The 72,089-nt window shown below is 47.5% G+C and overlaps 1 protein-coding gene across 3 annotated transcripts; it reads right to left on the reverse strand.

Annotated features, from left to right (window-relative positions):
• Positions 1 to 23,670: 23,670 nt before the first annotated feature.
• On the reverse strand, positions 23,671 to 40,172 carry LYSMD3 (LysM domain containing 3). 3 transcript variants are annotated; one of them, XM_040342080.1, is made up of 3 exons: positions 40,067 to 40,172; positions 34,407 to 34,687; positions 23,671 to 25,918 (listed from the first exon to the last, which is right to left on the reverse strand). In XM_040342080.1, exons 2-3 carry the CDS (start codon positions 34,674 to 34,676, stop codon positions 25,385 to 25,387), a joined length of 804 nt encoding a protein of 267 aa, XP_040198014.1. In that variant the 5' UTR covers positions 34,677 to 34,687; positions 40,067 to 40,172; the 3' UTR covers positions 23,671 to 25,384. The 3 variants fall into 3 exon arrangements, with proteins under 3 accessions (XP_040198014.1, XP_040198007.1, XP_040198002.1); XM_040342073.1 differs by lacking the exon at positions 40,067 to 40,172 and adding an exon at positions 39,906 to 40,060; XM_040342068.1 differs by lacking the exon at positions 40,067 to 40,172 and adding an exon at positions 39,210 to 39,378.
• Positions 40,173 to 72,089: the final 31,917 nt, after the last annotated feature.

Consider the following 72,089-nt stretch of genomic DNA (forward strand, 5'->3'; position numbering starts at 1 on the left):
TGAACTGTCCAATCCCGAGCAAGGGGGAGTGCCTATACGCAGCACGGGGCCAATCATTACAGCGATTCAAAACTGTAACGTTCCCGGCGTATTACACAGTCGTCGGCGGCAGCAGGGATGCAGGTAAGTGGAACATGGCTGGATGGGGGCAGACCAGGGCTCGAGTCCTGCGGGAACGACGTACCCGCACACGTCGTTCCCGTTGCAGGACTCGAGCAGACGCATTGTGACAGGCAGCGAATTTACTACTGTACCCGAGTCCTGTCTCCTTCCGTCCTTTTCTGTCACCACGGCAACACCCACGCTCCCGATGACGTCATACGAGTGCGCCCGGCTTGTCCCGCCAATTGCTACACATCCATCACAGAGGCTCCTGCCCAGTGCCCAGCTCAGCTACTTCCATCGCCTCCCGCCCGGTCCAGGTCCCTTTGCGGTCCTTGCTGCATTGCTGTACCCTCTTTGGGAACACACGAACGCGCTCAGACACTCGACTGGAGGACTTCTCACAACAGAGGTACCCTTGAGTTACTGAGCTGTTGTAAAAAGTGCAATGTGCAAGAAAATAGCCAAAAGTTCCAAATCTTATGTGCTGTTGCTAAAAAAAATGTGGAACAAAAAAAAGTGCTATGTGCAAACCTTATTATTATTATAGTAACTTAACTTGCCAGCAAGTACTATAGCAATGGTAAAGTGAAAATACAGAACAAACAAGTCCTTAATAACACAAATGCTAAATATGATAAAAGTGCCAAAACAACTGTGCAAAGCATGTGTGGCAATCCAACTGATGCAGTACAAAATAACTTATTTCATGATATAGTATATAGCAATCATTCAAAAATGTGAAAGTCCATTGGATATGTGCTGAATGTGGTGACGGTATCTTCTCTATAATATCCACACTGTGAGATAGTGAATGGGTGGCCCGTTACCTCACTGCTGTGAGGTTACAGCATGTAAAGTGAACCCACTCCTGATCCTGTTTTAACCGTGCTGTGTAATGTAAAGGGGGTCCAGAGGTGCTGTGTAATGTAAAGGGGGTCCAGTGATGCAGGGTGCTGTGTAATGTAAAGGGGGTCCAGTGATGCGATGCAGGGTGCTGTGTAATGAAAAGGGGGTCCAGTGATGCAGGGTGCTGTGTAATGAAAAGGGGGTCCAGAGGTGCTGTGTAATGAAAAGGGGGTCCAGAGGTGCTGTGTAATGTAAAGGGGGTCCAGTGATGCATGGTGCTATGTAATGTAAAAGGGTGTGAAATATATATGCATATGAGCGTATCTTTTTTTTTTATTTTTTTTGGGTGGGGATCTTGGGTGGGAGTTCCCACACTTTTTTCCCCAGGACTTGACCCCTGGGGCAGACGATGGCTGGATGGGGGCAGACGATGGCTGGATGGGGGCAGACGATGGCTGGATGGGGGCAGACGATGGCTGGATGGGGGGAGACGTTGGCTGGATGGGGGGAGACATGAATGGGTGGGGGGGAGACGATGGGGGGGAGACGATGGCTGGATGGGGGGAGACATGAATGGATGGGGGGGAGACGATGGCTGGATGGGGGGATACATGGCTGGATGGGGGGATACATGGCTGGATGGGGGGGATACATGGCTGCATGGGGGGATACATGACTGCATGGGGGGATACATGACTGCATGGGGGGATACATGACTGTATGGTGGGATACATGGCTGCATGGGGGGAGACATGGCTGCATGGGGGGAGACATGGCTGGATGGGGGGAGACATGGCTGGATGGGGGGATACATGGCTGGATGGGGGGGAGACATGGCTGGATGGGGGGATACATGGCTGCATCTGTGGGGGGACATGGCTGCATCTGTGGGGGGGGACATGGCTGCAATATGTGGGGGGACATGGCTAGGGTGACCACGTGTCCCGGTTTGCCCGGGATCGTCCCGTAATATACATTTTTGTCCCGTGTCCCGGGAGCCTTCAAACCGGGACAATAGACAGTCCCGGAATCAACTGCCTGCCAGTCTGCCACACTCACTGCCACTGATGACACAGTGCCGCTGTAATAAAATCATTCTAAATCACTGGTTGCTAGGGACGCCCCGCTTGGCGTGTAGCAACCAGTGACGTCACCGTGTCCCGCTCTCTCTCTGCGGCTCCGACGCCACCCCCACCTCCTCCTCCTCCAGCGGCCAGCCGCAGCAGAGAGAGCAGCAGCGTCACCTACCGCGGCCAGGGCCGTCTTACCGAGTGGGCACAGCCTGGGGCCCAATCAGGGCCAGACATTTGAAGCAGTAATCCGCCGCTCACCGCTCTCTGGCATCGGCACTTTTTTTATGCAGCGGGCTGCGGGAGCGTGACAGCAGCAGGGATTCGGAGAAGGTGGCCAGAGAGGATGTAAAAGCTCCCTGACCACCGAAGAGATGAGGTCTGCCTCCCCCCCCCCCCCCCCCCAGAACTTGGATGCCTCCAACTCCTCTGCTTCAAGAACCGTGCGCCGCGCGGCCCGGGCCGGAGGAGTGGAGAACAGGCTGGCTGGGAACCCGGAAGAAAGACCATGCGGAGCAGCGAGCAACCCCGGATCTAGAGGGAGACTCGGCGCTGCCACACTGCTGGCTATCAGGTACCGTCTGTACTTACATGCCAGCACACTGAGAGGGGGCAGGGTGAGCAGAGGAGGGACAGCGCTATGTGGTCTGTCTCAGCCCCCTATTCTGCCTGTCAGACCCCCATCCTCTGCCTCTAAGACCCCCATCCTCTGCCTCTAAGACCCCCATCCTCTGCCTCTAAGACCCCCATCCTCTGCCTCTAAGACCCCCATCCTCTGCCTCTAAGACCCCCATCCTCTGCCTCTAAGACCCCCATCCTCTGCCTCTCAGACCCCCATCCTCTGCCTGTCAGACCCCCATCCTCTGCCTCTAAGACCCCCATCCTCTGCCTCTAAGACCCCCATCCTCTGCCTCTAAGACCCCCATTCTCTGCCTCTAAGACCCCCATCCTCTGCCTCTAAGACCCCCATCCTCTGCCTGTCAGACCCCCATCCTCTGCCTCTAAGACCCCCATCCTCTGCCTGTCAGACCCCCATCCTCTGCCTCTAAGACCCCCATCCTCTGCCTCTAAGACCCCCATCCTCTGCCTGTCAGACCCCCATCCTCTGCCTCTAAGACCCCCATCCTCTGCCTCTAAGACCCCCATCCTCTGCCTGTCAGACCCCCATCCTCTGCCTCTAAGACCCCCATCCTCTGCCTCTAAGACCCCCATCCTCTGCCTGTCAGACCCCCATCCTCTGCCTCTAAGACCCCCATCCTCTGCCTGTCAGACCCCCATCCTCTGCCTGTCAGACCCCCATCCTCTGCCTGTCAGACCCCCATCCTCTGCCTGTCAGACCCCCATCCTCTGCCTGTCAGACCCCCATCCTCTGCCTGTCAGACCCCCATCCTCTGCCTCTAAGACCCCCATCCTCTGCCTCTAAGACCCCCATCCTCTGCCTCTAAGACCCCCATCCTCTGCCTGTCAGACCCCCATCCTCTGCCTGTCAGACCCCCATCCTCTGCCTGTCAGACCCCCATCCTCTGCCTGTCAGACCCCCATCCTCTGCCTGTCAGACCCCCATCCTCTGCCTGTCAGACCCCCATCCTCTGCCTCTAAGACCCCCATCCTCTGCCTCTAAGACCCCCATCCTCTGCCTGTCAGACCCCCCATCCTCTGCCTGTCAGACCCCCATCCTCTGCCTGTCAGACCCCCCATCCTCTGCCTGTCAGACCCCCATCCTCTGCCTGTCAGACCCCCTATCCTCTGCCTCCAAGACCCCCATCCTCTGCCTCTAAGACCCCCATCCTCTGCCTGTCAGACCCCCATCCTCTGCCTCTAAGACCCCCATCCTCTGCCTCTAAGACCCCCATCCTCTGCCTGTCAGACCCCCCATCCTCTGCCTGTCAGACCCCCCATCCTCTGCCTCTCAGACCCCCATCCTCTGCCTCTCAGACCCCCATCCTCTGCCTCTCAGACCCCCATCCTCTGCCTCTAAGACCCCCATCCTCTGCCTCTCAGACCTCCATCCTCTGCCTCTCAGACCCCCATCCTCTGCCTCTAAGACCCCCATCCTCTGCCTCTCAGACCCCCATCCTCTGCCTCTAAGACCCCCATCCTCTGCCTCTCAGACCCCCATCCTCTGCCTCTCAGACCCCCATCCTCTGCCTCTCAGACCCCCATCCTCTGCCTCTAAGACCCCCATCCTCTGCCTCTCAGACCTCCATCCTCTGCCTCTCAGACCCCCATCCTCTGCCTCTAAGACCCCCATCCTCTGCCTCTCAGACCCCCATCCTCTGCCTCTCAGACCCCCATCCTCTGCCTCTAAGACCCCCATCCTCTGCCTCTAAGACCCCCATCCTCTGCCTCTCAGACCCCCATCCTCTGCCTCTCAGACCCCCATCCTCTGCCTCTAAGACCCCCATCCTCTGCCTCTAAGACCCCCATCCTCTGCCTCTCAGACCCCCATCCTCTGCCTCTCAGACCCCCATCCTCTGCCTCTCAGACCCCCATGCTCTGCCTCTCAGACCCCCATCCTCTGCCTGTCAGACCCCCATCCTCTGCCTGTCAGACCCCCATCCTCTGCCTGTCAGACCCCCATCCTCTGCCTGTCAGACCCCCATCCTCTGCCTGTCAGACCCCCATCCTCTGCCTGTCAGACCCCCATCCTCTGCCTGTCAGACCCCCATCCTCTGCCTGTCAGACCCCCATCCTCTGCCTGTCAGACCCCCATCCTCTGCCTGTCAGACCCCCATCCTCTGCCTCTCAGACCCCCATCCTCTGCCTCTAAGACCCCCATCCTCTGCCTGTCAGACCCCCCATCCTCTGCCTCTAAGACCCCCATCTAAGACCCCCATCCTCTGCCTCTCAGACCCACATCCTCTGCCTCTCAGACCCCCATCCTCTGCCTGTCAGACCCCCATCCTCTGCCTGTCAGACCCCCATCCTCTGCCTCTAAGACCCCCATCCTCTGCCTGTCAGACCCCCATCCTCTGCCTGTCAGACCCCCATCCTCTGTCTGTCAGACCCCCATCCTCTGCCTGTCAGACCCCCATCCTCTGCCTCTAAGACCCCCCATCCTCTGCCTGTCAGACCCCCCATCCTCTGCCTCTAAAACCCCCATCCTCTGCCTCTAAAACCCCCATCCTCTGCCTCTCAGACCCCCATCCTCTGCCTCTCAGACCCCCATCCTCTGCCTCTCAGACCCCCATCCTCTGCCTCTCAGACCCCCATCCTCTGCCTGTCAGACCCCCATCCTCTGCCTGTCAGACCCCCATCCTCTGCCTGTCAGACCCCCATCCTCTGCCTGTCAGACCCCCATCCTCTGCCTGTCAGACCCCCATCCTCTGCCTCTCAGACCCCCATCCTCTGCCTCTAAGACCCCCATCCTCTGCCTGTCAGACCCCCCATCCTCTGCCTCTAAGACCCCCATCCTCTGCCTCTCAGACCCCCATCCTCTGCCTGTCAGACCCCCATCCTCTGCCTGTCAGACCCCCATCCTCTGCCTGTCAGACCCCCATCCTCTGCCTCTCAGACCCCCATCCTCTGCCTGTCAGACCCCCCATCCTCTGCCTCTAAGACCCCCATCCTCTGCCTCTCAGACCCCCATCCTCTGCCTCTAAGACCCCATCCTCTGCCTCTCAGACCCCCATCCTCTGCATGTCAGACCCCCCATCCTCTGCCTGTCAGACCCCCCATCCTCTGCCTGTCAGACCCCCCATCGTCTGCCTGTCAGACCCCCCATCGTCTGCCTGTCAGACCCCCCATCGTCTGCCTGTCAGACCCCCCATCCTCTGCCGGTCAGACCCCCCATCCTCTGCCTGTCAGACCCCCCATCCTCTGCCTGACAGACCCCCCATCCTCTGCCTGACAGACCCCCCATCCTCTGCCTGTCAGACCCCCCATCCTCTGCCTGTCAGACCCCCCATCCTCTGCCTGTCAGACCCCCCATCCTCTGCCTGTCAGCCCCCCCATCCTCTGCCTGTCAGACCCCCCATCCTCTGCCTGTCAGACCCCCCATCCTCTGCCTGTCAGACCCCCCCATCCTCTGCCTGTCAGACCCCCCCATCCTCTGCCTGTCAGACCCCCCCATCCTCTGCCTGTCAGACCCCCCATCCTCTGCCTGTCAGACCCCCCATCCTCTGCCTGTCAGACCCCCCATCCTCTGCCTGTCAGACCCCCCATCCTCTGCCTGTCAGACCCCCCATCCTCTGCCTGTCAGACCCCCCATCCTCTGCCTGTCAGACCCCCCATCCTCTGCCTGTCAGACCCCTCTCTCAGACCCCCCTCCTCTGCCTCTCAGACTCCCCACCACCACCAGTGACCAGACGAGGAGTCAGTCAGACAGTCACTCCATCTCCATTATATGACTCCATATCAAAAGGTGAGCAAATAGGGGCAATTGACACTGGGTGGCAGCATCTGATGGGGCACAGTAGCGACAATTTATGGGCACACTGGCATTTGATGGGGCACAGTAGCGGCATTTGATGGGGCACAATAGCGACAATTTATGGGCACACTGGCATTTGATGGGGCACAATAGCGACAATTCATGGGCACACTGGCAGCATCTGATGGGGGCACAGAAGGCGACAATTCATGGGCACACTGGCATTTGATGGGGCACAGTAGCGACAATTCATGGGCACACTGGCAGCATCTGATGGGGGCACAGTAGCGACAATTCATTAGCACACTGGCAGCATTTGATGGGGCACAGTAGCAACAATTTATGGGCACACTGGCAGCATCTGATGGAGCACAGTAGCGACAATTGATGGGCACACTGGCATCTGTTGGGGCACAGTAGCAGCAATTCGGCACACTGGTAGCATTTTATTGGGCACACTGGCGGAAATTGCTGGACACACTGGCAGCATCTGAAGGGGCACAGTAGCAACAATTGTAGGACACACTGGCAGCATTTTATGTGGCACAGTGGGAACATTTGATGGGGCACAATGATGGCATTTGATGGGGCACAGTGGCGGCATTTGATGGGGAACAGTAGGTGCATTTGATGGGGCACAAGTAGGTGCATATGATGGGAACAGTGGCGGCATTAGATGGGGCACAGTGATGACATTTCACGGGCACAAGTGACTGCATTTGATGGGGCACAAGTGTCTACATTTGATGGGGCACAACTAGTGACTGCATTTGATGGGGCACAAGTGACTGCATTTGATGGGGCACAAGTGACTGCATTTGATGGGGCACAACTAGTGACTGCATTTGATGGGGCACAACTAGTGACTGCATTTGATGGGGCACAACTAGTGACTGCATTTGATGGGGCACAACTAGTGACTGCATTTGATGGGGCACAACTAGTGACTGCATTTGATGGGGCACAAGTGACTGCATTTGATGGGGCACAAGTGACTGCATTTGATGGGGCACAAGTGACTGCATTTGATGGGGCACAAGTGACTGCATTTGATGGGGCACAGTGGCGGCATTAGATGGGGCACAGTGGCGGCATTAGATGGGGCCTAGGGCCCACTTTTGATCTTGCACACAGGCCCGCTGATTTCATGATATGCCCCTGCCCCCAAAACTGGCAAAAAAATATGTAAAAAAACGTCTTTTTTTGGGGGGGGGGGGGGGGGTGTCCCTGAATGGCAGTTTGGAAATGTGGTCACCCTAGACATGGCTGCATTTGGGGACACATTTAAAAAAAGTATCGGTATTCGGTATCGGCGACTACTTGAAAAAAAGTATCGGTACTTGTACTCAGTCCTAAAAAAGTGGTATCGGGACAACCCTAGTGTCAATACATCTTTTCTGAAAAGGTGAACTTACACTTTAAAATAATTGCCTAGTTTACCCTCAATCTTTTCACCAGATATTTACAGGCACCTGCTGCTTTCCAGAATGCTGGCAGAACATGTGCTTAGACAGGCTGAGCAAAAGTTGTACAAGCCTTTTCATGCAAAATCCGGCCCCAATTAGGATTTTTTCCACTCGCCATAAAATCCTTTACTTGATGTTAATTGGGGGACACAGAAAGTCTTTAACCTTCAGTGTTTGTTTGTTTTTTTATGTATTAAAAAAAAATCCAAACATGCCATACTTACCTGCTCTGTGTAATGGTTTTGCACAGAGCAGAACCAAATCTCTTCTCCTCAGGTCCCCTGCCTGTGTCCCCAATAGCAAGCCACTTGCTATGGGGGTAGTGGTGCATGCTCGCTTCGGAGCACTACACATTTGTTGTCGGAATTTCCGACAACAAAAATTTGAGAGCTGGTTCTCAATTTTTCCGACAACAAAATCCGTTCTCGTAAATTCTGATCATGTGTGGACAATTCCGACGCACAAAAATACAAGACGAAAGCGCTCGGTCTGGTAAAATTAGCGTTCGTAATGGAGATAGCACATTCGCCACGCTGCAACGAACTGAAAAGCATGAGGCTGAAAAGCGCAAATCGTCTCTCACCAAACACAACTGGTATTGAACTTCCCTTTTCTAGTGCCGTGGTACGTGTTGTAAGTCATTGCGTTCTTGAAGTTAGGAATTTCCGACAATTTGTGTGACCGTGTGTATGCAAAACAAGTTTGAGCCAACATCCATTGGAAATGTATCCACGGTTTTGTTGTCTGAATGTCCGATCGTCTGTACACGGAATACGAGTTGCCTGAAGGACGTTACACCTAAACTGGCATTTGATGTAGCTGAAACATCCACCTGGCAGAGAAAGTATGAATAGAAGACCAGATGGCACGCCCACAAACTGATAAAGCTGGGGCTCCAGAGCAAAGCATAAGAATCGCTGATACGCTGGGAAAATTGGGATATGAAGGCAAGAATGCTATATGTCCAAAGAACCCAAATATAAACCTGATGAAAAAGGAGGCAATGACAGAGATGGTGGATTCCACAGGAGACTTTCTTGACCCGAGTGAAGACAGTTATATGATCCAGATGGGGCAGATGCCTGCTTTGCATTCGGGAATGATTAACCTCCCTGGCGGTATGATTATTTCAGATTTTAGGTGCTGAAAGTGGTACCATTATTTTGCATAGAAATTTGGCGTTTCACATTGTAGGCCTGTAATTCTTAGGAATAACTCACTTAAATCTGTCCAAACAAGAGTCTAGTAGACATCGCGGGTATGATAAAGTTTGAAAATCAAAATCATAAATTATAATATAATAAATAACTATAAATAATTATAACAAATCATAATATAATTATAATAAAAATTATTCAATAATGTTATCAAATCAAAAACACTGAAATTTGCTCAGTTGCAGAATTGTCGCTGTCATTACTTTTATTTTTTTATGATGAATTTCCCCACAAATCGCTATCGCTGGTCTAAAATCACTTTTGACATAAAGGGACACTTTTGGTTGCTATGGACACCCTACAGTTTCCAGGCAGAAAGAACAGTTTTTATTTTATAAAAGTAAATGCAGAACACTGGGCAGACCACTAGGGACAAAGGGGGTGTGTATTTTTTACATACAGTATACTGTAATCTTATAGATTACAGTACTGTATGTAATGTGTATTTACTTTTTTGAATTTGGCGCCGTTCTCCGCCCCCCGGGCATCGTAACATCGCAGGGAACAGAGATCGGCGGCACACAGGGACACTGTGTAAATCGAGCGAGGACGCCGCTCGCTCACACCGCGGGGATGCATCGCAGGATCCAGGGTAAGTAACTGTCTGTGGCTGCTGCAAGGCGAGCCCGAGTCTGGCTCGGGGATACCGCTTTTGGTAAAGAAATCTTATCCTGAGCCAGACTCGGGAATACCGCCAGGGGGGTTAAGCACAGATCAGATGTGTGAAACGCATCTACGTGACTAACACCTGGTGTATTTTTACCGCCTGCAATAAAAGGCACTTTTGGAAACTTTGGATGTGCAGCCATTTCTTCTTTTTCTCTTGCATTTAGGAACATTGAACAAGTCGGAGTTAAGATCTGCTGATCTATGTTGTGATACAGAGTAGATATGAGAAAGGGGACAGAGAGCAAAAAATAGGATTTTTTGTACTCACCGTAAAATCCTTTTCTCTGAAGTCCATGGACGGACACAGCTCCTTAAATCTTGACAAGTGGGTTATGTTCCCTGTTTACAGGAGAGGACTAGGCAGAAACATGTTAAATAGTTAAATACATGTTACATTAACAGAGTTGAACAGCCCCGCCCAGGGGGCGGTCCCTCCAGACATAACCCTCCTCACTGCAGCTTGCAGCCTCAGTTCGTAACAAGCAGTACAAACCTAAAAAGGAGGGGTGGGAGCTGTGTCCGTCCATGGACTTCAGAGAAAAGGATTTTACGGTGAGTACAAAAAATCCTATTTTCTCTTATCGTCCATGGACGGACACAGCTCCTTAAATCTTGACAAGTGGGACGTCCCCAAGCAGTGTCAAAAAACGAGGGGTGGGAAATATATCAGTAAAAACAATTTTAACTTCACCCCAAAACAAGCAGAGCTCCTCAACGGAGGAGGTGCAACTTTAAACAGCCGCCGGCAAAAACTAGCGGCTGAAAAAAACATCATAAGATGCACTCACAGCAACCATGTAAATTCTGGAAAAAGCGTGAACGGACAAGCAAATCGCCGCCTCGCACACCTGTGAGACCGACGCATGATGTCGGGAAGAAAAAAAAAAAAAAAAAACCCAGGAAGCACCAATTGCCCTGGTCGAAAGTGCCGTGACCGGAAAGGGGGGCCCGCCCTTAGGAGCATAGGCCTGTATGACGGCCTGCCCGATCCACCGAGAAATGGTGGTCGACGAGACCGCCAGGCCCTTTTGTGGACCAGACACCGACACAAAAGAGAGTCAGAAGCTCCGAAATGGAGCCGTAGTAGGCTGGTATACCCGCAAAGCGCGTACCACGCCTAAAGTATGAAAGGCCGAAACCTCCTTCGGAAGAAGGGAAGGTCGCGGGCGCACCATCACCTAATCCTTATGGGGGATCAAGCATGGCGGCTTGCAAGACAAGACCGCCAACTCAGAAACCCCTCTAACAGAGGTAAAGGCCACTAAAGGGGCCACCTTCTGAGATAGTGTCAAGAGAAAATCTCTCTGATGTTTCCAAAAGGAAGGTTCCTGAAGAACCGAGAGCACCAGAGTCAAAACTCATGGGGGAAGAGATGGGCCAAGAGGGGAAAGTATATGACAAACCCCTTGCACACAAAAAAAGGGGACCCACCAGGGAACGGGCCGCAAAAAGGCCACTAAAAGAACACAGCCAAGGCTGAAATCTGCCCCCAAACGGTGCTTTAAGCAATTTTTAGATCCAATCCAAGCTTTAAAAACAGCAGGACCCTGGACATTGAAAGTACGCCCGTGGACGTCACTCCATCCCTTCGCACCAAGAGAGGTGCGACGGTAGATCCTCCGGAAGAAGACTACGGTGCCCTGTTGAGATGACCGAGTCAGACAGACCCTGGTCACCTAAAGTCTGGCTTCCAATAACCATGTTAAGCAAGTCAGTGACTGTACAACAGGAGGAAGTATGGGACCTTGAGACAGGAACCTCCTGCCCTGGCAATCGCCAGGGTGCCTCCGCTACCAGGCGCCCGATATCAGCGTACCAAGGACGCCGAGAGTAATCTGGAGCGATTAGAATCATCGGGATCTCCTCAGCATCCACTCTGTGGAGCGGCCGAGGAAGCAACTACCATGGAGGAATGGCAAAAAATCACCGATACAGACAACACAGGGCCACCAGCGCGACTGACGCGTCTGTACAAGATCACTAGACCTGGCCACTAACTGACACCCTTGCGGCGGAGACAAGCTGCCAGGAGATCCATGCCATGTGAGGCTCACCTCCTGCAAGGGAGCCGAAACACCCCAAGCACAAAGACCAGTCGCCCTGGTCCAGCATCTGGCGACTCCAGTAGTCTGCCTGCCGGCATACCTGATGGTAGACTGAAGCCACGGCCGTGGCGTTGTCCGGCTGAAACCAGATTGGTCGACCACAAGGAGAAGCATAGCCTGATCGCCTAAAATAGTAGGACAATGAACAGTAGACAGCACCTGGTATTCCCAGGCGGTCTTCCACCAGGCACTAGCCAGGCCCGACCCTGGGTAGCTACCGAGACCAGACACATTCAAGGAGGTGTGGTCATAGGTCCACGCAAGTCCAGCGACTCAGGGCCGACTGGACCCCCCAGTTTTGTGAACCTCCAGGTTCACAACCCGTGAGCTGGCATTCGTCGTAAACACCGACCACTGGAAGGAAGGAACAACTTCCCGGACCGAAGAGTCGGGAATCTCTGTCACCAACTCAGAGAGACTCTGACTAGGTGGCGCACAGGAATCTAATGATTTCAGAGACAAGAGATTTTTACCACCTGGACAGTAGTTCCACTGGAAAACCAGGGTGTGGAACTGGGCATACAGTACCACCTTGAAGGAGGCTACCCACAGACCCTGAACCAGCAGGCGCCCGGAGAGAAGACCGATTGCGTGATGCCAATACCTTCTCCGCAGACTGAAGAGTCTGCAATTTCTCCAGGGGAAGAAGGACCTTTGCCACTGAGGAGTCTGGATCAACACTAGATACTCCAACGCTGAGTCGGAACCTAGCATGCCCATAATTTGAACCCTGGGTCGCACACATGTAGGGCAGGCTTGCTGCCACTGAGCTACACTTTCTGGCCTAAACGTTTAACATCCACCCGAATCTTCGGAGGGTCTGAATGGGAATAACCTATCCACTAGGTCGGAGACAGAAGCTGCTCTCAGAAGAAAGTCGTCAAAGTAGCCAATGAGGCAAAGCCTCGCTGTCCCAACAAAATTCAAATAAGTGCGAGCTCCTAGCTGAAAACCCATGGTGCTGACGCCAGATCAAAAGGGAGGGCCACAGGCTGACAGAGACCCTTCTCTCATCACGAAGCACAGAAAAAAACACTGACATGTGCAAAACGGGACATGCATGTATGCGTCCCTGATGTCCGAGGACGTCAGGACATCCCCCGGATGAAGCGCAGCTACCACCGAACAAATGGATTCCATGCGGAACTACCCGACGTTCACAAAGGTATTTAGGGCCTGAGGCCCATAGAAAACCCCAAAACTCTCGTCCTGCAGGAAAGGTAAAATTACCTTGCAGCTTAGCAAATCCCACACTGCCCAAGGCAGACCGACGTGCCGGGAGGGGAAGACACAAGGACAGAACTTTGTTCTGTGGATAGGAGGAAACCCTATCTAGTACTCCGAAGAGACCACCTCGCAGACCCACTAGTCGGAGAGCAGGGAGGTTTCACTGAATTGTGAACCTGCAAGCCGCCCCTCCCACCTAGAGACAGGGAGGGAAGGCTATATACATTGGCAGGATTTGGGTGCCGGCGTGATCGGCTTATGCACCCAGGGACAGATTAGTCCCCCAGCTGGGCCTTTGACGGCCTGGGAGGGTTGCCCCTAAATAATACACACACATAGTGTGTATGTATATTATGTAGGTGTATGCACACATGTCTTTGGAGGAAACCGGAGTACCCGGAGGAAACCCACACAGACACAGGGAGCGACAATGCAAGCTCCAGGCAGATTGGCGTCAGTGTGCAGATTTGAACCAATGACTCTTTTGCTGCCAAGTAATGGAGTTAAGCACTACACCACCGTGTGCATAAAACCATTCTGAAACAGACGCCCTGGATAACAAGGGCGCAGCATTCAATGAAGCATCACAGACCTATATGAGGCCCTGGACCAGCTGGTCCGCTAGGCTAATAACCTCAGGAGAGAGTCGGTGCTCCTCCACTGTCTGGTGCAAAATGCTCACTCTGTGAGTTGTATACAGCACTAGGGGTCAGGACTACTCCAAGATGGCCGCCGAGCGTTCAGAACGCGGCCACAGGAAAAAGGCCAGCACAATGTAAGCTGCGCCATAGCGTGGCTACGACAAAATGGGCGCCAATGGGAGTTTTCAATGTAATTGAAAAATCTCCCAAAAAAAATAGCGCCAGCGACCACTGAGACCCCAGTGTAGTGGCCACAATAGGCCGCAAGCCAGACCCCAGCATGGTAAACATGGAACGGGTCAGTACTTCGGATCTTCTATCAGTCAGATCCATACAAGTAGGGGTTCCCGCCCGGCGGTGAGGGACTACAAAAGCCCTCAGTGGCTTTTCTCATTCCGCATCTCAGAAGTTATCAAAGAAGGGCACAGAAGGAAAAAACCTACACAGCAGTCTGATTTGTGTGATCCAAAAAAGACCGAGCCCTCAGCGGAAACCCAGCTGCACTATGCAGCTTAGGAGAGTCCCTTGCAGCAGTAAAAAGCGCACCCATAAATGCCTTATTCTGCCTTTTTTTTTTTTTTTTTTTTTTTTTTTTTTAACTAGGTACCTAGTCCATGGCTCCATAACAGAGCATTCCCCAGGGGATAACGGGGGAAGGGGGCACTCTTACCGCCCGCCCGCAGTCCACCCCCACCCTGGCACAAACTGTGTCCAGGACTAACAAAAACTCTGTGGGAATCACAGGTGCTAACACCTGCTGCCACCACCAGCATGTGGGGAAGGACCCAGATACTGACTCCAATATTTACATATAGTGTGTATTATAATATGCACACCTGTCCATACAAATAGACAAAAGCTCCTAGAGCCCTATTCAGGGCCTCTCACCCACTTGCTGCGCTGACCAGGGGTAACCAGGGGACTCCCTCAGGAGGAGACTGCACAGCGCTGCCTGTGAGGAAAAGAACCGTGAGGTAACTTTTGCAGGGACCTGTATTTAAACAGGAAAAGCCTCATAGGGCTGTTTTATTTAAGGACAAGTCACAGATACAGCATAAAAAGCAAAACCATTACAGGTGTCACCAATCAGTCAGCGTCTGCTGAAGTATAATCATAAACATCTGTGCTCATCACAGGGCTTTTTACCTCACAGGAAAGCCCAATACAAAAAAGAAAAAACACAGGCCAGATAACAGTCCCCTCAGGAAGGCCCCCTCCCCCCTGACAGCGGCAATGTTAGCAATGCAGCAAGGGAAAGGAGCAGGGAAGTAAGGGGAAGGGACCCCCGAACCCCAGGAATGCCCAGCTGTACCAACCCACCGAAGCAGGAGGGACTGTACTTACCCGTCCGAGCGAGGACTCGCTGACGCATTCCTGACAGACCTACAACCGCAATGGAGGTAGCTGTCGGCCCGGTCCACTGTGATTGAGACAACACCACAGCTCAGTCATATGTGGACCTCGGAGCAAAGCTCACCGGCCCCCCCCAGGAGTCATGGGGTATGGCGTGGCAGACCAAGCCTCTTTGCAAAGGTGTGCCCACGCTTGCTGGTCGGACTGAGTAGACTACAAGGATCTATAATATCCAGCCTGTCTCTCAGCCAACAGTTGAAAGAAGATTCTTCAAGAAAAAGTAAAGTAAAATAAAATAAAATTTCTCCTCAGGGCGCTGGGCCCAAAGGGAGCCATACGTCCTTCTCCTTTGCTAGGCAGAACGAAACTGAGGCTGCAAGCTGCAGTGAGGAGGGTTATGTCTGGAGGGACCGCCCCCTGGGCGGGGCTGTTCAACTCTGTTAATGTAACATGTATTTAACTATTTAACATGTTTCTGCCTAGTCCTCTCCTGTAAACAGGGAACATAACCCACTTGTCAAGATTTAAGGAGCTGTGTCCGTCCATGGACGATAAGAGAAACTCCAGTTTTTAGCTCCGGAATACCATTTCCTGTACCAAAGGATCTGTGGTTCAAACATCCAAAGATTAACAAACATCCCCCCCACTCAAGAAAGAACGAACGCACCTTCAGGCCAAGGAAGAATTGTCTGAGGATTTGGCAGACTAAGGTCCAGACCCTGCAGGTAGACTGGCAGCCAGGCTTGGGAGAGGTCTCAAAAAATCATGTTAAGGGGGTGCAGAAACAAAAGGGACATGTCAAGACTGCAATCTATTTGTTAGGCTTCCTACACTGATGAAGATGGGGCTCTTGAAGCAGCATTCTTGATAATATTATCAAGAGCCAGTCACAAGAGACATTGTCTGGCCAAGGCACTGAGAATCAAATTCTTCTTCACAAAGGGTTCTGTAGTCCTTTGGTCAGAGTCAATAAAGAGGTCTATTCTCCTAGGACACTATGAATAAAAAACACACACACACACCCACACAACATACTGATGGGTAGCTATGCTCGGCTTGCATAACAGTTTGCCCGTGTCCAATCCTCCATTATGATGCAGTATAACCCGACCTGTGTACCTCAATGGACACAAAAGTAATTCGGCTTACACTTTGCACATTTGTGACCATCTCAAAATTTCTCTTTAATTACAGAATTGCATCTTACAGACGTGTGTCTAAGTGTGCAGCATACACTCAATAGTCTATTCCAAGACTGAAAAACATTCCCCAGGAGCCAGGTAACCCTAAGTGCCAAAAAATTACAGATGGCATTTATTTTGATGCAAAAATCCTGACTCCTTATAAATTCCGAATGGCTCTTTGATTGCAGTACGGTAATGGATTCCTACGTTTTACATGAATTTGCCTTTTACCTCTTCGAGCTAAAACAAACATTCAAGATAGCAATAAGGTTCTATTCACTGCAATAAATATAGCACACCACTTGGTGGCAGCACAAGTACAGAAAATAGGCTGCTTTCCAGGAATACTTGCGTCTGTGTAGTGATGGCTTCTTTGGAACTGCAGGTCACATCAAGAACAGTTAATACAGTTAACGTAGAACATTATGCTGGCCATATATTATACAATCTCTGTAAAATATGCTATAGACTTCTCAGATCTACTGTATGTAGTACTATGAGGGTAACCCTAAACATGTCATAACATCTAAAAAGGAGATTGTACAGTGCATGCTCACCTTTAGGTGTCAATAAACCACAGATAATGTCCGAGGGGCAATTTGAATTACTGTTTAAGTGGCCTGTTTACTCCTAAATGAGAAGCACCAATACAAAACTGGCCAGGAACTTCCATCACAAGCACAGAGACAGATCCCCATATCTTTTTTATGGTGAATGTATACAAATCAGCAAACAGGAAACACATGTTAACCTATCAGTCTTACAACCTCAAATTCCAAAAAGTTGGAATGCTGTGTACATAAAAATAGAACACAATGATTCGCAAATCTCATAAACCCATATTTTATTCACAATAGAAAAATAGAAAACAGAACTGAGAAAATGTACTATTTTAAAAAAAGACAAAAAATAAAGTACTGTATTTATTGGCATATAGCACTCACTTTTTTACCCTGAAAATAGAGGGTAAACTTTGCCTGCGTGTTATACGCAGGGGGCTATGGAAACGTTTTTTCCCTGAAACTTTCCTCTTAAAGTTAGGGTGCATGTTATACACCTGTGTGTGTTATACGCTGATAAATACGGCAATTTTTAATTGATGCCAGCAACACATCTCAAAAAAGTTGGGACGCGGTTGGGGCAACTGGGCATGCAGTGCAGCACTAACTTGACAGCAGCTCCCACTGGTTGCTATGCACAATGGGTCTAGCACAGTCACAAGTAGGCAGAGCAGTCTAAAATATGGGTTTATGAGATTTGCCAATTATTGCATTCTGTTTTAATGTAGATTTTACGCAGCATCCCAGCTTTTTTGGAATGGGGGGGTTGCATTTTAAAAAGATTTTGAATCCCAAAAGGGTTTACTGTAATAAAAGTAGAGAGGGTTGGGTTGCCATTCTCATATCTATCTTAGATTTTAGGAGCTTTTTCAATATGTACATTTAACTGCACTGCATTGTGGCTTAGGATACCATAACCAAGACATTTACATACATTTATTGGTTTACAGATGAGAACAAAACATGTACCAAAATGTATTCATGCCTTTCTTTGCGTTTCCAAATACATATCTGCAGTTAAGATGCAACAACCATGATGACACAAGTGTAGAAGCAGAAAAAGAGTAGAGCATGAAAGCGTGTAACTATGAATTGAACAATTCACAATTATGAACATACTTCAGCAGGAAGTCATTAAAATTGTAACCTTTGAGTCTGCCAACATCACATTCAAGAAGTTGGCACCCTGCAGCAGTCAGAGCTTATGGATGTCTATATATAGGGCAGACCTGGGCAAACTACGGCCCGCGGGCCGTATACGGCCCGGCGGACCTTTTAATCCGGCCCCCCCGCCGCCGCCGCCGAAATCGCCGCCGCCACGTTAATCACCGCGGCGGGGAACATTATAGACAGCGTTCGTTTGAACAGCTGTTTTCCCCGCCGCGCATAGACACTCCCCCTTGGACGGATCTGTCCAATCGCGAGCAAGGGGGAGTCGCATAGACACTCCCCCTTGCTCGCGATTGGACAGATCCGTCCAAGGGGGAGTGTCTACAGGGCAAGGGAGGGCTCTCGCCCCCCCCCCCCTAGAAACCAGTGCCAATGTCATGAAATGAATGAAATTAGAGCTAGCTCCACTGACAGACGGGGGCGATCGGGGGAGAATTACAGTGCAGACAGCTCACGGCTCTCCTCTCCCTGTCACAGCGCCGCTGCAGAGTTCTCTGGTAAATAGAGCCGTGGCGCTGTGACAGTGAGAGGAGAGCCGTGAGGTGTCTGCACTGTATATCTCCCCCGATCGCCCCCCCCCCCTCCCTGTCAGCGGGACGGCCCCCCCTGAAATCTAACAGCGGATGGCCGGTGAGTGCCGTGGATGGGTGAGAGCTAGCAGGCCAGGCTGTGGGCAGCTGGGTGGGCTGGTGAGGGAGCGAGTGACATAGTGTGCGGGCGAGTGACAGCTAAAAGTGCGGGCGGCTCCGCTGACGGGTGTCAGGTGAGAGAACTTGTGGGCTGGGCGGATTGGCTTGGTGAGTGTCTATGCCTGAGCGAGTGCTGGCCAATCAGCGAGCTGTTAAGCGGGAGGGAGCAGAGAGATTACATCATCTCTCACTGCCCGCCCAGCAGCCCCCTTCCTCTCTGTGTAGGCACCGCGGGAATTTAGAGAGTTTAAATAATTTCTCTGCTGCCTGACATTGCTGACAACCCTGGTCCTGACTCTGGGACACAGCAAGGGACAATTGGAGCAGGCAAGTGACAATCCGGACCGCAACATGTGACAGGCGATGTGACAATCCACAATGTGTGACAGGCAACGTGGCAAGTGACAATCCACAATGTGTGACAGGCAACGTGGCAAGTGACAATCCACAATGTGTGACAGGCAACGTGGCAAGTGACAATCCACAACGTGTGACAGGCAACGTGGCAAGTGACAATCCACAACGTGTGACAGGCAACGTGGCAAGTGACAATCCACAATGTGTGACAGGCAACGTGGCAAGTGACAATCCACAACATGTGACAGGCGACGTGGCAAGTGACAATCCGCAACGTGGCAAGTGGTAAACATGTGACAGGCGATGTGGCAAGTGACAATCCACAACATGTGACAGGCAACGTGGCAAGTGATAAACATGTGACAGGCGATGTGGCGAGTGACAATCCACAATGTGCGACAGGCGCTGTGGCAAGTGACAATCCACAACATGTGACAGCAGGCAACGTGGCAAGTGACAATCCACAACATGTGACAGCAGGCAACGTGGCAAGTGACAATCCACAACATGTGACAGCAGGCAACGTGGCAAGTGACAATCCACAACATGTGACAGGCGACGTGGCAGGTGACAATCCACAACATGTGACAGCAGGCAACGTGGCAAGTGAAAATCCACAACATGTGAAAGCAGGCAACGTGGCAAGTGACAATCCACAACATGTGACAGGCGACGTGGCAAGTGACAATCCACAACATGTGACAGCAGGCAACGTGGCAAGTGACAATCCACAACATGTGACAGGCAACGTGGCAAGTGATAAGCATGTGGCAGGCGACGTGGCAAGTGACAATCCGCAACGCGTGGCAGGCGATGGTGGCAAGTGACACACTCGGGTCTCCAACTGTTTCTGCATTATGGTGAGTTGAACCATTTAATTGTGTATAACTATGTAATAATAGAAATAGGTCCAGTGATCCAGGGTGCTGTGTAATGTAAAGGGGTCCAGAGGTGCAGTTGTGGAGACGGGGTACACAGTAGGACAAAGAGATATTGAAAGATGCAGGGGGCACAGTGGGGTGTTTTTAAATTTTAACGTGGGGGGGTAGCTTTTAACCCCCGCTAGCAGTCGATGAAAGGGTAAAATGCGACTGTGTATCGCCGCTGCTGAAGCGCCCCCCCCCCTGAAAAAGTTTCAGCGGACGCCCATGAGTCTGTGCCACCATAAATTGTCGCCACTGTGCCCATCACACGCAGCCACTGTGCCAATCACACGCAGCCACTGTGCCCATCAAACGCAGCCACTGTGCCATCACATGCAGCCACTGTGCCAACACACGCAGTCACTGTGCCATCAATTGTTGCCACTGTGCCCATCACACGCAGCCACTGTGCCATCACATGCAGCCACTGTTTAATCAATTGTTATTGATTAAACAGTGGCTGCCTGTCCCCAGCCTCTGTCCCCCTCCTGTGCCATGTCCCCAGCCTCTGTCCCCCTCCTGTGTCATGTCCCCAGCCTCTGTCCCCCTCCTGTGTCATGTCCCCAGCCTCTGTCCCCCTCCTGTGTCATGTCCCCAGCCTCTGTCCCCCTCCTGTGCCATGTCCCCAGCCTCTGTCCCCCTCCTGTGTCATGTCCCCAGCCTCTGTCCCCCTCCTGTGCCATGTCCCCAGCCTCTGTCCCCCTCCTGTGCCATGTCTATAACAAGTACTCGTACCAGTTGTCCAACAATGATATTTACTGCTTTTTATAAAGAAATACAATTGATTTTATGCAGTATTGAGTTTAGCCTTTTGGCCCGGCCCTCCAAAATATTTTTAGTTTCTCATGTGGCCCCCTCGAAAAAATAATTGCCCACCCCTGATATAGGGGCATTTTACAGGTAAAAAAAAGCATGTACAATCTGATGGGAAGATTAGTGTTGAAATGAATACTCTGGCAACATGATCTGTAAGAAAATGAAAGCCCAGTCAACCCAGAAGAGGAGCAGCGCCGGATGGTAGATTGGAGAGTCTGTGCGGTTCAGCACTGACAAGAAGGCATGTATTGCAGTAACAGCTGCCTTTTTCAAATGTATTTACTGCAGGGCAATGTATTTTTACATTTTTGGTAAAACTTGGGAGTTGGGTTTTAAATCTTGCCAACTACAATTATTAGAACAATGAGAAAAGCATTAAACAAAAAAGCTGCTACATTTTTTAAAAGGGTACAAGCTCTAGGGAGGGGGGGTCAGCAACATGTAGTTCATGGTCTGAGCTTGCTGACCCACCATTCGAAAGCATCCAGTGCAATGCAGAGGGACTACTGTAAAGTTGAAGCTGTAGTAGGGAGCAAGGGTCCTCTGTAGTGCCGGCTCCTGTCCCATGCAGAATGATACCAACTGTACTCCATCTCTTATCCTGGCTAGTGGTCTCCAGAGTCGTGCCAGCAGCAGGAAAGAAGAGATCTTCAGGTCAATGTGAAGCAATACACTGGGCATAATAGTATAGGGCTGCTTTCACACTGAAGTGCTGTGGTTTAAACACAGCAATATGGCAATTGGAGGTTTAACTCAAGTGTGGGGAGGCAACACTGTGCCAGGTGATCTTTGACTTATCTCATGTTGTTCAAGTAGATGTCCACCTCTTAAAGCTTACCTACCACTGCTCTAGGGTTGTCCTCCTTATCCTTCCTTTACCACCTGTCACAGAACATGCTTGTGCCTCAAAAATTTCACCAATTGCATGCTTGTTCGAGATCTGCGACTAAGCAGTGAAGGAATGGTAAAGCCTAGATTAGGGCTTACCTGTAGGTGCAAGAAATATCTCCTAAACCTACACAGTTTAGGAGATATTTGCAAAAAAGGCAGGCACCGATGTCAACGGCGCAGGCGCACTAAGCGTGCCGTTTCTAACAGCGATTGTGCATGCGCAGGAGTGACATCATCGCGGCTCTGGTCAGTCACAGCACCGGAGCCGCGATACCCGGAAGTCACTCCGGGAGAGATTGCGCGACGCAGGAGGGGAACTAGGACTGCATACTAGCTCATTATGCCTTTGTCTTGCAGGGTGTTTTTTTGCAGAGGGTTTACTTCCTCTTTAAATCTGTTCTCATGTAGGAGAAGGGGTGGGGGGGGGGGGGTAACAGCCAGCATAGAGTCCTGTCCCTCTCCATTTTGCAGTGCTGTCTCCCAATTTCTGTTGTTTAGTTTACAGAGTGTAGAGATAAGGCCTGCTATTCAGGGAACAGAAAGAGTGAAAATGACTGCAGCTGGAGAAGAACGATTTCAAACACAAGCTGAACACATCAGTTACTACACTAGTTCAAGTCTGCAGTACATGGCTTATGCTATTGTCTTTGCTTTTGTTTTCATTAAAAAGGAATCCCTTTTTTTCAGCTGCAATCATTCTCAACTCAAGCTGACAATTTCCACTCTCTCTGTGCCCCTGAATAGCAGGCTTCAGCTCCAGACTCTGTAGGAGAGATGAGGAGGCAGCACAGCAATGCTCTGTCTGGCAGCTTAGGCGTGGGGTAGGGGCTGTGCTGGCTTGGTGTGCATTGCCTATCATACCCCCTCTCCTCATGAGCTCTCACTCAGAAATCTATCTCTGATGATGTGTGCTGTCGGATAGGTAGGTAGGCAGCTGGTGGGGCTTGGTTTCCTACAACACAGCTCAGTAACAGATTTAGATGGGAACAAGTACTAAGTGCACTGGATGCCCTGGTGGGTGGGGGGTGTAGCAGGCCACCTTTTCTTCTAGTAATATTTCTTCTTTCAGGCATTTCAGGGTTTGACAAAATTAACTTGGAGTCTAGGAGCCAGCTAAAAAGTTAGGAGCCAAAAAACGCACCCCGTCCCACCAATCTCGCGCGCAAAAGCGAACGCATACATGAGTAGCGCCTGCATATGTAAACGGTATTCAAACCACACATGTGCAAATTTTTTAAACGTCACCTATGGAGATTTTAAAGGGTAAAAGTTTGTCGCCATTCCACGAGCGGACGCAATTTTGAAGCGTGACATGTTGGGTATCAATTTACTCAGCGTAACATTATCTTTCACAATATAAAAAAAAATTGTGCTAACTTTACTGTTGTCTTGTTTTTTAATTAAAATAAGTGTATTTTTTTCCCCAAAATAGTGCGCTTGTAAGACCGCTGCGCAAATACGGTGTGACAGAAAGTATTGCAACGACCGCCATTTTATTCTCTAGGGTGTTAGAATAAAAAATATATATAATGTTTGGGGGTTCTAATTAGAGGGAAGGAGATGGCAGTGAAAAAACACATCAGAACTGCTGTTTTGCGACTTGTAATGTAAATGTAATGTAACCTGTAATGCCAACGGCCACCACAAGATGGCACCAGAGGCAGAAGGATGCAAAGTCGCTGCCTCAATTACCGGTGGACGCAGGCCCGCCGAGATCGCACACCGCGCCGGCCGGTAATTGAGCCCGCGGCTTTGCGGCCTTCTGCAGGCTTAAGCTTCCCCAGGTCACAATTTCTTGTCCCAATTGCGACCTGGCGCCCGGATTTTGTCGAGGCCTGATTTAATCAATGCCTGTGGGCAGAATATGCAATGTTCATATTTTACTATGGAATCAAAGTTCTTAATTTAGACCCACTCAGCTATGATAAATTAAAACATTTTATTTTTAGATGTTCCACAAGCTTATGACTTATGGACGCATCAAATCACTATGAAGAAATTGTTGGTGCTTTTTTTTTAATTGCTATGCTCCAAACTTCCACAACACAATCCACATATTTGGGATGCTTGTTAAATAGTTGCTCCTAATGCTGTCAGATAATTAATGTCCTAACACAACAATTAACCTCTCACAACTAATCTTAAAACCAAAGTTTCACAGCTCTTTATCCCTTTATTGTACTGTAACCACAGATTGCTTTAAAATACTTTCACTCCATAAAATAAAAAAACATTCCAGTACCCTGTGCGGTCAGGGCTAAAGCGGGCAATCTTGGCCTCTTTAGCATGGACCGGCAAAGATTCGATCCATGTATAGGCAAACTGATTGTACTCAAGTCGATCCATCAATCAGGGTACAACCAGCATGTCAGAATTCTAGCATGCGATTTCTGCCAGCAGACATAGCCGCTGGCAATAATCACTGTGTTCTCCCCATGCTCCTCCACAGCTCTGTGGAGGAAGAGATTTTCTTTCTTGCAACCCATGGTTGCAGGAAGGAAATTTGCATCATCTATGGCCTGCCTTAACAATAGCAAATCCCTCAGTACAACTGTCCTCACAGAGTTGTACTGCTAAGGAAGAGAAGGGGTATGTCAGACTGTCTGTTACTGAGTGCTGATTACTGGGTGTCTATACTGCACTCATATTTTAGACATTCTTAGCATATGCTGCATCAGTAAAATGGAGGCAAGATTATAAAATACAGGTTGTAAGACAACCATTATCAGACTGCATTTCTGTTACTTCAGTTAGACTTTAAAAATGTAAACTATACCCTGCCCAGTGGAACACTACACAAGTAGCTCTTCCCATGGCAGCCTAGTAACCCCCACAGCACACCGTGTAGTGTAATGGTGTAGATACGACTCAGTTCGTTGTTTAAGGCTCTGCATTGTGGGATGCTCAGAGAGCTGTCCTGATTGATAACCATTTCCTGTTGCTGCAAAGTATCTCAGGATTTTAACTTTCGGAAAGTCAGCAATGAGGACAGCCCTTGGAGCATCCTACAATGCAAAGTAGAACCTTTAACAACTTATTATTCACTGCCCTGAAGGGCTGGGAAGTCATTCAAATCAAGTGGTGCCTAGTCTACATTTAAATAGTTAAATTTGTGTGGGCCTTGAGAAATGACAGGATTACTTTCAGCCTAGGTTCACAATGACAGCGGGGCGGGATTGAAATCATGCGAGTTCAGTTGAACTCACACAATGTCAGTCTGACTTCAGGAGAGATTTTAGCGACATCTGTGTGGGTTCCTGCACAGATGTCTATAGCCTCCCCGAAATTGCCAAAAAATGTACAGAAACTACTTTTGGGAATCGGTGCGGTGCCGCAAAGTTAGCGTTGCACCGATGCGGACGGTGCCATTGCCGACAATAGTTTTGGTTTGGCACACAATTTGACATGCCAACTCCCAGCAATGTGAACCTGGGATTAAAGCTTTAAAATTTACCAGAATAATAAATATAAAAATATGTGGTTATTCTGTGTCCAAGGGACTTGAATACCTGCAACCATATACAAAAATAGATTTACGTTCACAGAAGAACCAGTTGCATTGTAATACTAAAGCAGCATCCTCACATAAAATACAATCTCTATCTTCCAACTCTGTACTGCTTAACCAAAGTTCAGTGCATCGTTTCCTGCCAAGATGCCCATTGTGGTTTCTCCAGGTGCAGGCAACAGCACAAATCTAGTTCCACAGGAAGGCTGCACCAGTTAACTATTTCCAGAAGAGTCTACCTTTGAAGGATCGGCAGCATGAGAGGCGTTTAAATGAGGCTCCCTGTCTAGAACTTCATAATAGAGAAAATAAAACACTGGTGTAACTACTCCAACAATCACCATGATGACAACAGCTGTCCACCAACCCAAACCCCAGTCCGCTCCATAATAAGGGTCTTTTGGTTTGGCCGCTTTGTAATCAGGTTCAAAATGGAGATCATGGCTTAAAGCAGAAACCACTTCATGAAGGTTTTCCTTTGTCACATCTGTGGACCGCACTATGTGCTTGATATCACGATCTACTTCTTGGAGAAAACTATCCGCTGTCTCTAAAGGCAATGCCTCAAGTAATAAGCCGTGTTGCGGCTCTTCTGAAGGCTGGCCAGGCAGGGTCCTGGATTGTTTACCCTTTGGGGAAAACTGGGGGTCAGCCAATAAACTGAAACGCTTCACTGGAATTTTTATTATCCTCAATGCAAAAAAGTCCTGTTCATTAATGAGGTTGTTGGCTCTTTTCAGATCTGCAACCTGTAGAGATACACAATATAGAAGTTAAGTCACCTATGATAGATAAAATGGCAACATCTGTAATTTTTATACTTCTATTACCAAGATCTTTACTCAACCGTATGAAAATTTTAAGTAGAATTCTGCAAAACACAAACCCCCAATGAAACCGAAGGAAACAACAACAAAGCTTTATATAAAAAGGTCTATCTATGGGATTCCCACAAGGTGAAGCACAAATGCTTTTATCCAAATATATTTCTCAGTAGACATTAAAGCGGATCTCCACTCTAAAGTGGAGTCCCGCTGATCGGCACCCTCCCCCCCTCCGGTGTCACATTTGACACCTTTCAGGGGGGAGGGGGGTGCAGATACCTGTCTACAGACAGGTATCTGCACCCACTTCTGGCCCTACGATACGGGCAAAGGACGGGTTTTTTCTCCGCTTCCCGTCCGTCCCCCGTTGTATGCTGGGAACACTCGGCTCCCAGCACACAGCGGGAGCCAATCGGCGGGCGCAGCGCGACTCGCGCATGCGCCGTAGGGAACCGGGCAGTGAAGCCGGAGCGCTTCACTTCCTGGTTCCCTCACCGTGGATGGAGGGGGGAGCAGCAGGGTGACGAGCGATCGGCTCGTCATCTGCTGCGATCACCGCTGGACTCCAGGACAGGTAAGTGTCCTTATATTAAAAGTCAGCAGCTGCAGTATTTGTAGCTGCTGGCTTTTAATATATTTGTTTAGTGGCACATCCGCTTTAAAAAGGAAATACATTCACTTTTGTCTTATTTTACATTAAGTGCCCCACTGTATGTGCTTTTTAAAAAAATATGTAGCTACATACCACACGCCCTGTCCACGCCGCTCACGTGACTACCCAGCCCGCCTCTCTTCTGATCTGACAGCTACAGTCAGCTCTGTGTACAATAATGATGCACTGTATTTGATGAACCATTTACATATTTGAACCACCTCAATACAAGCATATTTCTTCATTTTTAAAGCATTTTCACAAAAATAGGATCACCTTGGGGTATCCACTTTCTAAAAAGGGGTACTTTAGGCATTTTGATATGTTTGATAACATATGTTCACAAATGTTGGATCTTTTTCAATATACAGTTAGGTCCATAAATATATATATATATATATATATACAAAAGGCACAATTTTATTTTTTTAAAGGTATTTACCAAAACATATTCAAGCTATAGTTATATAATGGATATGGGCTGAAAATGCACACACTCAGGTTTCATTGGAGGGTACATCAATCCAAAGCAGAGAAAGGGTTAAGGAATTACAGTCCTTAAGAATAGCCACTCCCCTTTTTCAAGGGACCTAAAGTAATTGGACAATTAAGTCAAAAGCATTTTTAAGGCCAGGTTTGAGCTATGTCTGTTATTTATTCATCAATTAAGCAGGTAAAAGGTCTCAAGTTGATTCTAAGTGTGGTATTTGGAATCTATTGCTGTGTACCTACATCATGCGTTCAAAGGAGCGGTCCATGCAAGTGAAACAGGCCATTGTGAGGCTTCAAAACAAAAAAAAAGGGATTTTTAATACAGCTTACCTGTAAAATCCTTTTCTTGGAGTACATCACGGGACACAGAGCAGCATATTCATTACTATATGGAGTACCTTCAGGTGTTGACACTGGCAATCTCAAACAGGAAATGCCCCTCCCTATATAACCCCCTCCCATAGGAGGAGTACCTCAGTTTTGTAGCAAGCAGTATGCCTCCCAAAATGGTCCCCAAAAAGAGGGGTGGGAGCTCTGTGTCCCGTGATGTACTCCAAGAAAAGGATTTTACAGGTAAGCTGTATTAAAAATCCCTTTTTCTTTATCGTACATCACGGGACACAGAGCAGCATATTCATTACTATGTGGGATGTCCCAAAGCAATGCTCACAATGAGGGGAGGGAGAACATCTCCAAGACAAAAGGATTTAATTTAGAGAAATACTCAAATCATAATAAATCCAACTTAGTTGAGAAAAATAATCTTAAATTTTAAATTTAACTCAAAAAAGAGGAGCCCCCGGAATCCGAGGGTCTCAAACTGCAGCCTGCAGCACTGCCTGCCCAAAGGCTGTATCAGTATTCCTTCTTACGTCCAACTGGTAGAATTTTGTAAACGTGTGGACAGAAGACCAGGTTGCCGCCTTGCAAACTTGAGCCATAGAGATCTGGTGATGCGCTGCCCAGGAGGCGCCCATGGCCCTAGTAGAATGAGCCTTTAATGATACTGGAGGAGGCAACCCTTTCAAGCCGTAGGCCTGAGTGATTAATTGCTTAATCCACCTAGAAATGGTGGACTTTGCAGCTGCCTGCCCCTTCTTGGGCCCATCCGGTAATATGAACAGCACATCTGTTTTCCGGATCTTCTTTGTAGCTTTAAGATAGGCCTTCATGGCCCTGACGATATCCAAGGTATGCAGCAACCCTTCCTTTCTGGAAGTAGGTTTAGGGAAGAAGGATGGTAATACCAAATCCTGGTTCAAATGAAAACTGGATATAACCTTCGGTAGGAAGGAAGGATGAGGGCGGAGAACGACCCTGTCCTTGTGAAAAATAAGATATGGTTCCTTACAGGATAAGGCCGCCAGTTCCGATACTCTTCTTGCGGAAACTATGGCGACCAAAAATACTAACTTCCTTGTCAGTAAAACCAAAGGAATTTCAGCCAACGGCTCAAACGGTTGTTTCTGTAAACTTGACAGAACAAGGTTTAAATCCCACGGGCAAAGCGGGGATTTAACTGGAGGTTTAATACGTAAGACCCCTTGAAGGAAGGTCTTAACCAGCGAGTGGGTGGCCAGCGGCCGCTGAAACCACACTGACAGAGCAGAAATCTGTCCTTTGATTGTGCTTAATGCCAATCCTTTATCCACTCCTAGCTGGAGAAAACTTAAAACTCTATCAATGGTGAATTTGCGAGAAAGCCATCGCTTGGACTCACACCAGCCTACATAGGCCTTCCAGACCCTGTAATAAATCACCCTAGAGACCGGTTTCCTGGCTCTGATTAGGGTAGAGATTACTTTCTGAGACAGACCTCTACCCCTGAGAATCAGGGATTCAGCTTCCAGGCCGTCAAATTTAGATGCCGTAAGGCAGGGTGGAGGATCGGACCTTGCGATAGCAGGTCTGGCCGTAGAGGAAGAGTCCAAGGGTCTCCCACTACCATCCTTAAGATTAGTGAGTACCATGCCCTTCTGGGCCATGCTGGAGCTACCAGGATGACTGGTATGTGCTCCACCCGGATCCTGCGCAGCAGGCGGGGTAGTAACTGGAGCGGGGGAAACGCATAAAGAAGTTTGAACTGATGCCAAGGGCAAACCAGAGCATCGGTTCCGCAGGCCATCGGATCCCTTGAGCGGGACATGAACCTGTCTAGCTTCTTGTTGAGTCTCGATGCCATGATATCCACGTCCGGCACTCCCCATTTTTGGCAGAGTGCTTGAAAGGTTTGTGGATGCAGAGACCATTCCCCCGGCAATAGAGTCTGGCGGCTTAAGAAGTCCGCCTGAAAGTTGTCCACTCCGGGAATGAATATTGCCGATATGCAGGGCACATGAGCCTCTGCCCCTAGGAGAATCAAGCTCACTTCTCTCTGAGCGGCCTGACTCCTGGTTCCCCCTTGGTGATTTATGTATGCCACTGCCGTGGCATTGTCTGATTGAACTCTCACCGGGAACCCCTGCAATTTCGACGTCCAAGCCCTGAGGGCTAGTCGAACCGCTCTGAGCTCCAAGATGTTGATGGGTAAAAGCTTCTCTGGCCTTGCCCAAATACCTTGGCGAGTGGAACCATCCACAATCGCTCCCCAGCCCGTCAGGCTGGCGTCTGTGGTCACTATCTTTCAAGCCACTGGGTTGAAAGACTTTCCCTTCAGTAGATTCTGAGGGTCTAACCACCAACACAGACTTTGCCGGACTCTTGATGAGAGTGGCAACGGGATATCCAAGGCCTGTGGCCTTCTGCTCCATGCTGACAGGATGGCTGCCTGCAGGATGCGAGTGTGGCTCTGGGCGTATGGCACCGCCTCGAATGTAGCCCCCATCTTGCCTAGTAGTCTCATACATAGGCGAATAGTCGGTTCCTTCTTGCTTAGAACCAGTAGGATTAATTCCTTGATGGCTTTGACCTTCCTCAGAGGTAGGAACACCCTTTGTTGTTCTGTGTCTAATCTCATGCCGAGATATTCCAACTGCCTTGTGGGCTGGAATGCTGACTTTTCTCGATTTAGGACCCAGCCGAACCTCTCGAGGTATTGGACCGTGAGGGCCACTGCTCGCTCCAAGCCGGGAGACGAGTGGTCTATGACTAGGAGGTCGTCCAGGTATGCTAGGATCGTGACCCCTTGGATCCTTAGCTTGGCTAGGATTGGAGCTAGAACCTTCGTGAACACCCGGGGGGCCGTAGCCTCCATTAGGTTGGAGTAGAAACCCAGCCCCTGTTCCAGGACTGGTACTTCTACTATTACTCCCTGGGAAAGTAGATGATCTAGAGCCGATCTTAACGCGGCTCCTTTCTCCAGATCGTTTGGAATCCTCGACTCCTGGAAATGAGGAGGAGGAAACCTTAGGAACTCTAGCTTTTAGCCTGTGGCCACGGAAGACCGTACCCACTCGTCGGGAATGCTGGCTTCCCAAATCTCCGAAAAGAGTCGCAGCCTTCCCCCCACCTTCGTGGGTGGGGGCGCCCCTTCATGAGGTAGACTTGGGGGCTGGTTTTGCTGGCTTGCGAAACCACTGCCTCTTGCCTCTAACAGCCTGTCCTTCTGATCTGCTGTTGAAGCCGAAGTTTGCTCTTGCAGGAGGCCGTCGATACTGCTTGGCATTAGAGGGCCCCTGCCCAGGGGAGGACTGTCGTTTAAACGCAGGCCCCTGAACCTTCTTCTTAGTTGGCAAGAGTGTACTCTTGCCGCTTGAAATGGTCTGAATGTATTTATCTAGGTCCTCTCCGAAGAGCCGTCCTCCATGGAAGGGGAACCCTACCAGGAGCTTCTTGCATGGGGGCTCAGCCTCCCAGCTTTTCAACCATAAGAGTCTTCTCATATGGATAAGGGATAACGATAAACGTGACGCTTGCTGGATGGAATCCTTGATTGCGTCTACCGTAAAACATATGGCCTTAGGGACATCCGAAAACTCTTCTGCCTGCTCGGCAGGAATAAGTTCAAGCATTTGCTTAAATTGATCTGATAAAGCTTGAGCGACTCCAATCGCAGCCACGGCTGGCTGTACTACTGCCCCTGCAGAAGTGAAGGAGTTCTTAAGTAGTGCTTCCAAGCGCTTATCAACTGGATCTTTGAAAACCTGTACGTTCTCTACAGGGCATGTTAACGATTTGTTAACACATGAGATGGCTGCGTCTACTGCAGGAGAAGCCCATCTCTTGGAAAACTTTTCTTCCATAGGATATAAGACAGAAAATTTCTTAGGTGGTAAGAACACCTTGTCTGGTTTGTTCCACTCTTGGAACAAGACTCCCTTCAATAGAGGATGGATCGGAAACACAGCACTGCTTTGAGGCGCCCTCAGTGAGCCCAAAGCTGAAATCGTCGATACCTGGAGATCTGGTACAGGCAGGTTGAATGCCTTATGGACCAAGTCCGTCAAGCCTTGAATCCACCAGCTCTCCCTCAGGGAGACTGCCCCAGACTCCTCTGTATCCGGATCTTCGATCCCTGAACCTACTTGGTCTTTGTCCAAGAGGTCGTCCAATTCCCCAGAGGAAAGGACCTCCTCTTCCGAGGGTCCGCGCACGGGTGACGGAGATCTATTCCGCTTACTACCCCGCATAGCTGCGGCTATCATTTCTCCCATGCTTCTCCGCATCTCATTTAAAGAGGTGAGCAACACCTCCTCCGTGACCATCTTAGGGTTGGGTTGACTCGCGTCAGCTCCAGCCCCAGATCCCGATGGCCCAAAGGCTCCCTGTGGGGAAAGCAGCGGCATAGCTCTGTCCGAGACCTCAGACTCTGTGGGGGAATCCCCACCTTTTGTACCCTCTGGCTTGTTCTTTGATGCCATGGTACAATACCGAGGCACACCTGCTACTTATTGGTACCTGGGACTTATAAATAGTTAAATGCCCAAACACCTGTTTGGGGAATAAAAAATGTTTCCTCTACCCCAGATGACACTTTTTTTTTTTTTTTTTTTTTTTTTTCAAAAGAAAAAAAAAAACTTTTCTTCTTTTTTTTTTTTTTTTCAATCTAGGCAAGAAAAAACATTCTATCCCCCTGAGTAGTATTGCCAAAGAAAAGACTATGAGATGGAAAAGAAAAAACAGCCTATTCCTAGGCTAAACCACAATCTTCTGAAGACTGTAGTATTCTTTCTGGCCACTGTGTGTCCTCAGCGCCCCGTGCTTCACTCCAGTCCTTCCTCCCTCAAGCCAAAGTATTGAATGAGCTGTGGCACTAAGGAAGGGCCGCCCCTTCCTTAAACCACTGACCCGCCCTTCCCCCTCAGCTAAAACGGCGCCAAATGCGCCTATAACACGTGCACGCGCACCGCGCGCGCGCCCGCCGACGGGGGGGGGGGTTGGGAGGAAGGGCCTCTCTGTTCCTGCAGCCGCAGGCCTGGAACACACGAGGAGGTCAGCGTTTTTTGCCTGCCTTGCAGGCATGAGGAAGAGGACTGGATAGAGCATCGCCTGGAGGCTTGCAGGTAAGCATAGCTCTCTGACACAACACATACATTTGTACACAAAAGGCCCCACTCACAGCTTTTCCAACACTACCAGGGAGGTCACTTTTTATGGGGAATGATAACATATAGAGCCATCCTATCTTCATGATATGTGACTGGTTTGCCAGATGCAATGCATAACCTTAGGCATGTCCCCTGTGACCTCCCAGAAAAAACTTGCTAAGAGCCAAGTTCCGCAAGTTTTTCCCCTTACTTACCTGCTCCATGCCGCAGGACTTTGCCAAGCAAGAGGCCCAATCTTCCCCCATCTCCGTGGGGATGTCTAGACCTTCAGGCCCTGGGAACCTTCTTCTTCCATGAAGGATCCACTGTCCTGGACCCATACAGCACCCTGGCAAACAGAAAACATTAGGCGCCCAAAGGTTTTCTAAGTTCTGGGCCCAGGGTCCAGCTCTCTTAAAAAGAAAGCATTATGGGCTATACCCCAAGGGTTTGGGGTCCGGTTACTGACCACTTTAGCGCTCAGGCTTTTTTGGACAGAACCGGTAGCTCACCTAATCCCAAGGATGCGGAGGCAAGCTAAACCATGACTAACACCTAAGACACTGGCGTAAAAACTGAGGTACTCCTCCTATGGGAGGGGGTTATATAGGGAGGGGCATTTCCTGTTTGAGATTGCCAGTGTCAACACCTGAAGGTACTCCATATAGTAATGAATATGCTGCTCTGTGTCCCGTGATGTACGATAAAGAAAATCTACCAGAGAGATAACAGCAACATTAGGAGTGGCCAAATCAACAGTTTTGTACATTCTGATGAAAAAAGAATGCACTGGGGAGTTCAGCAACATAACAAGGCCTGGACATCCACAGAAGACAACAGTGATGAATAATCGCAGGATCCTTTTTATGGTAAATAAAACCCATTCCAGAGAAGTGAAGGACACTCTCCAGGAGGAGGTGGGCATACTGTCAAAGTCTACAAATCAAGAGAAGACTTCATGAGAGCAAATACAGAGCACCACAAGGTGCAAACCATTCACAAGCCTGAAGAATAGAAAAGCCAGATTAGACTTTGCCAAAAAAAAAAAAAAAAATCTAAAAAAGCCAAACCAGTTCTGGAAAAGCATTCTTTGGATGGGTGAAACCAGTCTTAATCTGTACTAGAATGACGGGAATAAAAAAATAAAAAAATAAATAAAAAAAAAAAGTGTGGAGAAGGCTTGGAACAGCCCATGATCCAGAGCACACAGCATCACCTGGTGACATGGTGGAGGCAGTGTAGTGGCATGGGCATGCATGCACCGGGTCATTTGTGTTCATTGATGATGTAACAGAAGACAGAAGCATCCTGGAAGCAGTGTTTAGAGCTATACTGTCAGCCCAGATTCAGTAAAATGCAGCAAAGTTGATTGGATGGCGCTTCACAGTACAGATGGACAATTTTAGCCCCTGAAAATGGGGGGGCTGTGTATAAAAATGGTTGCAGTTCCTAAAATTTGTACTCGATATTGATGTTCAACTCTTTGGATTAAAGCTGAAAGTGTGCACTTGTTTTGATAAAAATTTTAGTCTGGTGGCAGAGGCAAAAGTATGAAAATTGTGCCCGTGTCCAACCAAATATATATGAACCCAACTGTTTTTTTTTTTTAATACAAAGTGGTTACCAAATAATGCTCCGCCCATTATAAAAAAAATTGTATAAAAATTAATTTGGGTACAAAAAAATAAAAACTATTCCAGATCTGAAAACTTAAAAATTACCTGGTAAAGAAGGTGCATATATACAGGCTGAAACTTAAGCAGCTAAATTATACACTGAAATAGCAAAACAAGGAAGTGCTTACAGTACAACAATGTTGAAGGGCTATTGAATTTAAGGTGTCCCCTTCTGCAATGTCCTTGCTGATTAAAATTATGTCATCAAGGCGTTCGTTGGAAGTGCTCCTTCTAGTTTTCTCTCTCCCTCGTGGCCGTAGTGCATATTCTTCAGGATCCTCCTCTGATAAGTCATTCTCTGAATTGCCCATAGGTGCAAAGTGATAGCTATGACCCAGTGTTGTGGATGACACTGCTGCTGGTTTCAGGTAACTGCGAGAAGGGAGTTTGCCAGTCATTGTTACAGTACCTGTCAGAGAGAATTAAATGTACAGAGCGATTACCCACAAGTAAATCAGAAAACTCTACACACAATTAGGGCTGCAACTAACGATTATTTTCATAATCGATTAGTTGGCCGATTAATTGGTTAATAACCTTAAAAAAAAAAAAAACACAGGTGATTTTGCGGGGATTTGCATTTTTTACATAATTTTTGGTCAGTTTGTTTGGCAGATTAAAAAAAACACAAATTGCTGCAAAAACACATTACATGTTTTGCATTAAAAAAAGTTCTTGACCCTTTTCAAATATGCAGCAGCTGAAAAAATCATGGATGAGAATGTGTCCCATAGGAAACCATGTAAATGAACTGTAGTGTGTTTCTGCAAAAAGCACCAAAAAAACAGAGATGTGACCCAGGCCTGAGACGTTTAGTAACATAATGGGGTTAGAAAAACTAAAATTAGTACAAAAAGAGCAAATAATCGCTATTGTAAGGGGTTCATTTTGTACTGTGGGACAGTAAAAGTAATATTTACAGTAGCGATTTGCTCTTTGTACTATAAAGGGCTGTGTTTTTTTTGTTTTTGTTTTTTTTTTAAAACCCCATTATGTTACTGGCCGATTAATCGATTATGAAAATAGTAATCGATTAATTCCATAATCGATTAGTTGTTTCGGCCCTACACACACAGACAATATAAATAATTTGCTCAAAAATAAAGAAGCAGTACCCACAACATGCCAAATGTCACCTCAGTTTAAAACAGTAACAAAGCAACTAAAAAGATTTTTTTTTAACAACATGTTATACTTACCTGCACAGAGCACCTCCGATCCTTCTCTTCTCATGTCCCATGCCAGCTTTTCTGGCTCCTCCACCCTGCTGAGTGCACCAACAGCAAGCCGCTTGCTATAAGGGCACTCGTGCATGCTGACTTCTGAGCCCCACATTGTGTGCCAATTGACACACAGTCACTGGCTGTGATTACCAGCAGCAAGAACCAACGGCTCCCACTGCGGTGTCTGAGCCAATGAGGAGGGAGAGAGCAGCTCCTTTTATGCACATCACTGGATAGAGATTGGGCTCAGATAAGCATCAGAGGACTGGGGAGGAGCTGCACACAGCCTTGTTGGCTCAGATACAGCAGCGAGAGCCATGGTGGGGATCCGAAGAAGAGGGAGGGCGGATTGGGGGTTCCCCTGTGCAAAACCATTGGACAGAGCAGGTAAATATAACAAGTTGGTTATATTACCGTATATACTCGAGTATAAGCATTTTCAGCACAAAATAATGTGCTGAAAAACTCGGCTTATATTCGAGTACATACGGTAGATTTGAAAAAAAAAATAACTAGAAAATGCATTTCCTGCAGAAAATGCATGAGAATGCTGAATTGCCAAGCCCACACCAAAGCCATTCGCCATAACCACTACACTATCTTCAGGACATACAAGCAGTGTTCCTTCAGTACTTATAAAGACTCTCTTTGATCATTAAAGGGGTTGTAAAGGCAACAATATTTTCCCTAAACAGCTTCCTTTACCTTAGTGCACTCCTCTTTCAATTACCTCATCCTTCCATTTTGCTTTTAAATGTCCTTATTTCTTCTGAGAAATCCTCACTTCCTGTTCTTCTGTCTGTAACTCCACACAGTAATGCAAGGCTTTCTCCCTGGTGTGGAGAAAGACTCTTGAGGGGGCGAGCAGGATGCCTAATAACACACAGATCCTTTCTATATCTGCAAAGTAGAGAGTGTCCCGACTTGCCTGCTCGCCCCCTCAAGAGGCTTTCTCCACACCAGGTAAGTGAAGGAGGACTGCACTGATGTAAAGGAAGCTAGTTAGGGAATAAAAATTAACTTTACAACCCCTTTAATCGCCACACCTAATGATTTTGAAAACCCTTCAAACAAACCTTAATAAATCCACAACAGTACATGCTATCGAAACAGTGGCTTCACCGTTAGAGACACACGGCCTTTGTAAAATGTATCAGTATAAAATTTATGTTGATAAACTTTAAAATGTGGGCATGTCAGTGATTTAAAAAAGAGGTTCTCTGTGCGTTTCGCTGGGAAATCTATTTTTTTACATGACAGTCAATGGAAGTAAGTGTGGAACTCTTGTCATTTAGAAGCTCCACCAGCCAAAAGTAAAAGGCGTATCACAAAAATACCTACGTTTTGATGTATAAATTGTCTATGACAAGTAGATCTTGTGGGCGTGAGAGCAATTTGTTCCTTCTCTATAAAGATAAAAAAAAATTAACGCTCTGTGCTGTAGCGCTGACATCATCCACTCTAACAAGCTCCATAGAAACTGTGTTTAAAATCGATAACAGTTTCTAAAAAACTCACTAAACTTAAACTGCTTTTTCACAAAAACTGTAAAATATATTAAAAACTCAAAAGATATAGCCGGATAGCTGAATATTTTGGTGTCTGTAGGTGAAAGTATGAAGGAGGTGAAACTTTTGGTAGCGGGAGAATGTTTTAAGGGTTTGAAGCATGCTCTCATTGACTTCAATGTTAAAAAAAAGTGTTTAAAAGCTTAGTATTTTTAAAAGTATAAAAAAAGTTGAAGAAGTCCCATCATTAGCTGAAAGAGCTGAACATTTTAAAAGTTGAATGGTCTTAATAGCTGAAAGTATGCAGAAGTTACGCAGAGACAAAAAACGTACGGAATAAAATTAAAATTAAGAATAATAAAAAACAAACTACAATATGCATTTCCTGCAGAAAATGCGTGGGGATGCTGAATTGCTAAGCCCACACAAAAGCCATTCATCATAACCACTACACTATCTTTAGGACATACAAGCAGTGTTCCTTTAGTACTTATAAAGCCTCTATTTGATCATTAAAGGGGTTGTAAAGGTAAAAAAAAAATTCCCTAAATATGCCTGGTCGCCCCCTACTCCCCCCCCCCCCCCCCAAAGAGGTTTTCTTCACACCAGGTAAGTGAAGGAGGACTGCACTAAGGTAAAGGAAGCTATTTAGGAAAAAAAAATACCTTTACAACCCCTTTAATCCCCACACCTAATGAGTGAGAGAACCCTTCAAACAAACCTTAAAAAATCCACAACCGTACATGCTATCGAAACAGCGACTTCACCATTAGAGACTACGGTCTTTGTCCTGGGCTTCCCGGCTGTCTAGGGGGCGCGTGCGTCATCGCTCAGGACCCGATGCGCTTGCCCGGCAGCCGCAATGTCTGCTGGGCACCCGTGATTGCACGCAATCACAGCAGGACCGTGGATTTGTGTGTGTGCACAAACACACAGATCCACGTCCTGTCATAGGTGAGGAGACCGATGTGTGTTCCCAGTACAGAGGAACACAGATCAGTCCCCTCCCCCTACAGTTAGAATCACTCACTAGAGAACATATTTAACCCTGTGATCGCCCCCTAGCAAAGTTCCCCAAGAACGTGTCAAAAGTTTCCAATCAATCTGTCACAAAAAAAAAAAAAAAAAAAAAAAAAAAACGCAGTTTGCCGCCATTACTAGTAAAAAAATAAAAATAGATAAAATTGCCATAAATCTATCCCCTATTTTGTAGACACTATAACTTATGCGCAAACCAATCAACATTCGCTTATTGAGATTTTTTTTTACCAAAAATATGTAGAAAAATACGTATCGGTCTAAACTGAGGAAAAAAAAATTAAATTGTGATATTAAAGCGTTTGTATAGTCCAAAAACTTGTTTTTTTTTCTTGTCTGTCTCACTGCCTGTCCCACTTCCCCCTTCCGCCGAGAGGCTGCAAAGGCGATTAGTCTAATCGCCTTTTGGCAGCCCCTCCTGTAGGCGATCGCCTGGGACACGTGACAGGTCCCAGGCGATCGCCTGTCCAATCAGATGACGCAGCGCCGCTCGCGCATGCACAGTGAGTACCCAGCCATGAAGCCGAAAGCTGTCACGGCCGGGTGCCCACAGTTAGGATGGAGACGCTGGCGGAGAGGGGGGGGAGAGGAGCGGAGCTCCGTGCGGCGTGGCGCTGGACGGTGGAGCAGGTAAGTGTATGTTTATTAAAAGCCAGCAGCTACACTTTTTGTAGCTGCTGACTTTTAATAAACATAAAAAATGAGTGGAACACCCCTTTAAGCTCATCTGCTGATCTGAGAACTGTAGTGGGGACTTTTAATGGCAACTATAATCACAGAGGTAGTGTTACTCACTGTGTCTCCAGCTCTGTGGTATCTCGCAACAGTGACACCTATGCTAAAAATCAGGAGATAGGGTCTCCTTCAGCCCCTCCCACTTAAAATTCCTCACCAGTCAGCTGACCTCTAGTCTCTGCCCCCTACCCATGCCGTGAACTGAATGGGTGGCTGCAAAGAGGCTGAGTGGACAGCCGCGGGCTCCAGGAACAGCCCAGCTGGGCGGCAACAGGATCCAGGACAAGCCCTGCTGAGTCCACAAAAAAGCTAGGAGAGGAGCGCGGGCTTCACAAACAGCCCAGGATTTGGTGACCCCTGGCAAATCTTCATTTGACCCCCGAGGGGGTCCCGACCCCAGGTTGAGAACCACTGCCTTAGAACTCACCTGATCTACGCCGAGGGAGCCGACATGTTGCCTTGGCGTGTCTTCCGGGTATCGCGGCTCCAGCTGCAATGTCGTCACTCTCGCGCATGCGAGCAGGAGACTTCTTTCCGGCAAAATCCAGCATCTGCCAGGCCTTCAGCCGAGAATCCCCTGTGCGCATGGACTATACAACCACTTTAAATCAAAAAGTAAAAATGATTGTGTTTTTTTTTTTTCAAAATTGCCGCTCTTCTTTTGTTTATAGCACAAAAAATTTAAAACCGCAGGAGGTGATCAAATACCAAACGAAAGCTCTATTTGTGGGGAAAAAAAACAAAGATTTAATTTACAGTGTTGTATGACCGCGCAAGTGTCAAAGTGCAACAGCGCCAAACTAAAAATTGGTCTGGGCAGGAAGGTGGTGAAAATGCCCTGTATTGAAGTGGTTAAATCAATAATGTCACCGACATCTCCGCCCCCTTGTTTATGTACAGAGGTGGCACAAGGAAAGTCCAGGCAATGACAGCTGATTGGATACCAGTGACAGCTCTTTTCCAAGTTCAGGCCAATCCCATGCTTAGCATCCTTAGTAATGACCAATGAATTCCACCACAGACTGGTAATCAGGCACAGAGCTGAAGCGTTTTGATTGGACTGTCCCTTTAACCCTGAACCAAACATATAATAGAAGTCAGCACCTCCATGGCCGGTACTGACCGACAAGTAGACAATTCTGTGATGGACTCATCTGTCATAGAGACGCCTACGCATCCTCCTCTTTACGGCCTCCGGGCAGACCAGTCACATCCCCCCGAGTCCATTACCCGGACCCCCTCAACTCAGCGCACACACACTCTGCTCATCCTGCCGGCTCTCACCTTTCCGCACGGGTCATCTCGGCCACCGTCCCCACAGGTGCCCGATATGCGCGCTCCCGCCGCTGCAGGAAGCGCGCTCCGATCGAAAGCCACGTCCGCAAGCTAAGCGCAAAGCCACGCCCTCTCTGACGTGATTAGGTCATCACGCACGGATTTTGCTGGTGCCATGTTTGCTGTGGGCAGCTTGTACTTTAGTGCCAGAAGCTTGTTCTGAGTGGTCTTTATGAGGAAATGTCTTCTTATTGCCTACAAATGGAGACTTTTCTGCCTACCTTTTATGTTGTTATGCTTTCTTTTCTTGATGTTGTTCTTTCATATCCACTTGCTGACCAGCAAGTAGAGACCCTAGAGAGTAAAATGGTGATTGTTGTAATATTTTATATCACACAGTATTTGCGCAGCGGTCTTTTAAACGCAATTTTTTGTAAAAAAATTCACTTAAATGCAAAAAAACACCATAGACAACCCACTTTTTTGTAAAATATTAACGATAATGTTATGCTGAGTAAATAGATACCTAACATGTTACACTTTAAAATTGCACGCTTAAAATTCCTGGGCCATATTCTCAGAAGAGTTACGACGGAGTATCTCAGGATACTCTGTCGTATCTCTCTTTTTTGACCCGCGTATCTATGCGAGTGATTCCTAGAATCATTTTCACATACATACGCTGAAGATCCGACATGTGTAAGTCACTTACAGTGTCGGATCTTAAATGTAATTCTCCACCGGCCGCTAGGTGGCGTTTACGTTCAGGTCTCATTTGTTTATGCAAATGAGCCTGATACGCCGATTCCCGTACGAAATCGCGTCGCGTAACCGTCGCTTACGTCGTTTGCGTAAGCGTAAGGTTACCCCTGCTATATGAGGGGTAACCTTACCCCAGTCCCACGTATGCCATGTTAAGTATGGTGTCGGGTCCGCGTCGTCTTTTCCCGTCGGGTACGTCGTTTTACTAAGTCGTTCTTGAATACGACTTTACGTCAATGACGCACACGTCGGCGTCATTGACGTTTTCCGTCGAGAACTGGAGCATGCGCACTGGGCTATTTTAAGCCCGACGCATGCGCAGTTCGAACGGCACGGGGGCGCGCTTAATTTAAATACAAGCCGCCCCCTTGGAGTTACGCGGGGATACGCTGGGCCAATTACACTACGCCGCCCCAAACTACGGAGCAAGTGTTTGGGGAATACAGCACTTGCTCCTGTAAGTTGGGGCGGCGTAGTGTAAATGGCTTACGCTACACCCTCCTCAAATCTACAAGAATCTGGCCCCCTCTGTGCACAAGAGCACAGAGGAATGGGGTATGTACTTTCCTATTTTTTTTCATATTTACTGTATTTTACTTTATATTTTTTGTTGTTACACTGTCCTTTTATTATTATTATTTTTTTTTATCACTTTTATTCCTATTACAAGTAATGTAAACATCCCTTGTAATAGAACGAAGGATGACAGGTCCTCTTTATTGAGAGATCTGGGGTCAAAAAGACCCCAAAATCTCTCATTTACCTTTAAAAGCCTAAGATCAACAAACACATATATATATATATATATATATATATATATATATATATATATATATATATATATATATATATATATATATATATATATATATATTATATAGATATATATACAGTACAGACCAAAAGTTTGGACACACCTTCTCATTCAAAGAGTTTTCTTTATTTTCATGACTATGAAAATTGTAGATTCACACTGAAGGCATCAAAACTATGAATGAACACATGTGGAATTATACATAACAAAAAAGTGTGAAACAACTGAAAATATATTTCATATTCTAGGTTCTTCAAAGTAGCCACCTTTTGCAGCAGACACATCTCTAGAACTGTTAAGAGGAGACTGTGTGAATCAGGCCTTCATGGTAGAATATCTGCTAGGAAACCACTGCTAAAGAAAGGCAACAAGCAGAAGAGACTTGTTTGGGCTAAATAACACAAGGAAGGACATTAGACCAGTGGAAATCTGTGCTTTGGTCTGATGAGTCCAAACTTGAGATCTTTGGTTCCAACCCCGTGTCTTTGTGTGACGCAGAAAAGGTGAACGTATGGACTCTACATGCCTGGTTCCCACCGTGAAGCATGGAGGAGGAGGTGTGATGGTGTGGGGGTGCTTTGCTGGTGACACTGTTGGGGATTTAATCAAAATTGAAGGCATACTGAACCAGCATGGCTACCACAGCATCTTGCAGCGGCATGCTATTCCATCCGGTTTGCGTTTAGTTGGACCATCATTTATTTTTCAACAGGACAATGACCCCAAACACACCTCCAGGCTGTGTAAGGGCTATTTGACCAAGAAGGAGAGTGATGGGGTGCTGCGCCAGGTGACTACCTCTTGAAGCTCATCAAGAGAATGCCAAGAGTAGGGGCGTGGCTTGCACGCGATCGGAATGGCCGCTTGAGCACAGAGCTTCGTCAGAGAACCGGGGATTTAGCGGCGAAACGATCGCTAATCGAAACAATACCAGACGAAAAACCTCACTAACATACTGCAAAACATATTCGATGTTACCGCGAAAGAGAAGGGACCAAAAGCAAAATAAGAAGCTCACGGACCTCTCAGGTATGCCGGCTTCTGCGGGGACACAGATCCAAGATGGCGCTGGTGGCACGGCTATACAACAGCCATCATCATACACGGATCTTCCGGATGATAATGCTGCCGGATGGGGGTCTGAACAACCTCCGATTCAAGCTTTGGACTTCCCCTCACATAGCCCTTTATCACAAAGCCCGGCAAAATCAAAAAGGAGGATTGATGACGCAGCACAGTATCAGCACCCAGGTATGACATCTTTACTGCATAATCAGGCAGGCCCCAGTGACGCATCTTTAATTACCAACTATCCTACTTTGGGTCAGCCGGTATTGGATACAAGGATGAAAGATATGCTTATATCTTTACAGACATCGCTTATGTCTAACTTTTCATTAATGATGAACAACTTTTCTAATGAAATGAAAGGCCTAGGTAACAGGGTTCTTACCATTGAAAACAAAATGGATGACCAATCTGAAACTGTTAATGATCTAATCGACGCTTATAAAGACCTGTCAGATGATAACAAAAAGATAAGGGGCAAGCTAGCAGACCTTGAGGACCGCTCAAGGAGAAATAATATTAAATTGAGAGGGGTCCCTGAATCCGTACCCCTTAATGACTTGCTAAAATATGCAGAGTTAATTGCTAACCTGCTACCAGAAACCTCCCAGATCGAAAGGTTGATTGATCGAATTCACCGCATACCCAAGCCCAAGCACCTAGATGCTACTGTTCCCAAAGATGTCCTCATGAAGATTCATTTTTATCCTACAAAAGAAAAACTATTAGCGAAAGCTAGAATCCTGGCGACACTTCCTAATCCGTATAAGGAGATTCATCTATACGCCGATCTCTCACAGCATACTTTGAATTTGAGAAGACTACTGAAAACTACTACTAAAGCATTGAATAACCACAGGATTCAATACAAGTGGAAACATCCTGCCACATTGTTAATTACTAACAACGGAACGACTGCTGTTGTATCTACTCCTCAAGAAGGTCTACAGCTACTCCACTCTTGGGGTATAATCCCTGACCTCTCTCCTGAAGAAAGAAAAAAATGCAACAAGAACAGGCTTCGGAAATCAAGCATGTGATGGTTACCGTCTACCTAAAGGGAAATGAACAGCTATTGAACTTTATGTTTTCTCCCTCTCTTTCTCTTTTTTGGCCTTAGTTTCTGTTTTTATCATTATCTACATATTCCCCTGGTATCTGTTGTGATACACTTGTTTCTCTTATCTATTGAACATTTCCCCACCTCTTGGTCGGTTAAGTGTTAAACCCGACTTATATAATTTTTATTGCATTGCTATGTCAGGGCCAAAGCGCTGTACTTCCTCCTTTAACACACCAGCGTAGTAGATTGGCTTCCCGGCGGCTAACTGGGCACTTTAGGCGTGTGCGCATACGCATGTGACCTCTCGGGGCCAATCACCAGCGTCACCGCCCTATTTAAACCAGCTCCTGTCAGTAGACAGGTTGCTGGTTTATCGTCAGCTACTTCCTGAACCTGTGTCTCTGGAAACCATTTCCTGTTGGAATTCCGTTCGACTCACCTCTCACCTGGAACCTGACCTTGGATTGCTTCACCACTCTATTAAACTCTTCTGACCCCGACCTCGGCTTGTGACCTGGACTCTGTTGTTGTTTCTTCATGCCCTTGAACCTCTTGGCTTGTGACCCGGATCTGCTGTCTTCTCTGCTCCCCGAACCTTGGCTTGCACCCCGGACTTTGCAGTTTGTTTCTTGGACTCTTTCAGTACCGGTTATCCGGCTTCAGTATCGTTTGTTCCTGTTTCCGTCTGCAGTCTCCCAGAAGCACCTGTCATCTACAACCGTCACCGGTCAACGCTTCTCCACTGGCACCGGTACCGCCTCGTGCTTCCGCCACCTGTTCCAAAACTCAGTGGGCGGGCGCGCTTGGTCATAAAGGTGAACCACCCTCGGCAGTTCGGTCTCGGTGAGTACTTGATTCCTGATAGCTAGTACTAACTTTTATTATTCCACAGGTGTAAAATAATAAGATACTTCCTAATATATTTACTAGCACAGCAAACTTTTATTTTATAAACATTTAGGGGCAGATCCACAAAGAGAGTACGCCGGCGTATCTACTGATATGCCGGCGTACTTTTAAATTTCCTGCGTCGTATCTTTGGTTTGAATCCTCAAACCAAGATACGACGGCATCTGGGTTAGATCCGACAGGCGTGCGGCTTCGGATCTTAGATGCAATACTTTGGCGTCCGCTGGGTGGAGTTCTCATAGTTTTCCGTGTCGAGTATGCAAATCAGCTTTTCCCGACGATCCACGAACGTACGCGCGGCCGTCGCATTCTCTTACGTCGTCTCTAGTCGGCTTTTTCCGGCGTATAGTTAAAGCTGCTGTTTTGCGGCGTATAGTTAGACTTGCCATGTTAAGTATGGCCATCGTTCCCGCGTTTATTTTTAATTTTTTTTTGCGTAAGTCATCCGTGAATCGGGATGGACGTAATTCACGTCTATGTTAAAAAATATGATGTCCTTGCGTCGTCATTTAGCGCAATGCACGGCGGGGAAATTTAGGGACGGCGCATGCGCAGTTCATTCGGCGTGAGGACGCGCTTCATTTAAATGAAACACGCCCCCTAATCGCCAATTTGAATTCTGCGCCGTTACGCCGCTTGAGATACACTACGCCGCCGTAACTTACTGCGCGAATTCTTTATGGATCCGATTAAAAACCAGGTAAGGTACGGCGGCGTAGCGTATCTCGGATACGATGCGCCGGGGCAGATCTCTGTGGATCTGCCCCTTAGACTATTTTTATTTTGTTTACTTTTTGTTTTGGTTTATGTTTTGTTTTGTTTTGTTTCTTGTTTTAATTTTGTTTCTGTTTCAGTTTTTATTTCATAGTTGTCACAAAGTGCCTGATTGAACTCTTATTTCCTGACCATACATACTCCCGGGACATTCTACACCTTTCAATTGACCTTCATCTGCCGAAGATCATACTGTCTTGTGAGTATCATATATAAAAAAACTATCCACAATACTTAAATATGTCTATCAATTTCCTCACAATCAATGCAAATGGTTTAAACCATCCAGCTAAAAGGGCCTCATTGTGGAAGACAGCACTGTCCTCTAAATGCGATATTCTTTGCGTACAGGAAACGCATTTTGTCAAGGATAGTGCTCCTCAATGTCAGCATAAATCTTATCCTCATATTTTCAAGGCAGATTATTCCCGTAAACAAAGAGGAGTGTTGATTGCCGTACGCGACACTTTAACCTTCAACCTATTAGCCGAATACTCTGATCCTGAAGGCAGATTTATTGTTTTAGTGTGCACATTGGACAATGTCTTATACACACTGGTGAATTTATATGCACCAAATTTCAGACAAATTAAATTCCACAAGGCCACTATGAACAAAATAAGAGAAATGCAAAAAGGACGTCTTTTAATTTGTGGGGATTTCAATTTAGTACCAGATATTGTCGTAGATTCTTCTTCCAATGCTAAAAGGTTTGCTTCTCCTAACAGCTTTCTTTGCAGATAATGAGTTGTATGACATTTGGAGATGTTGTCACGCGACTGAGAGGGACTATATGTTCCATTCCCCGCGTCACAACACATACTCCCAAATTGATTTATTTATTTCGGACAAATGGTTGCTACAAAATGTATTAGATGCTCGCATTCATACTGCTACATGGTCGGATCAAGCCCCAGTTAGTATAAAGTTGAAAAATACAAACACTAATCATAAATCATATTTATGGCGCATTAATAATTATCTATTACAACAACCAGAAAATATATTGTATCTCAAAAAATAGATGAGTTATTTTCTAACAATATGGGATCAGTATCCGACCCAGTGGTAGTATGGAATGCTCATAAGGCATATGTGCGTGGACTTTTTATACAACTTGGTTCACAAGCGAAGAAGAAAAGGGGGAATAAGATAGATGAAATTACCAAGAAGTTAAATGATATTGATCTAGAAAATAAAACTAACCCTTCTCCCTCTCTTAAAACTAGGGTTGTCCCGATACCGATACTAGTATCGGTATCGGGACCAATACCAAGCATTTGTGCGAGTACTTGTACTTGCGCAAATGCTGCCGATGCCTGATCCGATACCTGGGATGGGAGAGATAGGAGAGAGAGGCGAGAGAGAGGCGGAAACAACAGGAAGTCAGCGGCCGCGCAGGGGAAATCACTCACTGTAGTGTACAGGGATGGCAGCGGTGTGCGTGTGCACTCCTCCTGCACCCAGCATATTCTCTGCCCGACAGATGCCTTCTAGTGCCGCCCCGTCGTTACATCGTTCAGCAGTTTGGGAGGAGAGGAAGAAAGTGCTGCTGGCGCTGCGGGGAACAGTGTGCATGTGAGTAACATAAAATGCCGATCTGTTCACACACACTGTCTGCATAGCCCAAGAGCGGCTCTGCCCCCCTCCCCCAGCTCGACTCTCACACTTCCCTCCCGGGTCACGCTGATAAGACATAAATGATGTCTTAAAGAGGGCAGCTCTCTGATCTCTGTAAGTCTCTAAGGAAGGGAGGGGGCTTTGAGCTAATGGGGGTCTCTAAGAGGGTGTACTGACTGCTGATATAATGTGTGGTAACCAACCATTAGATCAGCAGCACCCCCCTTGGAGACCCCCATTAGCTCACAGCCCACCTTTATATCAATGCCCCCAATCATCAGTGCTGCCTATCTGTGTCCATCATTGCCGCCTATCTGTGCCACACATATCAGTGCAGCCCTATAAGTGCTACTTCATCTTTGCCCATCATTGTGGCCTATCTGTGCCCATCATTGCCACATATCTGTGCCACCTGTCAGTATGTTCCACCTGTCAGTACCAGCCATCAGTGCGTGCCACCTGTCAGTGCCAGCCATCAATGCGTGCCACCTGTCAGTGCCAGCCATCAGTGCGTGCCACCTGTCAGTGCTATCTTTCAGTGCCAGCTATCTGTGCCATCTTTCAGTGCGTGCCACCTATCAGTGCTGCATAATCAGTGCCACCTATCCGTGCCACTGCCAGTCATCAGTCTGGGCCACTTTTTAGTGCCCATCAGCCAGTGCCATCTATCAGTGCGTCACATGACATTAAAAAAAAGTATCGGTATTCGGTATCGGTACTGTACTTGGTCTTAAAAAAGTGGTATCGGGACAACCCTACTTAAAACCCAAATTTTCAAAATAAGACATGATTTACGTTCTATACTCCTGGAATCTTACGATGTCAAACTTAGGAAATTGAAAGCAAACTCATATGTCACGAATAACAAGGCAGGAAAGCTTATGGCAAACCGTATTAAGGGACTCAGACAAAAAACTAGGATATCTCATCTATATGACCCTGTTTCGAAAGATAAAATTATTAATCCTCAATCCATTGCCGACTCATTTAGTTCATATTACGGGGGTTTATATAATCTAGGCGTAGATGATAATACTCACCACCCTTCCACTGATGAGATCCAAGCATTTCTCTCTCATATTAGGCTACCCAAATTATCGGGTGATCAGCTTAAACAATTAAATACACCTTTCACTAATGTCGAGGTCTTGTACACCAGTGGTCATCAACCCCCGGTCCACGGCCCACTACTGGGCGGCAGCCCTTCTGCAGCCGGGCCGCGAGCAGGCGGCATGAGACTTTTCTTCCTCCTGCCGTCGCTCTGTAATCCTCACAGAGCCAACAGCGGGAGGCGGAACAATTCTGGGTGTTGGGCGGAGCTGCCGAGGTTATCAAACAGGCGATTGGCTGCTAGGACTGTCCTTCATCCTAGCAGCCAATCACCTGTTTGTTACCTCGGCCCTTCATCCAGAACTGTCCCGCCTCCCTCCCTGCAACGCCTCTCCTCAGTCTCCTGTCCCTATCCAGACATGCTGTGCACAGTCTTCTCCACTGCCCACATCGGCACCGCCTCCTTCGGCACAAGCAGGGACTAGTGTGACTGTGATCTCTCGGCGGCATGGAGAGGGTGTAACAGCAGCAGGGACATGGTCGTCTGGTGTCTGTTCTGTGTACCTGCTGGATCGGATCAACGGCTGCCGACCGAGTGCCCGACTCCTCCTCCTCCCACCCATGGCCCGTGTTTATCGATCACAAGGAAATGGAAAGACCCATGTCCTCCCTCTATTCTAGAAGCTATCGATTTAACCAACATCCATTTTACATACGAAAAAATAATGACCATCTCCCTACATACTCTACATAAGCAGGATGCTTCCTGGGCCCCATGGAAAGCTTGGTATGAAAACAATGAATAGACATTCACACTTGTATTACTTATATTACGTGTCCTTATTTATATTTACTTATATGAAACTTACATCCAGGGTATTGACAATACCGGATGAACAGTTTAGGTTGAATTGACCTTCAGGTTTATTAATACTCGCCTATATTATTATTACATTGAACACATGCTGTATACATTTTAACACTCACTTTACTTAGTGTTTTAATGGATATGTTTTTATTTTATTCAAATTTCTCTCTACACGTAACTACTTACACATATATGAGTTCATTTGTGTTGTAAATTAATTATTTTCTTCTTCTTGTTCTAATTCTATATATATTACATACTGTCACATTCTATGTATATGGCATAACGATGTATCTGACATTTAGGGGTAGATCCACAAAGCGAGTACGCCGGCGTATCTACTGATACGCCGGCGTACTTTCAAATTTCCCGCGTCGTATCTTTGTTTTGAATCCTCAAAACAAGATACGACGGCATCTGGGTTAGATCCGACAGGCGTACCTCTTCGTACGCCTTCGGATCTAAGATGCAATTTTTCGGCGTCCGCTGGGTGGCGTTCACGTTGTTTTCCGCGTTGAGTATGCAAATGAGCTATTTCCGACGATCCACGAACGTACGAGCGGCCGTCGCATTCTTTTACGTCATCTATAGTCGTTTTTTTCCGGCGTATAGTTAAAGCTGCTGTTTCGTGGCGTATAGTTAAACCTGCTATGTTAAGTATGGCCGTTGTTCCCGCGTTTAATTTGAATTTTTTTTTTCGTTTGCGTAAGTCGTCCGGCTTCATTTAAATGAAACACGCCCCCTGTGAAGGACTTTTATGCAATTGCCTATATGCTTCAGTTTAATTCTCTCCCTGCTATTTTAATGTCTGTGTGTTATGTGTAGAAGGTGATTTCATGGGGACCCAAATGACTCATTCCTCTGCATAACAGACTGTTGAAATGTTAATGTCCCATCCCCAGCCAGCTATCTATTCTAAAGGGTAATTGATCTATTGTGTGTGTGGAGAAGACCTGTGTTTACCCTTAAGAGATGTGTATTGTATCGTCAGGCTAAATGATTAGATAATTGGCTCATGTTAATTATTCTGATTGCTTTGTTGTAGTAATTAACTTCACTGATGTCATTATCTAAAGAAATGTGCCTTGTCAGGGTCGGCACCAAAGTGTCTACCTATAATCTGTATGGGAGCCCAGTGTGTGGAAAGGGGTGGAGATTTCATTGTTCTTTAATTGATGATTAGCTTGTAAACTGTATATAACTAGCAGCATGCTGCCATTAAAGTGTGTCTTGTTCCAGCATTAAGCTTTGGCTCATGTATGGTCTTTTATGGGAAGAAGGGAATGCTTGACGGGGATATTCTCTACTACCGTCACACCCCCTACCCGCCCAATTTGAATTCCGCGCCCTTACGCCGCAAGAGATACACTACGCCGCCGTAACTTACGGTGCAAATTCTTTCTGGATTCGAACCAAAGAGAAGTAAGTTACGGCGGCGTAGCGTATCTCAGATACGCTGCGCCAGGGCAGATCTTTGTGGATCTGCCCCTTATTGTATAATATCTAAATACCAATAAAAATGTATTGACCAAAAAAAAGAGAATGCCAAGAGTGTGCCAAGCAGTAATCAAAGCAAAAGGTGGCTACTTTGAAGAACCTAGAATATGAAATATATTTTCAGTTGTTTCACACTTTTTTGTTATGTATAATTCCATATGTGTTAATTCATAGTTTTGATGCCTTCAGTGTGAATCTACAATTTTAATAGTCATGAAAATAAAGAAAACTCTTTGAATGAGAAGGTGTGTCCAAACTTTTGGTCTGCACTGTATATATATATATATATATATATATATATATATATATATATATATATGTGTGTGTGTGTGTGTGTGTGTGTGTGTGTGTGTGTGTGTGTGTGTGTGTGTGTATATATATATATATATATATATATATATATATATATATATATATATATATATATTTTAAACTATTGCTTTTAAAAAAAAAAATATTTACTAAGTCCTTGAAAACATGACATTGTTCCAGTCCTCCAAGGGTAAAGAGATGAGTGGCGGCCATCTTGACCTCACTCTTCTCCATACCCAGCTATCGTTAAGCCTTGGATCGCTCCTGGGCTTCACCGATCATTCAGGTAAACCCAGGAATGATGGGGAAGCTAGCTGCTGCCATAACCCCAGTATTTAACATGAAACAAATGAGGTATTTTTACTATAGCCCGGTCAGCAAGTGTGCTGTAGCGTGTAAGGTGTTTCATTCTTTCCAGACTGGTTGGCAGGAATGTGACTAATCCTGAAGTTGATTTTATTGCAGGACTTGTTCAGCAGGTGTTACAGGTTGTGTGATATGCAAGGAGCGCAGCTCTCTATCTCACACATTTGTGGGCATCGTCAGGGCTGAAGCGTGTCACTGCTTCTTTGGCAATGTGTGCTTGTATGGTAATCCCTCATTCATAACCGAGCAATTGGAACATGCGAAAATGCTCAATATAACGATTCCCATTATACTCAATGGTGCCCATTCACACCTAAACATCATACTGTCACTTTCGCACAAAAGGGCTTTTTTCCAGGTGCATTTTTAGCCTCATAGACATCAATTGGAGTGCTGAAAAAGCACCCTCTCTTTTAAAAACCCACCACACCTGCAGGCAATTGCATTGTCCTGTGCCACCTTGTGGGTTTGCACTCACTGAAGCCCCCTTTTCAGCAGACATCACAGAACTTGTTCAGGCTCAGGAAAGATCATGACCATATGGCCTGGATCCACCCACATGCATGTAACGGCACCCGGCTTACCCTCTCAGCGAGCCGCTGAGAGCCTGAGCCAGCTGATTCCCACCCCTCCGCAGGCCAGCGCTCCAGTAAGTGTGGGGGTTGGGCAGAGCAGAGTCAACAGCTCTCTGCCCACTGAGCTGTGCGAACCGAGCGATCAGTGGTGTTTGATCGCTCAGTTCTCAGTGTTAGAGCCAGCAGGGGACAGATGCAGCCTCGGACCAATGCTGCATCCAGATAAGTAAGTGTAATAAAAAAAAAAAAAAAAAGCCATTCCCATACTTCTCCTTTAACCACTTCAATACCGGGCACTTCCCCCCTTCCTGCCCAGTACAATTTTTAGCTTTCAGCGTTGTCGCACTTTGAATGACAATTGTGCGGTCATGCAACACTGTACCCAAACAATTTTTTTGCGCTATAAACAAAAACAAAAAATAACGATTCAAAAATAAAACTGATGAGCACTGATAGTCAGCACTGATGAGCACTGATAGGCAGCACTGATGAGGAGCTACAAACAGGCATTACTGAGTGGCATCTGAAGGGCACTGACAGGCATTACTGTTGTGGGCACTGATTGGCACTTTATGGGCACTGACAGGCGTTCTTTGTGGGGCACAGGCTGGCAGGTGATGGGCACCTGTGATCGGGGCTGCACCACACCAGTGGTGTATTTAGGTTTTGTGCTGCCCTAGCCGTGACTAAACTCATGTACCCCCTAATTTAAATATGACCCACCTCTTTTTGTCAAGGCCACACCCCTTTCTGTTTAAGACCCACCCTGAAATTTGAGTGGGGACACTAGTTCTTAGGGCCTGGGGGGGGGGATGGATTCCCTAAATTTGCATAGATTTCCTCTTAATTCCTGTTTGGCTATGGGTCAGGAAGTGAAGGGAAATCTCTGCAGTGGGTCAGGTATGGTAAAAATAAATAAACTGACAGGGGCTATAACCCTCCCTTACTCCATCCAAAATGAAAAAAAAGTGTTGCCTATAGTACTACTTCTGTTAATTTTATGGAGAGGACTAAGAAAATATAACCATGCCAATGGTACAGCAGAAAACATATAGCACAGTGAGGAAGGTTTGTGGTCCAGGCTGATAGCACAGTCAAAATTAGACGCAGCTTGCGTTACACTAACAGTGTAGCACAAGCCGGAGGGGACTCTTTCTGTGCTGCCCCCCTGCAACGTTCTGCCCTAGGCCTGGGCATTGTTGGCCTAGGCCAGGATACAGCGTTGGGCTGCACTGATAATCAATGTGCTGATTATCAGTGCAGACCCCCCCTCCTCTGACAGGGAGAGACGATCGGCTCTCCCTATCAGCGTGAACCGAGGAAAGCCGCTTACAGGAACTTCCTGGTTCACGAGATGATCAGCTGTGATTGGTCACAGCTGATCACAGGGTAAGAAGCCTCTGATAGAGGATCCATACCATGATCAGAGTTGCGATGTGTCAGACTGACACACAGTACCTCCAATGGCTGTGCTGCGCACCCCCGCGGGCGCACGCCGGCTTGATATCCTGATCACATCATATGACGCCCGATCAGGATAACTAAACCACTTTGCCGCCATCAGTCTGCTGGAGGGCGGCAAGTGGTTAAAGACTAAAACTAAAGAGCAGCACATTTCTGTGCAGGTCAGGAATGGGCATGATTATGCACACGTACCTGAGCTGCACATGTGTACCTGGCCTAACAGCTAGGGTGACCACGTGTCCCAGATTGCCCATTTGCAGGTCTGTCCCGGGCACATTCATTCCAGGACAATACAGTGTCCCGGAATAAAACTGACCGAGCCCCCCCCCCCCCCCACCAATCTGATGCCCCCAAAAAAGGCCGCCACATCACCGCTTTACTCACCGACAGTACTTGTCCTGGCCAGGAATGCCTGGAGGAGCACAATCCCGCCCCCTGCTTGTGATTGAAGAAATCATAAATCCCGCCTCTTGTGTCCAATCACTGTGCTGTGATTCATTACAGCACAAGCTGATTTTTGGGAAGGGAGGGTGTCCCTGAATGGTAGTTTGGAAATGTGATCACCCTACTAACAGCCAGTCTCATCTTCCTAGAAATCGCAGGCCTGTAAATAAAATACAGAATTAGGGTGTCCATAATAAACGTGGAGACTGGTGAAAGCCTACATCAACCTCTGCACCTTAAATGATACCCATTGCAAGAACCATGGCAAGCGTCAGAGAGTTGGGGAAGAATTTGGCACAGCGGACATGGCTCAAGAGCTCCGGTAGCAAAAAACACCACAAAAAAAACAGCAAGCAGATACAAAAACAACAATGATGACATATAGGGGTTGATTTACTAAAACTAGAGAGTGCAAAATCCGGTGCAGCTCTGCATAGAAACCAATCAGCTTTCAGGTTTTTCTTTTTGTCAAAGCTTAAAGTGGTGGTTCACCCTAAAACAATTATCTAACATTACATCCAGCATACTGCCGACATTAACAGTATGCTGGTCGTTTTTTTTTTTTCTCCGTACATACCGTTTAATTGTTATTTTCGCCCAGGCTTCTGGGTTCTGATTTCTGCGGGACTGGGCGTTCCTATTGAAAGCTTAGCTGATTGACGTCTGGTGAAAATCTTCCAATGGCGCGCGCGTCACCTGTTTTCCGTAAATAGCCGACCTCCGAGTCGGCTCTATATGGCGCCTGCGCAGTCTGCTCTACACGGCTGTATATTCTTCGCCTGCCCTTTCCATTTATTTTTTCCCGTGAAATAACTTGTTATAAGCTTCTGAAGAAGTGTTTTCCTCTAGTAACGCGCAACATGTCGAGCTGAGCTGAGTCATACATGATACACTGCCGTCTATGGGTTATATGGTTTTAGATATACAACAACAAGGAGTGACCGCGTTGTCCTCCTTCTATGATATTGTGATATACTGCTTGCCGTGTCATGTATTTTTGTGTTCTTAGGCCTTTTCAGTAATGGTCATTGTTATGTATGTGCTTTTGTAATCTATTTTGTCTTTTTTTTAATAAACTTATACATTTTTCTAACCTTACTACTTTGTCTTGTAAGTTGCCAATTGTCAAGTAAAAAAATTTGTTTTTATACTGATACATTTAGATGTGCCCTCTGCTATCCTTATCTATTACCGTAGAGAATCTTCACAGGGCTCTTGAGAGGTGCTTTGGAATCACTCCACCACCTCACCCAGATCCCAAAAGACATCTCCCTCCAGTGTGTTGGTCACATACACTTCTGTGCCATAGCTCTTCACATACCAGGGTTGCCAACCTCCCACGGCATTTTGTACTGACAAAACATGGGAAATGAACGGAGCAGAGATTTTACTGGCAACCTGAAAAATGACAGAACTCCTAATAAAACGAAGACAAACAATATTTAAACAGTATAACAAGGATATGGAAACACTGACGATACACAGAACAAGTAATTTGCATGGTTTACACTTCCAAAAGTAAGTACAGCAAGAAAAATGATCAGCCCTTGATATTTATGGACAGTTGTAAAAGTCACAGATTTTTACTAACTGTCAGTAAATTTACTAACGGCTGGCAACCCTTCCACATACTTCTTTATGGCACACTATCTCATGCTTATCTGAAGACGCCATCACAGGGAAATCTGTTAGAACAGTGGTCATCAACCCTGTCCTCAGGGCCCACTAACAGGCCAGGTTTTATGTATTACCTTGGGGAGATGCAGACTAGAATACTGCAATCACTGAGCAGCAAATTATATCACCTGTGATGTATTTCAGTTATCTTGCAAACCTGGCCTGTTAGGGCTTGAGGACAGGGTTGATGACCACTGCGTGAGAACATACTCAGAGTTGGACCTTGATGTTACGCTGCCTGCTCTCTCCACGTGGTTGTTCTACTACTCAGTCTGTAGGATTGCCTTGTACATTACACTATTTATACCAATGTTTTTGGAACTGAGGAGCCTTATTGTACTCTATTACCCACCCTACTACAAATATAGACTGACGCCTCACTTAATGTGAGTGTCTTGGTGAGATTGTTAAGCATTTTGGGCCAGATTCACAAAGCAGATGCGCCGACTTAACTCGAGATGCGCGGCGTAATTGAAATTTGCGCCGCGCGTATTTTTGCGCATGATCCTCAAAACGAGATACGCTTGAAATCCAGGTTTTTCCGTCCTACCTAAAATAATTACACCGGCGCTTCTTCGCACGCAAAATACGCTAGACACGCCGCTGTTTTGATAGGCAAAGATGCAAATGAGGGAGATAAGGCGATCCACAAAATTAAGTGTGTGCGGCGTAGATTACGCCCTGTTAGTTTCATGGTGTAAAATTACACTTTATAAAAGGTGCCCTAATTTTACACAAGCCGTGTAAAGGTCAGCTAAAACAACACCATTAAGTAAGAGCTGAGCACACACACTTGCAGGACAACAATCTGTATGCCAACATGCCAGGGGCATCCATGCTCATAACTATACTAGTGACTTTAGTAACCAAGGGTACCCCCTCTTCTGAGGGAACAGCAGTCAGGAGACGCCTCGTAGAATGCATCTTTGCACAGTAAACACACACATTAATCATGGCACAATGAGAATGCATGAATGCATACCCACTGTGGTCCCTAGCACAGACACATCACATGCACATCTAATTGGATTAGATCCAAGTACCCCCAATGGTACTTGGGAGCAGTAACGCCACACCACGGCTCCAATTATGTCACTGTGCATTCATACACCATTCACATGGACCTGGGATCACTTCTCCCTGGTCCTGGGGATCCCTACTCCACCAAAACTGAGGGTGACACCCTTTATTTAATCAGGAATGCCACCCCCACATTCACACATCATTCACACACATTAAACAAATCATAAGTACAGAGAAATCAAAAATCAAAAGTACCCCCAAAAATTAACGGCGGCGGCGTAAGCTACGCCTGGGCCGCCCACGGGCACGGCCACGGCCAACCAGAGGAGCCCCCTGAGGGGGGGGTGAGCAGGGGAAGGAGGAGCCTCTTGGGGGGGTGAGCAGGGGAAGGAGGAGCCTCCCCTGGTGACTGTCCTCTTGCTGGCCTGCCCTCCAAGGCCACTGCTATCCTGGTCAGACTGAGAGTGAGGGCAGCCGTATTGTCCTGGACAGCCCGGGTGTTGTCCTGGACAGCCTGGGTCAGGGTACTCACCTCCTGGGCCACGCCTGTTGTGGTGGTCTGCAGGTCACAAATGCATGTGATGACCGCCAAGGAGTTTGTGGCCACATCAGTGAGTGACTCCTTAATTGAACCCAGGCTGTCCTCCATCTGGGTCAGAGTCTGTTTGATCTGACCCAGATGGCGGGTCTGCCGGGCATTGTCCCTCTGCAGACTGGCCGGCAGACGCTCGGCCACCCCCCTGGTCTCATGGGTCGCCATCCTGCCTGCAGCTGAGTCTTGTGGCCTGGGAGGAGGGGAGAGAGAGACCCTTGTGGGTGGAGCCCTGTTGGGGAAGGAGTGGGAGGGGCTACCCCTGATGGTGGCCTGACTGCTGCCAGCCTCAGGGGTAGCCTCAGGGGTCAACAAATCCGAGGCCAAAAGGACTTCCCTGGCAATGTCCATATCTTCATCCTCAGCCTCCACCCCCTCATCCTCCTCCCCCTCAACCTCCTCATGAGGGGAGGTGTGGCCACTCCCCTCCCTTGGGGATTCCTGCCCTTCTTGGGACTCTTCTGCAGCCTGTTGTCCAGGGGATGGTGCAGCAGCAGCCTGGCCTGATGGCCCAGCAACCTCCTGGCCTGATGGCCCAGCAATCTCCTGGCCATCTGTGGAGGACACAAAACAATCACAGGTTGGAGGATCCACACACTTGGCACATCTTCCCTTCCCCCACCCACACATGCTAATCACCAGATAGAAAAACCCAAAACTTACCTGTCCTCACAGGAGAATCAGATTGATAGCCAGGCAGGCCCACCACCTGCTGTGGGTGGAAACACCGGGCCACTGCCCATTCCTCCTCACTCAGCCTGACGGGGCAAGCTGGGCCTCCTCCAGTGCCCGTGGCATTGGCATTGATCTTGGCCATTTTGTCACGGACCAGGCTCTTTTGTATCCCACCGGGGGTCCTCGTCTCCCCCCCCCCCCCGCGCCGCATTCATCTGATCTGTGATTTTCTGGATGATCTCCTTCCTCTTGGCCGGGGAGGTGTTCTGGCTCTCAGGGCCATGCAAATAACGCCCATATCGGGCGATGGCCCGAGCAAGTATCTGCTTCTCTGTGGTAGAAAAATTCAGCTTCCTGCGCTTCGGTGCCATAACACCCACCACTCAGCACCAACAAAAAACAAACACAACAAAAAACAAAAAAAAATACTCACACAACAAACAAACACAAAAATCAAACCACACAAGCAGACAGCTAATACAAATTCAAAAACAAACTCCAAAAAAACAAACAGAAAATACACTCTGAAAAAAAAACAATCAGAAAAAACAAACAGAAAATACAATCAGAAAAAACACACAACTACTACACTCTACTACTCCTCCAAATCTTTTAACTGACACTAAACTCACCAACACACACCAACAGACGACAGAGCAGAAGCAACTTGCTCTAGGAAGGGGAACACAGGGATGTACTTTTGCAAGGGAAGTGTGTTTGTCTGGGGCTATTTATACACAGGGCGATTCTCAAACTAAGTACGCTTGGCCTTTTTCCTATCTCACTGATTGCGCCGAGCCAAGTTTTGCACATGCCCAGTGAGGTGCAGATTCGTGCGCGCATGCACAGTACGGCCGGCCCTTCATTTGCATGGGGTCACGGCTCATTACAATGGAGTACACCCACTTCCTTCCCACTTGCAATAACCCCGCCTTACGCCTCTGGATTTAAGTTACGCTTGCGCAATTTGGGGGCGCAAATGCGCTGTGGATACGCCACTTACGACACAAAATTAAGGCGCCGTAACTTAAATGACATACGTTTTGAGTAACTTAATTTGCGCCGCTGTTTGTGAATCTGGCCCTTTATGTATGCAGCATTTTGAACTATACTTTGCATTTTTTACATTTTGCATTTTGGAGAATGTTACTATTCATAATGATGATATATTTTTGGAACTGAGGATCATTATTGCACTCTAGTGCCCACACTACTAAAGATACAGACTGATAACCCAATTGTAAATGTCTTGGTGAGATTATTAAGCCTTTTAGGTATGCAGCATTGTGAACTATACATTGTGGCACTTTGCAGTTTGGAGACTGTTGCATCTAAAATCTGTAGTATGTGCCAGTTGGCATTATGAATAGATTTTGCATTTGCATAGGATTACAATTGCAGTGTAACAATATATGACTGGTCTCTCAAAAGCTGGTGCTGGAAGCTTTTCATGTTTGGATGACCCTTATGGACTGGAGGGGGAAAAAAAACAATTACCGTATTTATCAACGTATAACGCACACTTTTTTCCCCTTAAAATCAGGGGAAAGTTGTGGGTGCGTATAATACAATCCGCGGTGTCTGAGCGCCGCCACTGACATATACCGAGTGCAGTACACTCGGGTACACTCGGCTAAGCTTGGCCACGCTTGGCTCCGCTCGCGGTCACGCCCTGTCCCGCCTCCTAGCCTTTATGCGAGAGGAGCCGAGCGTGGCCGAGCCTAGCCGAGTGTACCCGAGTGTACTGCGCTCGGTAAATGACGGCGGCGGCGCTCAGAGACAGCGCGGGAGAAGCGGGGAGGACACCACCAAGGCCGCAGACGGACGCCGGACCGGACAAGGCCGCCGTTGGACGCCGGGCAAGACACCGACGAGGAGCATTCAAACTGTAAGTATTTATTTTTATTTCCTTAAAATTCCCTTCTAGGTTTGGGGTGCGCGCTATACGCCGGTGCGCGATTTACCCCGATAAATACGGTATATAACCCTATATTGAAAAAACTCTCTGCTAGCTGGTACTTGACTAAACATATATACATCGGATAAAATAAGTATTGAAAACGTCACCATAGGTAAATATATTTCTAAAGGTGCTATTGACGTTAAATTTTCACCACATGTCGGTAACAACCCATGCAAAAAAAAAAGTTCAGGGGGACATTGCAGGGAGGGGAGGATCTGTGCATACAGGATCAATCAGCCTTTTTACACAATGCAGAGGATTAACCCCTTATGTTCCACAGTGAGTATAACAAGCATTCTTTACTGCATATACAGACTGATTTTACTGTTGTGGGTTTGGTAACACTTTAAAGTGGATGTAAACCCTCCATACACCCTGTGAAGTGAACAGCCTCAGATGATACACAGAGATTAACCAAATCTCCCTACATAAGTTTTACATGTGTATCTGCTGTGTTCACATTTATATACTGTTTAGAAAGTAGAGATCCTGGGCCATATTCTGAGTAAGGATACGATGGAGTATCTCAGGATACTCCATCGTATCTCTCTTTTTTGGCCCGTGTATCTATGCGACTGATTCTTAGAATCATTTTCGCATAGATACACTTAAGATCCGCCATCTGTAAGTCACTTACACTGTCGGATCTTAAATGTAATTACTCCGCCCGCCGCTAGATGGCGTTTATGTTCAGGTCTCATTTGTTTATGCAAATGAGCCTGATACGCCGATTCCCGAACGAATTTGCGTCGCGTAACCGTCGCTAACGTCGTTTGCGTAAGCGTAAACGTATCCCTGCTATATGAGGGGTAAGTTTACGCAAGTCCCACGTAGGCCATGTTAAGTATGGCGTCGGGTCCGCGTCGTGTTTTTCCGTCGGCTACGTTGTTTCCCTAAGTCGTTCTTGAATACGACTTTACGTCAATGACGCACACGTCGGCGTCATTGACGTTTTATGCCGAGAACTGGAGCATGCACACTGGGCTATTTTAAGCCCGGCGCATGCGCAGTTCGTTAGAATCGGGGGCGCGCTTAATTTAAATAGAAGCCGCCCCCTTGGAGATATGCGTGGCTACGCCGGGCCATTTACACTCCGCCGCCCCAAACTACGGAGCAAGTGTTTGGGGAATACAGCACTTGCTCCTGTAGGTTGGGGCGGCGGAGTGTAAATGGCTTACGCGCCGCCCGCGGGAAATCTAGGAGAATATGGCCCCCTGTTAGGAGATTTTCTTCCTGGTTAACACGATGGGCTAGATTCACATAGATCAGCGGATCATTAGATCCGCGTGATCTATGTGATTTAAGATCCGCTGCCGCAAGTTTGAGAGGCAAGTGGGTAATTCACAAAACACTTACCTCCAAACTTGCGGCGGCGGATCGTAAATCCCCCGGCAGAATTCAAATTTCGTGGCTAGGGGAGTGTACTATTTAAATCAGGCGCGTCCCCGCGCCGATTTAAATGCGCATGCGTCGTCCGCGAATTTTCCCGGCGTGCATTGCTCCCACTGACGTCGCTAGGACGCCAGTGGTTTCGTCGTGAGCGTAACTTGTGACGAGCGGGTTTGAGAATCGGCGTACGCAAACTACGTAATAAAAACAAAAAATTGGACGCGGGAACGACGGCTATACTTAACATTGGCTGCGCCTCATAGAAGCAGGGGTAAGTATACGCCGGGAAAACCGCAACGTAAACGTCGTAACAAACTGCGTCGGGCCCGCGTACGTTCGTAAATTGGCGTATCTCACTGATTTACATATTTCTCAGCGTAAATCAGCGAGAATGCCCCAGCGGCCATTTTTAAATTGCAGTTAAGATCCGCCGTTGTAACACAGTTACACCGGATCTTAGGCATATCTATGCGTAACTGATTCTATGAATCAGGCGCATAGATACGACCGGCCTAAGTAAGAGATACGACGGCGTATCAGGAGATACACCGTCGTATCTCTTTGTGAATCTGGCCCAGAGTGTGATGTCTGGGCATACAGCCAAGATAGCTAAAATTGCCGATTGGAGGAAAGGCACACACCCCCTCTCATCATAGGCAGAGACTCTCAGAGGTGTTTTGTAATAGGAGCTGCTCTCTGCTAATCTATTTTAGCAACCTCCTTTGACAAAAGATTCAGGCAAATTTTGTCTAAAAAGTAAAAAAATATGTCAGGAGTTCTCAGGCTGATAACAGAGGAACCGTTCAGAAGAGAGCTATAAGACTTAGCTCATTGAAAAGAGATAACAAAATACTCCAGATATATGTGCCCAGCTCAAGTTTCATGAATCGGGTTTACATCCACTTTAAGGGTAACAACCACTTTAACCACTTCCCGACCGCCGCATGTAAATGTACGTCCACAGTATGGCACGTACAGGCACATGGGCGTTCATGTACGTCCTTGCCTTCTAGCGGGTGGGGGGTCCGATCGGGACCACCCCCGCTACATGCGGCGGTCGGGTTCGCTCGGGGAGCGATCCGGGACAACGGCACGGCTATTTGTTTATAGCCGCTCCGTCGCGATCGCTCCCCGGAGCTGAAGAACGGGGAGAGCCGTATGTAAACACGGCTTCCCCGTGCTTCACTGTGGCGGCGCATCGATCGTGTCATCCCCTTTATAGGGGAGACACAATCGATGACGTCAGTCCTACAGCCACACCCCCCTACAGTTGTAAACACACACTAGGTGCACCCTAACTCCTACAGCGCCCCCTGTGGTTAACTCCCAAACTGCAACTGGCATTTTCACAATAAAGAATACAATTTAAATGCATTTTTTGCTGTGAAAATGACAATGGTCCCAAAAATGTGTCAAAATTGTCCGAAGTGTCCGCCATAATGTCGCAGTCACGAAAAAAATCGCTGATCGCCGCCATTAGTAGTAAAAAAAATGTTTTTAATAAAAATGCAATAAAACTATCCCCTATTTTGTAAACCCTATAAATTTTGCGCAAACCAATCGATAAACGCTTATTGCGATTTTTTTTTTTACTAAAAATGGGTCGAAGAATACGTATCGGCCTAAACTGAGGGAAAAAAATGTTTTTATATATGTTTTTGGGGGATATTTATTATAACAAAAAGTAAAAAATATTGCATTTTTTTCAAAATTGTCACTTTATTTTTGTTTATAGCGCAAAAAATAAAAACCGCAGAGGTGATCAAATACCACCAAAAGAAAGCTCTATTTGTGGGGAAAAAAAGGACGCCAATTTTGTTTGGGGGCCACGTCGCATGACCGCGCAATTGTCTGTTAAAGCGACGCAGTCCCGAACTGTAAAAACACCTTGGGTCTTTAGGCAGCATTTTGGTCCGGGGCTTAAGTGGTTAAGAGAACTTAATAAAGTTTTGTATTTAAAAAAAAAAATATTACTGGTAAGTCTTTTTCAGAAGCCTTTTGATTGTTTTATTTTTTTTGCAATTATATTGGGCTGAGCAAGTACTCAGAGGGTTGCCCATTTCCTATCTATTCATTGGTCCGGATTCACAAAGCACTTACGCCGACGTATCTCGAGATACGCCGCGTAAGTGCAAATATGCGCCGTCATATCTGTGCGCCGTGCCAACAAAACTAGATACTCCTGAAAATAGGCTTCATCCGACCGACGTTACTTGTCTACGCCGGCGTATCATGGGTGCATATTTATGCTGGACGCATGTGGCTCTCCCATTGATTTTGTATTCAAATATGCAAATGAGGGAGATACGGCGATTCACAAATGTACGTGCGCCCGGAGCACGGTCTAAAGTTATTCCCCATAAAGCAGGTGTAACTCAGTACCAGACATGCACAGGTCAGCTGGACATCAGCTGCAGCAGCACCGTGATGGACGAGCTGAGCAACCACACCTGCAGGACAACACATCTGTATGCCAACATGCCAGGCAGGGCCGCCATTATGAATTATGCAGCCCCCTACACACAAAAAAAAGGGATCATGCCATTGTCCGCCATGGCATGCCCTTACTGGAGGACGGCACATACATCTGTGCACGACACTCCAAAAAAAAACAACGCTCATACTCTGAGCTGCCAACGTCCATAGAGTAATTTGCCCTCTCGTGGGCCAGGCCTCGTGCCTAGGGTCCGGCTCCTCAATAGCCGTGGGGACGACTGGGGTGGGGGGGTGGGGCATCCCGAGGAGGGTCATCCCCTGGCCTGTCGCTCCTGGCAGATGTTGCCTGTATGCAAAGGCAATGCATGCTAGTACGCTATTAGTCTCTGGCTGCATACGCAGCTGCCTGCCGCTGGTCTGGCGCTGTAGGCGCCTGTTCAGGCGACCCTCCATCTGTATGGTGGAAGTATTGGCCTGTACAACCTCCCCCATGCTCTTCACCTCTGCAAGGATCCCTGTGGCAGTGGCCTGCAGCTCCCCCATAGCCGCAGAGTGCCGGTCCAGGGTGGCCTGAACGTCCCCAGATGCCTGGTCCCCAGATGGAGAGGCACCCCCTGCTACCATCTGGTGATGCATAGCATTGAGGGACTGGGTTTGGTCGCACAAACATGTGACCATGGCTGCGCAGTTGGCATTTACCTCCTGCATGCAGTCCGAAATATTCACGGTATGGGCAGCCTGTTGGCTGAGGCACTGCGTAGTGGCTGCGGTGCCCTGCACAGCCACTGTGTATTCAGCCTGGGTCTTGGCCGAGGACCCAACAAAGGCGGCCAGGCTGTCAGCCACACGATGGAGGTTGCTGAAAATGTCTCCCATGTGGTGCGTCTGGCAGGCCCGTTTCCTCGCAGGCCCTTCTTGTAGGGATTGGGGTACACCCCTTGTCTTCCGCAAAGCCTTCCTGTGGGCTGGAGAGGCTTGTGCCCATCTGTACGGGGAGACCCTTGAGGGGCTTCCCCTGATGGGGGTGGCCCTTGAGGGGCTTCCCCTGATGGGGGTGGAGGTCTTGTAGGTTCCAGGGAAGATGTTATCATCCTCAAGGTAGAGACATTCCTCCAGATAAACATGCTCCTCAACTTCCTCTAGAGGAGAGGTGTGGGCACTCTCCTCTGGGGATGGCGTGGGTCGTCCAGCAGCAGACGATGGCCCTGCTCCCTCCAGCATATCTGTGGATGACACAAAGCATTCACATGTTGGTGGACCCACACACTTGTCACATGTTCCCTTGCACCCCCTCACATGCTACACACCGGATGGGGGATAAAAAACACTTACCTGTCCTCAAGGCCTGTTCACCGGAGTCACAGCCCTCCAGGCCAGACATCTGGCGATCACCTCCTCATCAGCAGTCAGCCTGACAGTACCAGCTTGTTCGCCTCCTGTGCCCCTGACGTGCCTCTTCACCTTGGCCAGCCTATCTATAAACTGACGATGCATGTAATTTATTTTCTTTGCGATGTCCTTAGAGGTCCTTCTCTCATGGCCAAGGGCATTGACCTCCAGGATGACCTCCTGGAGGATCTCTTGCTTCCTGCCCTTACTGGTCATGCCACTCTGTGCGCCATGGAGGTACTCATCGTACCTAGAGATGGCAGAGATCAGGATGGCCCTCTCCTCAGAAGAATTTTTTTTTCCTCCTCTCCCTCTCAGTCTCAGGAGCAGACATCACTCAGAATGCAAAAGTACCTGCACCACGGAAGACAAGCTGCTGGTGTACTTTTGCGCTCGACCGGCGCACGTCTGGGCGTATTTATGCTCTCGGCGTAGTCGGTGGGCCGGCATATCTTAGGGGTTACGCTGGGCATAGTTGTGAGCATGCGCAGAGGGGTACGGGACATACGTCCACGTCACGGCGCATGCACCATTTGAGATACGCCGGACGTAAACCACTGCGCCGCGCTGGGACCATCATTTGCATGGGGTCACGCCCACTTACACCTACGCTGGCCTGCGACTTCGAAAAACGATACGCTGGCTCATCTTGGTGAGCAATGGCTTGCTGAATGCAGTGCATGCCTCTCCGCGCTGTGCCCGCGTAGCGTAAAAGAGATACGCTACGGCGGCATTAATATGCGCTGATGTATGTGAATCCGGGCCATAATCTGTATGTATGGTGTGGTATGAGGTGATTAAAGCGGGGGTTCACCCTATCAACGAAAAAAAAAATTTTTTTTTTCTTTTACCATCGAGACAGGCATTGTAGCGCGAGCTACAGTATGCCTGTCCCGAATTTTTTACCCCCGTACTCACCTTGTACGCGTAGATCGAAGAATGGGCGTGCCTATGGAGACGGAGGATGATTGACGGCCGGCTCTGGCGCGTCACGCTTCTCCGGAAATAGCCGAAATAGGCTTGGCTCTTCACGACGCCTGCGCATAGCCTGTGCGCAGGCGCCGTGAAGAGCCGAGACCTACTCCGGCTGTCTTCGGGGAGAGTGACGTGCCAGGGCCGGCCGTCAATCATCCTCCCTCTCCATAGGCACGCCCATTCCCCGCGGGAGCCGAAATCTACGATGTCCGATTACAAGGTGAGTCCGGGGTTAAATAAAAAATCGGGACAGGCATACTGTAGCTCGCGCTACAATGCCTGTCTCGATGGTAAAATCAAGCCAGTGAGGGTGAACTACCGCTTTAAGTTCATGTGGTAAATGCGTTTTTTTAGTGAGTCATCTCAGTCCAAACTGCAATTTAAGTTAAGGTGACCAGATTTTTAAAATGAAATCCGGGGACATATTTTTTTTTTTACTAGTAATGGTGGCAATCAGCGACTCTCTGCTTGTTGCGGTCCGCCTCACAGCCTGTCAAGTCTCACTCTTCGGGCCTCAGCTACTACTGGGTGGGGTGCGGAGGAAGATCCCTCTGCCAGGGAAGGCAAGGAGAAAAAAACAGGCAGGCGGCTGGCCGGGACTTGAGCAAAGGCAGAAGAACATGCAAGCGGAGCTGAATGGGCATGTACCCGAAACTGAAGAAATATTCCCTCCTCTCCGACCAGTACATGATCATCAGAAAGGGGCACAGATAATGGAAAAAAATACACCCCTAAGCTAGTAGGAGTGGTGGAGTGGAGGTGTGCAATTCAGATTTTTTATTTTTTTTATTCTGCACTGACTGGCCTGGATTCAGATACTTTGGAGCATCTTTAGGTGGGGCGTAACGTATCTCAGATACGTTACGCCGCCGTAAATTAGGGCGCGAGTTCCGTATTTAGAAAGAACTTGCGCCCTTAGTTACGGCGGCGTAACGTATGTTGTCCAGCGTAAGCCCGCTTAATTCAAATGGGGATGATGTGGGCGTGTTTTATATAAATGAATGGTGACCCCACGTATTTGATGTATTTTACGAACGGCGTATGCGCCGTTCATGAAAAAATCCCAGTGCGCATGCTTGAAATTACGCCGCAAATCGTCATTGCTTTAGACGTGAACGTAACTTACGTACAGCCCTATTCGTGAATGACTTACGCAAACAACGTAAAATTTTCAAAACTCAACGCGGGAAAGACGTCCATACTTAACATTGGCTACGCCTCATATAGCAGGGGTAACTTTACGCCGGAAAAAGCCTAACGTAAACGACGTAAAAAAAGGCGTATCCAGCTAATTAGCATATTTATTGCGGGAACTATATGGAAGCGCCACCTAGCGGCCAGCGTAGATATGCAGCCTAAGATACGACGGTGTAAGACACTTACACCGGTCGGATCTTAGGGAAATCTATGCGTAACTGATTCTATGAATCAGTCGCATAGACACGACGCCGCACACTCAGATATACGCCGTCGTATCTCCTTTCTGAATCTGGCCCATTGTCTTTGAAATTGACCCAGCCCCTGTTCAAATCCAATCAGGGGACAAAACCGGGGACAGACTTGGTCCAGGGACAGTGTCCTCAATCCGGGGACTGTCCCCTGAAACCGGGGATGTCTGGTCACCCTAATTTAAGGGCATGGCAGGCCACTTAACCATGCAGGGATTGTTCTCCAGCAAAACAACAATAACAGAAAAATGGCAAGCTACCTGGTTACGCTTCAGCTGCACCGCTGCTCTTATCTCCCAACCTGCTGGCTCTTCAGGCTCACTCGGCCTTTAGTTGCAGCCCCTCACTGCATGGGCCCACTCTTGGCCTCTAAATAAGGTTCTCTTAGCACCTTGGACTCTCTCACTCCTCCAGATACTTATGAACAATCTCCAGCCCCAAGGACACTCTAGACTCCTCCGCTTTCTCAGTCTCCACTGACTTACGCAGCTGTCCCGACTTTCCCAGTCCTGTGGAAGGAACCTTCCCAATATGGGGCGCAGTCTCCTGGCAGGAACACAGGGTCCTCCTGGCTGGAACACACAGCCCTGTCTTGAAAATGGGAGCTATGCCCAGATTTTTTTTTTCATAACAACTGTGCACATCTGTGTATTTACACAGGCTGCACGTCTCTAATAATACTTGGACACTGGATTGAGGGTTCCGTCCCACCCAAGACACTTTTAAATTTCCAGGCCCTGATTACAAAACTTAAAATACAGCTTTCTCTTAAAATAAACACACCAGAGCGTCTCAAACTGTAGCTTTGAGAATCCTGTGTCATTTTTATATCCATTTCCTAAACTCACACTGTGGCAGGGCCTCACACTGTCACAATGGACACTGCACAATAGTGTTTCTGTAGGCTAGGTATAATTTTTTTTTAGTCTTTGCTGTTTTTCTGTATATAGTATATGGATGCTGCACTGTACACTGATATGTATATATGCTGTGTGTAATTCTCAGCAATTGTTCTTATTCTGTATTACCACTTCTCTTGCATCCTGAAAGGATTTCTTACATACTACCTAAGTGTAATGTACAACCTATAAATCTGCTTAGCGCCTCCTTTTTTTTACTGTGTGTATTATTATATTATTTGTATTTTTTTTATAAAGTTTTTATTGAACAGAGAAAGATACAAAGCAGGTAATAGCACAAAAGCGGGTGCAGCCACTATGTTAGACATATAAATAGAATAGAACAATATATCTTAATATGATACAATACACATTAATTAACATAGCATATATCACTTTGAAAATTAGGCCTGTGGTTAAGTGCGGTTCAATGCTTCTTTGTTCTTTTTAGATAATGGCAGTAGATGTGGTATGTGTGTGTTTCTATAGCAGATCCTACATCAATATTCGAGTGAGGGGATCTAAGATATTGTGCTAAGGGTTTGGGGTTAAGAGGATGAAAGGGGATGGGGGGGGGGGGCGGGGGATAAGTCCTTTTTTTTACTTCAAAAGTTATAAGTTGTGTCTCTTTAACCACTTCCATACAGGGCATTTTCACCCCCTTCCTGCCCAGACCAATTTTTAGTTTTCAGCGCTGTCGCACTTTGAATGACAATTGCGCGGTCGTGCGACGTGGCTCCCAAACAAAATTGTCACCCTTTTTTTCCCACAAATAGAGCTTTCTTTTGGTGGTATTTGATCACCTCTGCGTTTTTATTTTTTGCGCTATAAACAAAAGAAGAGCGACAATTTTGAAAAAAAACACAATATTTTTTACTTTTTGGTTTAATAAATATCATATTTTTTTTTAAAAAACATTTTTTTTCCTCAGTTTAGACCGATAACTTATTCTACATATTTTTGGTAAAAAAAAAAAAAAACACAATAAGCGTATTTGATTGGTTTGCGCAAAAGTTCTAGCGTCTAAAAAATAGGGAATAGAATTATGGCATTTTTTTTTTTACTAGTAATGGCGGCGATCTGCGTTTTTTTTTTTTATTGTGACCGTGACATTGCGGCGGACATATCGGATACCTTTGACACATTTTTGGGGCCATTCACATTTACACAGCGATTAGTGCTATAAAACTGCACTGATTACTGTGTAAATGTGACTGGCAGAGAAGGGGTTAACACTAGGGGGCGCTGAAGGGGTTAAATATGTTCCCTAAAGTTTGTTCTAACTGTTAAGGGGAGGGAGACTGACTGGGGGAGGAGATCGATGTGTGTTCCTCTGTACTGGGAACACACATCAGTCTCCTCACCACTGACAGGACATGGATCTGTGTGTTTACACACACAGATCCATGGTCCTGCCGTGATTGCGGGTAATCGCGGGTGCCCGGCGGACATCGCGTCCTCCGGGCACGCGCACCGGGTCCCGAGGAAAGCGGCTGGGGCGTGCGTGTGCCATCGGCGGCGCGCGCGCGCCCCCTAGCAGCCGGAAAAGACAGGACGTCATATGACGTCCAGTCTGAAGGACGAGAGGTCCCCGCCGACGTCATTTTACAATGGCTCGGTGGGGAAGTGGTTAAAGAATATGATTGTAAACCCAACATTTCATATTCCTGATATGTGCCTGCTATACCATGTGTATATCCTGCTATCTTTGTATTGCTTCCTTTGTATGAAATCCCTGCTGTTCCTGCCAGTCCCTCTGCTTTCCTATTAAAAACTGACAATTCCAAAAGTAAGAGAACACACTGTAGTCAGTTCTCTAGCTTTGCTGGGAACTCAGCCTGCTTTCCTCCAATGATCAGATGTGTCCTGACCCCCCTCCCCCCCTGCAGCCTTTCACTGGGAAGATTAGTGTACTGTTGCTTCTCCTCCCCCAGCTTCTATGCAGCTGAAAACTGAGGGAATGTGATCTCTTTTAAAAAAGGGAAAAAAGCGATTTATATTATTCTTTAAGTTTATAAATACCGTATTTATCGGCGTATATCGCGCACTTTTTTTCCCCTTAAAATAAGGGGAAAATCGTGGGTGCGCGATATACGCCAATAGCCGCTTCCTGCGCTCAGTGTGAAATCCTGCGCCGACATATACCGAGTGCAGTACACTCGGGTACATTCGGCTAGGCTCGGCTTCGCTCGTGATCACGCATAAACATCACAGAGCGTGAGCGCGAGCGAAGCCGAGCCTTGCCGAATGTACCCGAGTGTACTGCACTCCGTATATGTCGGCGGAGGCGTTCGAACTGAGCGCAGGAAGCGGGGACTCGACTTGAGGCGCGCGCTGGAGAAGCCGGGAGGACACCACCGAGGCCGCAGACGGACGTCGGACCGGACGATGGACGGAAGACACCAAAACTGTAAGTAATAAAATCATATAACATTTTTTTTTACAGGAATTTCGGGGGCAACTTTAGGGGTGAGCGGTATACGCGGGAGCGCGCTATACTGCGATAAATACGGTACATGTTTTGCCTTTCATTTCTATTTTAAACTGATGGGTTGTTATACAAGGTAAGGGTTCACAAATACTTTAACCACTTAAGCCCCAGACCATTATGCAGCTAAAGGACCTGGCCCCTTTTTGCGATTCGGCACTGCGTTGCTTTAACTTACAATTGCACGGTCGTGCAGCGTGTTTTCCAAACAAAATTGGCGTCCCTTTTTTTTTTCACAAATAGAGCTTTCTTTTGGTGGTATTTGATCACCTCTGCGGTTTTTATTTTTTGCGCTATAAACAAAAATAGAGCGACAATTTTGAAAAAAAATCTATATTTTTTACTTTTTGCTATAATAAATATCCCCATAAAAGATATAAAAAAAACATTGTTTTCTCTCATTTTAGGCCGATACGTATTCTTCTACAAATTTTTGGTAAAAAAATCACAATAAGTGTTTATTGATTGGTTTGCGCAAAATGTACAGCGTCTACCAAATAGTGGATAGTTTTATTGCATTTTTATTATACAATTTTTTTCTAGTAATGGCGGCGATCAGCGATTTTTATTGAGACTGCGACATTATGGCGGACATATCGGACACTTTTGACACTATTTTGGGACCATTGTCATTTTTACAGTGAACAGTGCTATAAAAATACACTGGTTACTGTAAAAATGACACTGGCAGTGAAGGGGTTAACCAGGAGAGGGCGCTGTAGGGGTTAAGTGTGCCCTAAGGGAGTGTTCTTACTGTGGGGGGCGAGGCTGTGCGTGTGATGTCATTGATCATCGTTCCCTATGACAGGGAACAGACGATCAGTGACAGCCACACTAGGAAGCACGGGCATAGGTTTGTTTACACTTACCTCTCTTCGTTCTTCCTCGCTGTTCCCGCGGGGACGGTCACGGAGAAGAAGACCGGGTCACTAGTGCGCCCTCGGCGGCGCCCTCGCGACCCACGGCTGGGATCTTAAAGGGGACGTACATGTGCGCCCTTGTGCCCAGCCGTGCCATTTTGTCGACATATATCGTCGTGCGGCGGTCCTCAATCGGTTAAACAATTTAGCCATGCCCAGTTTTCATACCAGGATATAGTTATATATATATGTTTTTTTCCATTTGCTTGGGGAACACATTTTCAAATCAAGGTCTTGGTCAGTTCTAAGCAGGTACAGGACACTACTTCATATTTGCACATATTAACAACAATGTTTTTCTTTAACGGAGATCCACCCAAAAGTGGAACTTCGGCTTATCTGATTCCCCCCTCCCCCTCTGCTGCCACATTTGGCCCCTTTCGGGGGGAGGGGGAATGGGTACCTGTTTTTGACAGGTACCCTTCCCCACTTCTGTCAAACCTCGCCGTGACGAGGTACGTCAGAGGTTTATTCCCCCGCAGCCAGGCCATTCAGAAAGTGCAGTCCGCTTTGCGCATAAACAGTAGGGACCTGGCTGTGAAGCCGCAAGGCTTCACTGTCGGGTTCCACTA

This window comes from Rana temporaria, chromosome 1, assembly GCF_905171775.1.
Source record: "Rana temporaria chromosome 1, aRanTem1.1, whole genome shotgun sequence".
Taxonomy (NCBI): Eukaryota; Metazoa; Chordata; class Amphibia; order Anura; family Ranidae; genus Rana; species Rana temporaria.

Excerpts from the sequence above, each read along its gene's own strand:
- LYSMD3 (XM_040342068.1), bottom strand. The coding sequence starts at position 39,369 with ATGCGCACAGGGGATTCTCGGCTGAAGGCCTGGCAGATGCTGGATTTT. Across the intron at positions 34,688-39,209 it reads GCTCCCTCGGCGTAGATCAG|GTACTGTAACAATGACTGGC; the intron begins GTGAGTTCTAAG and ends TCTCTCTGACAG. Across the intron at positions 25,919-34,406 it reads CCCTTCAACATTGTTGTACT|GTTGCAGATCTGAAAAGAGC; the intron begins GTAAGCACTTCC and ends GTATCTCTACAG.